Source organism: Electrophorus electricus, chromosome 19 (genome assembly GCF_013358815.1).
Source record: "Electrophorus electricus isolate fEleEle1 chromosome 19, fEleEle1.pri, whole genome shotgun sequence".
Taxonomy (NCBI): Eukaryota; Metazoa; Chordata; class Actinopteri; order Gymnotiformes; family Gymnotidae; genus Electrophorus; species Electrophorus electricus.
In genome coordinates this window covers 11,703,365-11,754,555 of record NC_049553.1, presented here as the reverse complement: position 1 = coordinate 11,754,555, position 51,191 = coordinate 11,703,365, and the positions used below count along the sequence as shown (strand labels likewise).

The 51,191-nt window shown below is 38.4% G+C and overlaps 2 protein-coding genes and 1 long non-coding RNA gene across 8 annotated transcripts in view; all 3 read right to left on the bottom strand.

Moving 5' to 3' along the window:
- LOC113567607 overlaps nt 1–4,192 on the bottom strand; it is a 7,769-nt gene extending 3,577 nt beyond the window's left edge. For both annotated transcript variants that reach the window (XR_004775269.1, XM_035519837.1), the window contains exons 1-4: nt 3,771–4,192; nt 1,683–1,752; nt 1,198–1,240; nt 628–970 (exon numbers count right to left, since the gene is read on the bottom strand). Coding sequence is in view for 1 of the 2 variants with exons in the window: in XM_035519837.1 (XP_035375730.1) it covers nt 628–970; nt 1,198–1,240; nt 1,683–1,752; nt 3,771–4,055 (741 nt within the window). In the remaining variant the exon portion in view is untranslated. The remainder of the gene's footprint in view (nt 1–627; nt 971–1,197; nt 1,241–1,682; nt 1,753–3,770) is intronic.
- Nucleotides 4,193–11,763: 7,571 nt separating this feature from the next.
- On the bottom strand, nt 11,764–15,035 carry LOC113567609. Of its 3 annotated transcripts, none has more exons than XR_003409475.2 (3): nt 14,930–15,035; nt 13,738–13,806; nt 11,764–12,741 (listed from the first exon to the last, which is right to left on the bottom strand). It is a non-coding gene; the product is annotated as an uncharacterized LOC113567609 (long non-coding RNA). The 3 variants fall into 3 exon arrangements; XR_003409477.2 differs by lacking the exon at nt 14,930–15,035 and adding an exon at nt 14,518–14,603; XR_003409476.2 differs by lacking the exon at nt 14,930–15,035 and adding an exon at nt 14,130–14,139.
- Nucleotides 15,036–31,113: 16,078 nt separating this feature from the next.
- On the bottom strand, nt 31,114–48,534 carry LOC113567610 (Fc receptor-like protein 3). Of its 3 annotated transcripts, none has more exons than XM_035536672.1 (12): nt 48,437–48,524; nt 44,996–45,058; nt 42,994–43,029; nt 42,249–42,524; nt 40,347–40,646; nt 39,916–40,209; nt 39,496–39,774; nt 34,541–34,813; nt 34,164–34,445; nt 33,595–33,873; nt 33,110–33,232; nt 31,114–31,903 (listed from the first exon to the last, which is right to left on the bottom strand). In XM_035536672.1, the coding sequence occupies exons 2-12, from the start codon at nt 45,021–45,023 to the stop codon at nt 31,845–31,847; spliced, it is 2,229 nt and encodes a 742-aa protein (XP_035392565.1). In that variant the 5' UTR covers nt 45,024–45,058; nt 48,437–48,524; the 3' UTR covers nt 31,114–31,844. The 3 variants fall into 3 exon arrangements, with proteins under 3 accessions (XP_035392565.1, XP_035392567.1, XP_035392566.1); XM_035536674.1 differs by having other exon boundaries at nt 39,496–39,735; XM_035536673.1 differs by lacking the exon at nt 44,996–45,058 and having other exon boundaries at nt 48,437–48,534.
- Nucleotides 48,535–51,191: the final 2,657 nt, after the last annotated feature.

Genomic DNA, 51,191 nt, shown 5'->3' with positions numbered 1-51,191 from the left:
CATGCCTATTGCCTACTGTACAAGCCTGTGGGGACAGTGCTATGATCTGGGTTGGTCAGGTCTAGGTTCAGCAATGTTATGTGCCAAAAGAATGAGGTCAGCTGACTACCTGAATATACTGAACAAGCAGGTTATTCCATCAATGGAGTTTTTCTTCCCTGATGGCACGGGCATATTCCGAGATGACAAGGCCAGGATTCATCGGGCTCTAATTGTGAAAAAGTGGTTCAGGGAGCATGAGACATCATTTTCACACATGGATTGGCCACCACAGAGTCCAGACATGAACCCCATTGAGAATCTTTGGGATGTGCTGGAGAAGACTTTGCGCAGTGGTTCAAATCTCCTATCATCAATACAAGATCTTGGGGGAAAAATGAATGCAGCTCTGTTGTGTTGTGACATTGCAGAAGCTTGTGGAAATGATGCCACAGCGACTGTGTGTCGTAATCAAAGCTAAAGGTGGTCCAATGAAATATTAGTGTGAGACCTTTTTTTTTGGCCAGACAGTGTATAAACAATACAGTGTGCCCTCTTGTAGCCATAAATTGTAAGTTCACTGTATTTATCAAATGTACTTAATTGACCAGTCAACTGCTGTAGTGACGATGAAGAAAAAATACACACCTCCTCGCTATTGTCATCCTCTGGCTCCAGTGTGTGTTCTACCTCTGGGTGTGAGGTTGCATCCTCGACCTCCTGTGAATGGTGAAAAGTCTCCCCACATTCCTTGTCTTCTTTACAGAGGTTCTCCCTACACTTGTCGTCTTCAGGTAGGGTCTCCACAGGCTGTTCAGTCCGGTTGGGGTGGCTCCTCCACACTCTATGGTGACCGCAGCTCTGACAGTCCTGGGTGACTGAAAACAGCCTCTCATGGCCTTCAACTGTGAAGCAGCACTCAACAAGACACACAGAGCAACACTTGAAGAGCTCCAGCAAACACTGAACGCTCACCAACACCTCACTGCTCCTGAAACAAAGGGAGGGAAAGTATGTATAACTACACAGGTAATACTTGTGAATAAGCAGGATAAAAGCTAAAAACTGTTCAGTTTGATTCCATGACCACACAATGACATTTGCTTGACCAAAAGAGATACTCAGTTCTACTGCCAGTCTACATAACTGTATTTTCTGTGAACACTAATGAACATAGCAGTATGACTAATGTTTTATGTCCACCAATTCATGACTTACTTCAGAATGCTGTGTCCTTGAGATGTCTGGGTGATGTTGACAGCTGTGAAGGAGAATGTAATTTCAGTCCAACCACATAATTGAACTTAATTATTGCAGGTAAAGAAATTCAGTTTCACTCTAGTTTTATCTGAGCACAACTTAATTAGTAAATCATTACTTCTGAGTACCATGCATGGCATGGTTTAATATTTTGTTTGTTTCTCTTGCGCTCACACACGACTGTTCAGGACTGTTTGGAAATAGGGCCTAAGGGCCTGGATGGATATGGTGTCTTAGCACTGAAAACACCAAACCCTATACTGCACTACTGCCCAGACCTGGGGAACCATTGGTGTAAAAGCAGCTAATATGAACTGGGGCTTGTGATCTGAAAGCAGACAGATTACCAAATGACCCAAAGACAGAAATTCAGTCATCAAAACAACTATCCATGTTCCATGTCCATGTTCCAGGTTAAGAAGGTTATTCTGTTGTTTTCCCACCTTGCTGATTTGGTCCTTTGTCCGTTTGAGAGCAGACAGTGAGTGGAGTGTCATCTTTTTCACACTTCTCCTTTAAATTAAAAATTACGTTAAATATTGCAAGAAACAAACAGACCACATACAGCTTCGTTTTGACTACATCAGATAATCAATTAACAATTAACTAAGTTCCCCAAGACTTAGACTGCTTAAATAAATGCAAACAATGCTCTGCATTTTGGAGGTTTCTTTAACTTTTCACTGGTCACTAAGGATGGACTAAAATGAACTTCAACCACTTGTTTTCAACCTCTTGTTGAGGCTCACCAGACTAATTTACAAAGTTTCACAATTTGACCTCTCAAGATATAAACTGGGATAATCCCCTTAACTGAAATGTAATTCGCTGTATCCAGAGCACTATTACACTGAATGAATAAACTGCCACCAAGCAACAGATGCAAGCAACATTTGCAGATGTAATACACTTTGGAGCATTTCAATTTGCAATCAGTACTTGATTATATATAGTGTACAGTATGTTTCATTTAAAAAAAGAAAACATTTAAAAGCTATTATTGTTATTGGGAACTGAGTAATACTTAACAAACCAGTCCAGAAGTAACATTGTCATGTTGCTTATAATGCTAGTAGTCACATCATGTCACTTAACATTATTTGAGCAGTCAAAAACTGAGCCTAAAAAAGCAAATGGAAAGTATGTCTAAGTATGCAAGCTTAAAACATCTACACAGTATTCAGGTCTGGAAATCGTATCTGGCCTTGAAAGTCATAGTAATGCTATACAGGGAAATTCTAACTGCTGAACCCCAGAAAGCACATCCTCACTGGACCCTTTATTAGAGCCCCTTACCTTTATTTACAGTTACTGAACACATTATTTGGTGTGCCTGTGTTATAAATGCATTTTATGGGTGTAGTTATATGCAGCATCAGCTCTGTGGTGATGCATGACTGCTTAACTGCTCTCTACTCTGTTCCTCACTGATCAGTTTGTGAGCACATCAGGACCACTGATGGTCTTCTTTGGATGGTGGGACCATTCTCAACAGAGTAATGACACTGACATGGTTAGGGTGTTGTGCTGGTATGAGTGCATCACACATTTTCAGTGGTGCTGCTGCAAACTGTGTCTGAATACATACACTTGCCAGACACTTCATTAGAAAGATCTAGTTTTATCTACACTTACAGGTGACTTTATTACAGGGGTGTCAAAGTCCAGTACTGGAGGGCCAGAGTCTGGCAACGTTTGGTAATTTCTCTGCACAGACATACCTACTAAACCTTGCAATTGATTGATACGTTGAATCATTTGTGTTTAAGCAAAATTATTATGATCTGGTCAATTACCAGATCGCAATTGACTCTGTCCCTCTGAGACCAGGGTTTGACATCACAGTGCTACATTAACCAATATGCTACATTAATTAATATTACATAATTAACTAATATTATATAATGTAATATTAGTTAAAGTTGCACCGTGTTTTCAAATCCTGACTGAGTGAGCCAGTTTCCAGTGTGGTTTGTTAACTGATGGACTCTGGTCCTCCATGAACAGACCCTTACTTTATTAGGTACAACTGTACTATAAATGCATTTTATAGTCCTGCACTTGCAAGCACAGTCTGCCAAGCACACTTTAACTAGTGCATCACTGGTCAGTTTCTGACCACAGGACCCCCTGATAACCACCCATATAACAGTATGAACACTGATACAGTAGCAGCGCAGGTGTGGGTATTAAGCTGGTGCAAGCATCTGAGGCACAGTCATGTTTCTGGGGCATTTACATGCCAGTCGTCCTGATAGCTTTAGAGATGTCCACCGTCCCAAAATATCCAGCCCTACAGTGGTTCTATGATCAGAAACTGCCAAATGAACTACAAACTTCAACTGTATAGCTATCTACAAGACGTAAGTTTGTTTGTTTTTTTTTAACTAAAGTGCTTTGTTTGAACATAGCCTCCCGCCCCTTTCTATCTACCTAGAATAGCTATAAAACCTACCTCGAATGGCAGGGTGCTTTGTTTGAACATAGCCTCCCGCCCCTTTCTATCTACCTAGAATAGCTATAAAACCTACCTCGAATGGCAGGGATAACATTTCCACCCGTATTGCTGTCCATGGGAAGACAGAGGGAACAGCGCCGTCTTTCAAACATCTGCCTTTGTAGTCAGCCACTACAAAATGATCACTGCACACCATCAGTCGTTCTTGTCTAATAACTTTAACATCTGTGTCGGACAAGAAGGTGGGATGTCGGATGGACTGCAGCCATGACCGGCACAAAGCGCCATTGCTCAGAGGAAAAGAATGAAAACGTGTAGACGTGTTCGTGTTACTGCAGCCCGGTACAATGCACCTCATTTTCGGAAGTTCACCAAATGTAGATCAACTTTATTTTATTTTTTGATCTTGCATATATAGGTTTCAGGAAATTAGCCAGCCATTTAGATTTTAGAGATAGACCGTCTGCAGCTTCTCCTTCTGTAGCAGTAGCTATTACTAAGTGGCTAACCCGGATGCGAATTTTAACCCGGATTGGGTAAATCAACTGCGTGACGTCTTACGTCTTTACCTTGACGACCGATGTGTGACGTCTTCTGCGTAGGAACGTCGAAGCGGGTCTGTCTCCTGTTACTGATGAACGTGAACGCAGACGCTTACAGATGTTTAGGAGGGGACCGCCCCCAAGTGTAAAGGTGTTTGGTTTGGATTATATAGTATTCCAATGTTCTAATATTTTTAATTAATTTTTTTTTAATTTATTTACCTTTTCTATTGAACTGGCTGTCTTTTAGATTTTTCTTTTTTTTAAATTTTATTTATAAAGCACCTTAAGTTGATTTGTGTATCATGTGACATTATGAACATCAGCAGTCATTATTATATAATCTTTATATTATTAGACAGAAGGTACTTCATAGTCAAAGACTGTGGTAAAAGCAAACAGTTGTCATATAATTATATTTTCTTGAGCTTTAAGGATCAGAATTAACAGCAATGGCCTAAAAAATCATGTTAATTTTATTGCGCTATGAATTTGTGTAGCTGTTGATAAATATTTAACTCTGTCCTGCCCTAGATGGTGCAGATGAAGTTGAGTTTCTGAGTATCTGGCAGGCTAACCCACTGCTTACTTCCAGACTGCACTGCTCCTGATCTTTCTCCATTGCTGCAGTCTTCCACTCTTGTCCTGTTCTCATGGGCCCAGTTCTGGTACCAGATACACTCTCCAATCACCCAGTACCAGAAGCCCAGGGTGCGGGTGTGACACAGACCCATCCCAGACATTTTTAGTGACTGTCTCCACCCACTCCTGAGTTTCATTAGTGAGAACAGACACCAGGTCCTTATAATTCTCTCTACAGTATCTCAGGGCTTCCCACCACGTCATCTCCTGATCAACCAGAATCAGTGGGATCTCTACAGCAGGAAGAGAACAAGGATTTGATCAGTATATCAAACAACTTGAGCCTTTCAAAAAAAAAAAGTAGTTAATCTTTGCAGGGTGTACTTTTTGTTTGAATGTGTGTGAAAATTGGATAAGTTATTTATGGAAAAAGGTTCGTGGTCAGATATAATTGTATTACTTGTTAGCTCGATCAGCTTCAGCACTCCACTGTAAAACTACAGAAGATCTTGATCGAAACCAAACTAAACCAAATCAAAACCTAAATTATGCCCAAACCTACGCTGGCTGATCAACTTCCTTTTAAGATTTTTCACCAAAATATTACTTAAAACTGAATACAATGTACTTATAAAAGATGTAAAGTGTTTCATTATCTTGGTTTACTCACTTTTATAGCAGACAAACGGACATGTATAGTTGCAGCCTGCATCATTCCATTTGTCTGAATAATTATTGTATAATTGCACACAGTTGTCACTCCCAATGTTGTTTGGCTCCCCAGGGCCCCAGTCATTGTATGTGTAGTTACTCTCATCTGACCAGACCCAGACCTGTAGGGACACATTAATACCTGATCAGTACATGTTTATAAGCACTGCACTCTCAGTACTCATTAAATACAGTAAATACAATCGTCCTGCAGTCACATGGGCATTGAATGATGTATCTGGTTTAGTTTAGGTTTGAAGGCTACTGAAATAACTTGTAGTTTACATATATGTATTGGTGTTATCATGTAATGCAAAAATAATCTTTCAAAATTAGAACTAAAAATTAAGCCGGGCCGTTTTAGAATGATCAGGATGAGCACATACAGTAGTTTAACTGTGTATATATATATATATATATATATATATATATATATATATATTAATCTATTAAGAATCATTAAGTGAATAAACAGAAATGTTAGCAGTGATGCATCTGTTGTGGCTTATTTCTAATTTAATTACTGTAATTAATGCATTAATTAGAATAAACGATGGGATTATCAGCTTTAAAAGTTTAAACAATTAAAGAGAAAAATTCAAAAGAGCATTGATCTGGTATAGTTATTAGAATACACTCCTTCTTCTAACTGTGCAAAATTGCTTACAATGCTGTTTTGGTTGAAATTGTAAATAGCACTCAATTAGAGTGACAAATGCATACAGGTCAAGGTCAAATTTGCATTACACTGATATAGTTATAATACTTCTAAATATTCAAAATTGCTTACATTGTTCTGTTGAAGTGGCAGTGTGGTCAGTAAAACAGTGCTGTGTAAAACACAACATACATTTTACGCACTAACATGCCAGTATAATGCAGGTGAAATAGAATCAGTTCACCCGGAACTTTCTTTTCATGTATGAAAGTACGTATCACACAACACTGATGAAGCATGTTTCCCAGTATCCCACAACATTGCTGTGGAAAGGATGCATGGGAATGACACAAAATTCTGACCGAAGCATTCCCAAGAATGTACGGGGATTGTGTGTGAACAAGGCTTCAGGCATCGTACTGTTGACAAAAAAAGCTGTGCTGTGGATAGTTGTCTGATGAAACTAAGCTTGCCTTGGTGTCTTTTTTAAGGGAACCATTATCATGCCACACTAATAAACATTTATGTCAGACTTTACTTTTTCAGGAATCTAATTCAGACCTGCTTCTTAAGAAATTGTTTGTTTCTTTAGAGTTCTGTAGTGTCTTTCTTGTTACTGATGATTTGTGGTGTCTGTCCTACAGTTTTAGCACTAAAATTTGATGGCCGAAACTAATTCAGGGGCAGCTTTTATTTTCTTTTAAATACATCTAATTTAATATATTTCATAAATATATTTAATTTAATTTAACAAGTGTATGTCATGTGTTTGTTTGACAAAGTGCTACACCAGAGGTTACAGCCCCTATCCTAACCTGTTAGATGCACTGATCCTTCAAAAACCTGTCATGGATTTTAAAAACATTCTGCTTTTAGGCAATGCAATATATCACTTTTTAAATTTTGATAATTGTTCAACTGTACACTTAAAGATAACGTTAATTAAATCTAAATATTTATCAGCTCAGTTTTATATCTTTTTTAAGGGGCTTTTCTTACCTCTTTCTGACTGTGAAGATGCTCTGTGGTCTGTCTCCAGCGTTTTTTTGTCTTTGCTCTGTGGATTTGCTGCATGTTGCTTAATTTAGTCTGACTGATTTTCATAAAGTGCCAGAGAACAAAATGCAAATAAATGCAGATTAGCATCAGTCAGACTGTAAAGGTTAGACAGGATGCAGGGACGAGGCACATTAAACAAAAACATATGTTTTAATGTATATTTAACATTCACGACAGACACACAAACACGCTACTTTGGTCAAACACCGAAAACTTCAACAATACGACACGAGACTTATATACACGCATGACAATTACACACAACAAGGATCAGGGGAACGACATGAGACGGCGTGGCAATACAGACACACACACACACATTTGAGAGGGAGGGGCCGTACCGTGACCGAGACCCCCTCAAGGGCGCGACTCCTGGCACGCCAGCCTATCGGCGAGGTTGGAGGACCGGACAACCCGCTATGGGCCAGCGCGAGCAGTGCAGTGGGGGGAAGGACAGGGACCAAGACGATGACAGACACAGGGACGCACACGCTAACGGGCACGGGCACAGACGAAGGAGAACAAAGTGACCAGTACATTTAGTGTAATAGGGACAGGCACGGTGACGGGGACAGGCACATGAACAACACCACACACATTAAATAGTCCGGGGAAGGGAGAAGGTGCCCCAATCATCGGCTGGTTTGGAGGCTGTCCAGCCTGGGGGAGACTGCCCTTCGGTGGCTTGGGTAGCAGCGACGTCGGGAAGTGCACCAGCCATGTTGCTCGATTCCAGTGCAGCCAGTGGTGTCGCTACCTTTTTTCCTCCACGAGGCTTAGGTGTAGGCGCATGCACTTTGGGACTTCTCGCCTTAGGGAGAGGAGTGTCCTCCTCTGACGACGATGCCGCTTCTCTGCCAGTCACCTGGGGCAGCTTGCTTGCCCCAGGGTGGCGTGCCCTGGGCGGAGCCTTAGGTGGAGCCTTGGGTGCTGGGGGCTCGTGTTTCTCAGAGCCTTTAATGTCGCTCTGTGAGGAAGGATCCCTACAAGGGACCTCCTCCACCTCCATCGAAGAGTCAGCCTCACGATCTGACCCGATTTCTGACTGCAGACCAACGTCACAGTACTTCCCTCTCTCTCCATACTCGGTGCAGCCCTCTGTATAGTCCATGCAGGGGTTGTAGGACCCAGCGGAGTCCATCTCCAATTGCTGGTTAACATAGTCCAGCTGGTCTACGTAGGACTCAGCCAAGTCCGACCCCGGACCATATACCAGGTCCCCCCAAAATCATCCAGCGGGTTCCTCCCTCGTCGAGGATCCCTGGAGCAAGGTCAGGATGAGCGACGGCCTCTCTGCGGGATAGTTGAAGTCCATGGAGTCTGACTCCGAGGACTGGAAATCATTATACCAGTCCTGTGCCTCCGCACCTGGCCCACGCTCACCTCTTGTGGGCGTCAAGAGGTGCCCAAGGACACGGGGGTCTTCCCTGTGCGGGCTGTAGGATGGCGTCTACCTCCCTTCTTTCCCTTCCGTTTTACTCTCCCAGGCATTCTTGATCCATTAACCACAACCATTATAAAAAAAAGATTTGTTTACTATAGATTGCTTCAAGTGAACTCTGTTTATCTGAAATATCTGTGACAAAGTAACAATGAAAAAATGTAATTATCCACATCCAAACTATACACACAAACACATATCTGGTAATCATACAATTAATACACATAAAATCTGATTACACAAGCACAAATCCTCTCCAATTCATCTTTATTAATGAATAATGATGAAGACCAGTCACAGCTGCACCCAGGAGGTGTTGTTTTCTACATTGCCCTTTCATTGTTAGACTACTTGTTTATTGTTATCATTGTTAGACCACTCCTTGTTTATTTTCATTTTCATCTTTTTGTCTCTCTCCTTGGATTTGTTCATTTTCTCTAATTGCCTCTCAGTGTAACAGACCTTTGTCTGTGTTTTGGATTATTTTTGCTTCTTACCCCCTTTGATTTGTTCACTGTCTCATTAGAGGTTACGTTTATGTAGGTACCAAGCCAATCCATCAGGTGGAAGCATCATCAGCAACGCAAAGCACAAACTTGCGTAAACAGTAGAAATAGGGTGTCTTAAGTACATGGAATTAAGGTGTTTTAAAATGCCTTTTTGATCAACAGAACTTCGCTCTCTCACTGGTTTTTCCATCAACAAGGTTAGACGGGCTCCATCATCTCTTTCTCGGGTTCTTTCTTCACTTTGCACCAGAGGATAGTTAATAGCAAACAGCTGAAAATCGTATTTCTTAATTTAATTAGTCCAAATAACAGTGGAATCTAAACTAACGTCTTAATTACTTCCAAGCAAGCTTCCAAAGGCGGTCAGGTGGCCTGAAACAAAGGTGATCAGTTCCCTCTCATTAAACTGAGGACGAAACTCATTCCTGGATTTAACGCCAGAAGGACAATTCCCAGTTGTTTGTGATTTAGAGTAGTGTGTTAATAAATGTACTGTTTATTCTAACCAAGTTGGCAGTCTTTATCATTTAGATTGTTGTTGTTGCCAATATCACTTATGTATTGTATAGGATTAGGAGGCCCTTACATTTAGTTTGTGTGTTTATACCAAAGTACATGTGACTGTTACTGTTATGAACTGTTATCTGACAGTTGTACATGCATACCAAAGAATGCAGTAAAATGAGAAGAAATATATTGTCCCGAACTTTACGAAACAATGAGGATACAGTAAAACTGCTTCCTCTTCAAGTAGTCTAAAAAAGAAACAAGCCAATATTCATCAAGCAGTATTTACCACTCACCTAGTACCAGGAGCCCAGGGTACAGGTATGATGCATACCCATCCACACATTAGGATTGGAGACATTTGTAGTGACTGTCTCCACCTACTCCTGAGTTTCATTAGTTGCACATATTCTGATCTCTGGTCAGCAGTATCTCAGAGCTTCTCTCCATGTCATCTCCCATTCAGTCAGACTCAGCTGAATCTCTTGAACAGGTAGACAACAAATATTCATGCATATATTTTTTAATAAAGAATATATACATCATTGTTCTCTGGATGGTGTACTTTTGGTCAGCATGGTTTTCTCTGTTTCTCAATTTTGCCATAATGCACAGCTTTGTTCTACTTACACTGAAGAACTGAACCAGTGTAACTCCATATTCAAACTGCATGTTCTGCTGTGTGACACCAATGCACTATAAACATTCATAAAAATGGCACAGTAAATCTACACTCTGTGAAGGCTGAGGAATGTACAGCTGGTCATTTAAATCCTACACATCCCACCTCTTAATACTGGTCAGTGCAAACCCAGTGCTTGTTTCAGCTCGTGTACATATGAGTTACCACTGAGCAGCAATAAAAGCATGATAATTTGTAGGTAATGTTGAGTAAATCCTTTAATCTGACCTTCAAATAAAATCATGGAATTTAAAAGAGAAATGTTTTCATTCTAGTTGTATGTGAAGAGTACCACAAGATCAGTGAAGACAACTGCTGACTTGTCTTGATGTTATGATCACATAAGAAAGCAATGCATATATAATACATATGCTGCCCCATACACTTTATGTTTAAGACTCAGGTAAACAAGACTTATAAGATCAGTGTTGACTTTGAAGCTTTGAATGTTTAACTTGAAAAAAGCAATGGACGAGTATAAATCCAGACTCTGTCTTTGGACATCCTCTAACTAATGTACTTCTCACTGATTACTGGTAGTGAAATTGCTGGTAGTCTCTGTCTCTCTCCTAAAGTCTCTATATGCTGCATAATTATAGATGAACTAAATTTACACTAGTACAACTTCCTTTGCTTTGCGCTTTTTCATATTTACACATTTAAATGATGTTCTGCTGAGCAAATGCAAATTAAGAGTTGCAGTGAACATCAGCTTGGTATAAACGTGGACTGTCTATAGAAAGATTGTGGTCCTACAGTAGCAAATGTTTAACTTGAATCGCACGGATATAAAATGCAATTTACATATTGGCATACGGATACCAAATATGTGCATTAGACAAATGTAGTGGAAAACACCAGAGAGAACACAGCATGAATTAACTGATGTCTGTCTATATCAGCAACAACCAGAGTGTAATATAAGTAAGGGATAAATTAGGCAGTGTGTAGTAACTGATGTTGATAGTCATGTCTAAACAAAGATTGTGTACCATTAGTCATTCTGATTAGACATTCTGTAGGGCTGTAGTCATCTTGGTACTCTGGGAGAAGACATTGTGGGTCCTGACAGCAGCTGCCAGACATGATTCTGAGAACAACATGGTGAAGTGAGACAGTGCAGTATGTGAATGTATTAAACAAAAACCTCACAAACCCATGATGCACTGGGGCAAATGGGGAAGGTGCTTTGGTACAACAACGGCAAACTAAAGACCGACCAACCCAGCTCTGCCCTCTCTAATCTCAGGCTACTGGCCAACAAGGAAGTCATGAACCTGCCATGTGAAATAAAAAACAACAACAAAAACAAAATCAACAACAACAACAAAAACAATGGTTGGCCTTTGCCCCCACCCCCCCATGTTTTATTTACTTTAATTTCTTTCTTCATAAGAATGAACAAATGTCAAGGATAGATATGTATCCAAAATGACAAAAAACACACCTTACTGAATGACAAAAACAACTAAACCTCCAGCAAGAAAAATAACATAGCAAAATAACATAACACCTGCCTCCTCTTCCTGCCTCTGCAATATAAAAGCGAAAAGGTTACTGTGGCAACATGGGTGTGGCCAAGCATTACTGCAGGGCATAGACAGTGAACCAGTGGGTGATTACATTTGGCCACACCTTTTATACAGACTTTTCTCTCAGTAAGTGCCTGGATCTAGAGAGATAGAGACTTCACACAGAGTCTTACCACTGAAAATATTTATGTTGCTGAAAGAGAAAAGAAGGCAAGCAAAACTGAAACTGTTTGTTTTTGTTTTTGATATTAAATAATCAAAAGGATTATTGATTATTGTGTCATACCCCTGTCTCCCTGCCACAGTGAACTACTTGGACTTTTGTGGGTTTCCAGTAAAAGAATCAATTCACAAATACAACTCTTATAGTCATTTAAGTCATAAAGATGCAGACTCTTCTAAAGCAGATACAACAACACAAGTTCCACAGAAGACCCAGACTAAAGATCAGTATTTGTTCTGGATGGAAAATGACTAATGCCAGATGGGAAAGAGATAGCAGTGAAGAGTTTAGGAGCCCCATTCTCCAGGACCATGTAGTCTCTCCATCCAACAGTCTGTATCTATTCAGCAACCTCATCCTCCATCCACCTATAGGACACTGCACTGAGGAGGGGAGACCACAGAAACAACACAACCATTATAGATGAATTAGACTTCATCCGCCAACCTAAAAGAGACTTTGCTGTCTGCCCAGTGATTTATTTCATTGAGATGACTCTGGGTTGTAAATCCAACTCATCGGTTCTCTGGGTTGTAAACCTGACTCAGCTGTTCTCCAGCCAGGTTTTTCCTCTGCTCAGGGTGGACCACGTGTCTCGCTGAAAATGAAGACAGGCAGAGTTAGACATAGTTACACTTATCGATAACCAGTGTAACTCCTTATTGTAATGTTTGAAGAACAGAGATGGAATTGAGTGCAGGAATACTGAAAAACAGGCAGGGTAAAAGGTCTAATGGAAACCCGATAAGCAAACAAATCCAAAAAAGTTGCAGGCAAAAAAAGTAATAAAAAAAAACATGAGCATAGGATCAAGAGTCCTAGGCATGTATATACATGAAGACACAGCAGGTTAACAAGCCACAGCTGCCATCAATATTCAGGAGACTGGGAATGAACAGGGGTTTTCTGGGTAGCACAGTCCTTGTCAGATGGTGTCACTGCGACAGGTGTGACACTTATAATTCCAGTGTGCTAAAATCATGCCAAGTGTTCATTAATTTTTTGAATGTCTAGCTCTCTAGATAAACTTGGCTGCAAAGAGTAAGTGGTGACATTTGAGTGACGAAGGTTTGAGTGGCGAGGTTTAGTGCTCCATAAAATAAGCGTGATGTTAATGTGATCAGTTACAACATAGTCAGTTGTTAACCTGTCAAAGTGTCATGCTGTAATTATCATCATAAATCCAGTTATACCAATTCAAATGTAGCTATAGCTAACATTGTATGTAAGCACTCTAAGTTAATAATGTTGGAATAATAAAAGACTTGGAGCTAATGTAGGACTTTATGTTATGTGCACATGCCAAATGCATCTATGAAGCAGGATATCCAAAACCGGTGCATTGTTACTGAACATAAAACCTATAGGTTTGAATACACATAATCAAACTGTAGAATTTAAATAAGTTGTTTATTTTTAGGTAAATAATTGCAGAATTGTAAAAACAATTCTGGCTCACGGTTGGGCTGATTTACAACAGTCCACTCAGACCTGCCTCTTCTCAATACAGACCTGCCATTTCTCAATACAAAAAATACCAAAAATGCCAACCACTCCTGAGTATAATTAGTGAGAAGAGACACCAGATCCACACCATTTTCTCTACAGTATCTCAGGGCTTCCCACCACATCGTCTCCTGTTTAACCAGATTCAGTGGGATCTCTACAGCAGGGAGAGAACAAAGATTTAATCAGTCTCACATTATACAATTCAGTACATTTAGTGCTCTTTGTGTTAAAAATATACATTCCGTTGTGATTTGAAAAGTGTACTTTTTGCATTAATCGTTAGCTACGTTAGTATCAGAAGCACACGATGGAAACCAAAGCAAATCAAATCAAACCCTTAATCATGCCCAATTCTACGCAGGCTGATCAAATGCATTTTGTCAAATTGTGTAAATTTGATTTCTTTGCAAACTATTTTTTCAAATGTGAATATATTTTTCTTATAACAGATGTAAGCATTTTGCCACGTCTAGAGACCGGAGCGTTCCTCGTTTCCCAGGCAACCTAGCTACTTCCGGGTTTTCGTCCGTCTCTATGGTTCCCTGTCTCCTCCCCTTAGTCTCCAGCTGTTCCGAGTTTGTCCCTAATTGCAGTCTTATTTAAACCGCGTTCCTACGTCCCTTGTTTGTCGGTCATTGTTTTGCTGAAAGGTGTTTCTGGTTAGAGCTAGCTCTATGGATTTTGGTTATTTCTCGTTTGTTTCTCATTGTGTTTTTGGTAGGATGCCTCTTGTCGTAGTTCATCGCTCTTATGTGTTTAGTTAGATCGCGTTTGTCCTCGCTCATATGTGTTTGGTTTGATAAAGTTAGTCTCCGATATTCGCTTACACACGTTTAGTATTTCCCCGTTTGATCTTGCATCTCACCTGTTCTTTCTCCCCGCGCTCCCTGTTCCGTTACCCTCGCTGTCTGTTTGCTTTAGTCTACGATTATTTTGTCTAATAATCTTAGTCTCGCCCTAACTCAGTTAGCCTGTTATCGTTCTCTTAGCCTGTTCCTCTTATGTTTGCTTGTTTATCATTGGGTCTGGTCGGTATTGTTAGTCTATGTCTGCTAAACACATTACGTGATTCCATCCCATCCGTCCCTTGTATTATGCCTTCCCTGCTTAGTTCCGTTTCGTTTAAACGCGCCGGCACTTCGCAAGTGTGTTTCCACACCACCTCTCCCGCGTTACACATTTCATCATCTTGGATTACTTAGATTTATAGCAGATAAATGGACTTGGAAGTGTCGTATCCGTTGATGCAGGAAAGAAGAGACAGGAAACTGCGTTACCTTGTGGCCTTTTATTAATGCAGAGCTCTGGAGATGTCACTTCACAACGCAGTGCGAGTGAGATCTAAAGCATAGCTTTGCGACAGACAGACTTATAGTTTTCTCGCCTTGCGCAACTTCTGCTTCTGTACTTTTCCATCTCAGCCTCTGTCTAACTGTCGCGTACACATGTCTTCTTACACAATCACACATATGCACGTCTAGGGCATTTCCTGTTATGTCTGGACATACAGTAATTTTATTAATTCAAGCATTAGTCCTATTCCATTCTGTGCGTTATTCTATTAGTGTAAGCTTAGCATTCATTTAGTTTATGCAACCCCACAGAAGGAAGCAGCCTGCATCATTCCATTTGTATGAATATAAATTCTATAAGTGCCCAGTTGTCACTCAACTGTTACACACTTTAGCTAAGAGCTCTGTGCTGTCCATGTATTTATGTTAGGACAGATGTTGCATTTCTTGTGACTTGAGCTTAGGGAACGGGATTGGTTTTTGTTTATTTCTTGTCTGTGGCTGATCACCCCCTGCTGACTGTCCTTCATTTCTGCAGTGTATGTGGTAAATACTGAGCACTCAGTAGAGACCTAATTTGGTCCCTTTTTTTTTGTTTACATTTACAGCATTTAGCAGATGCTGTTATACAGAGCAATTTAAGAAAGTACTTTGTCATTTACTCATAGAGTATGTCCTAGCCAGTACAGTAGGTTTCAGTGCAATATCCCAATGATCTAGACTACTGTAGACATACAGGGATCACTGCTGATGCCTAGAAGTACAAAATACATAAGGTCTATCTTAAAGAATGTCATAAACAATAAGCACGAGTTTTAGACATCAGTGTAATAAACAGTACCCTACAATAAGTACTAATTTAGTACTAATTTAGCAGCGGAGTAACGTGAAGTTAAGAAGATTGAAGACTAGTTGTGCTGCTGCATTCTGGACAAGTTGTAGAGGTTTGATGGCTCTTAGAGGAAGACCAGCAAGCTGCAGTAGTCTAGCTTTGAGATCACAAGAGACTGCACAAGCACCTGAGTAGCTTCCTGTGAGAGAAAGGGCTGAATCCTTTATATGTTACAAAGGAGAAATCTGTAAGACCAGGTTAAATTTGAAACATGAGTTAAGAACGACAACTGGGTGTCCAAAGTTCTGCCCAGGCTACGGGTAACTACAGATGGTGATACCTGGGAATTCTCATAGGAAACAGGTCATGGTAAGGGTTGGAAATACCTGGGATGTACAGAAGCTCGGTTTTACTGGGGTTGAGCTTCAAGTGGTGGGCTGTCATCCATGACGCAATGTCAGTGAAGCATGCAGAGATACATCTGAAGAACTGCGTGTTGATCTTCAATTTGTGATTTTTGTATACACATAGTTGTTTATAGCATTTGTGTTGTCAATCAACCTGTCCATCTACACATTTGCCCCATGTTTTCATAACCCTCACTCCCTTGAATTACATTAAAAAAAATTAGACTTTGGTTTAACCCATTAAGAACCGCTTGGGTCCTCTTGGTAGTTCTGAGCTTCTGTCCAGTTCATTTTTACTTTCACCACATAAAAACTGGTGAGTCACATGGCTAGAGACCACGGTCCTGTTAGAGTAAAAACCTCCCATGAGCAGGACATCATAGTCATGAAACATCAGAGAGCTTTGCAGATGAAACTCACAATGACAAGAGAAAAGCAGGATGAAGTGCAGTGCTGAACATATGACTGTGGAGCACAAGGTGTAGAGGAGTCAGTAAACAACTGTAATCCACAGTCTTTGGTTTTTTTGGCACTTTGCGAAATGACAAATCCTTCTCATCATCATCTCAGTTCAATGATGTCAAAGGAAAGGTCACTTACAGTAACAATCGGCATTTAAAATCATATCAGGAATTTCAGAATATTACAGAGACCTCCAGCAGGAAGTGTTTTAATGCACTTAAAGTTGTACTGTTTGTAAACAATTAATTAAAAATAGAACAGAATCATTTTGGAAAAGTATACAAACCAAAACTGCATTACAAATTCCTGTTTGTGGTTTTAAATGTTAAACAATTGTACCATATTTTGTAAGATGATTTATATTTTCATTTATTATTATTTATTTATTATAATAAAATTTATTTCTAGTCTGACGTTTAAGCTCCTATGTTATTAAAAGCACATAATTTGTGATTTCTGAAAAACTATCCAGTTCACTAGTCTGAAATATTATTGTGTCAATAAAATATCCTGAAATGCAATCTTCATCCTTTTCGGAACATCCAGCATGTCAACTGTTGAGCCTCATTATTTGGTGTATGAGTGCCACTTAGTGGTTGTAAGTCACTACACTGCTTCTACTGAATTATAGGAAACCACAGTATCTTGTCATCCTCAGTGTCTACAGCACTGTATTGTTTATGGTTTTTCCTATATCATCCTATTAAAATTATATGATCATTTTCAGTAGCTTACATAGTTGTATCTATCTGAAAGATGAAAGTTCAGGGATTTTCCTAATGCCAACAGGAAGTTACTTCACCAGAAATACTGTAGACATCCCGTCTTCTAACTTGTCTTCTAAATGTGGATTTCAGAAACATTTTAATCCTAGAATTCTGCTTTTTCATTTTAAATGATTGTAGTGGCTTTTCAACAGCACAGCGGCAGTGAAGAGTTTCTAGAACACTAAAGGATTGAGGTGGGAGTATGTTGTTACTTTTCTCAAATTCAAACAGTCCATATTCAGTGTATAGAGGAAACAGATCTGATGTCAGTATTGTTCCTTTAGCCAACTTTTAGTATATTCAAGAACAGCTACTACTTTTTTTTCCTTTTTAGTTTGTTAATAACAGGCATCTTTTTAAATAAATAAATCAGAACCTATATGAGCTCAGTATTACATCTGTGAAATTTTTGTAAGGTTTCTCTTATCTCTTATTGATTGTGAAGTTGCCCAGTGCAGTTTCAGTTTCACCTATTCTACTTTGTTTTATTGAATTTTGATGCTAATTTGCATGAAGTTCTAGACAACATCATACAAATGAACACACATATGTAGACTTACTAGAGATGCAGCCATTATACAAATGCACATTATTTACTAAAGAATTTGGTTAAAGCCTACACAGTTTTTTTGAAATATATGTGATAAATTAAACTTTGTGATTAAATATTTTCAGCAAACGTACCCTGAAATAAGAGCATCTTTTATAAAACATAATTTCTCTATTGATTTACTACTTAAGATAAGAATCAAAACTATCAAATTTATATATCACACCTGTGACTACTTTATGACTCATGATTATGACCTCATATCTTGCCCTTTGTGTATCTCAGTAAAGTCACTGTTTTTTACTGTTTTTTTTACAATTTAGGAATCATGTGACAAAATGTTTTAGGCCTATGGACATGCGTAATATTGCATGAAACATATTGTCCAAATACTTTTGTCACACCACGCCCTGAAAATAAAAATAAATAAACAACTTTTTTTTCTATTTATTTTTTCACATTATAATCCTCCACATTAAAGTAAAAAGAAAATAAAAGGTTCTGTGGTCAGGAGGATATTGATCAGGGACATGAAACTGACACTGACCTGACAAAAGCAGGATGAACAGTGAAGAAACCAAGACTGTGGAGTTAAAAGCATAGAGGATTTAGAAATTAAACATGCACTCATTAACAAGACACAATGTATATCTTCATTAAGAGAACATAATATGGTGCTATTTAAAGCTAAGATAATCACTTTGCCTGAAAATATGTACCACTTTAAACCTCATAATCACCACTTCTTCTGTTTGTCTTGATCTCGTTCCTGTAGTCCTTTGTTTAGTTTAATTAAAGATAATCTAAACTAATATCAGATTTGGTTTTAAAAATGCTCAGTACATATTTATTCAATTGTGTCTACAACCATGTTTTTCACTGGAGTAAATGAAGGTTTTCTAAAGTATTTTAAAAAATGGAGTGGGCCAAGTTACTGTACTAAAAGTAATCTAGTAATTAATAATACAGATGGCATACATTTAACATCAGCTACGAAAACAAAAAAAGTCAAACAATAAATAAAGTCAACTATAATGTGTACATATGTGTGGGTGTATTCATGCAGGATGAATAAATAAAATGACTTAACAGTGTAGATCTAGAATGATGTCTGCTATATATATGTATATGTTTTAAAAAGCCTTTTCTTACCTATAACCGATTGTGCAGCTGCTGTGTCATTCTGTGCTTGGATCTGCTGTGTTTAGTCTTTGCTCTCTGTTCTCACAGATGATCTAAACTAACCTCCCTACTGCTGTATCTTTGTATTCATCTTTGTATTTTTGATGCTTATACACATACATTTCCAAAAATACAAATTAAGATACATTTTAATTTGCAAAATACAAATTAACATTCCAGGTGACCAAATGCTGAAGGCTATTGCCAGAGCAGTGATGAAGGCCCACCCGCAGCCGGGCTGGAGAACATTACATAGACCACATTGAGACTATTGCAGAGGCCATCCTGAAACCATTACAGAGACCACCCTGAGACCACACACTGTGCAGGAGAGGATAGAAGAGGTCAGTGAAAGGAAGCAAGCAAAATATGCAGACCTAGTGGATCTGTGTCACTGGAAGAGGTGGAGAAGGTGCTCTGTGTGTGTGTGTGTGTGTGTGTGTGTGTCTGTGTGTGTCCCCACCCATAGAGATTGGCTGATGTGGATTTGTAGCTTAGCCCTTGTTTAAGACCTACAGTGTCTGTGTAAGGCTTACAGTCTCTGTATAAGATCTACAGTCTCTGTGTAAGGGTTACAGTCTGTATAAGGTCTACGGTCTATGTGTAAGGCCTACAGTCTCCTGTACATCATAGATGCAAAAAAAGAGGAAGGCCAACACAGACACAGTAGATAAGTCCTCTAGATGGTTGTGGAAGGAGTGATCCATGGACGCAGACGCAGTAGATAAGACCTCTAGATGGTTGTGGAAGGAGTGATCCATGGACACAGACGCAGCAGATAAGACCTCTAGATGGTTTTGGAAGGAGTGGTCTGTGGACGCATGCTATTGGGACACAAGCTGGGAACTGATCACTCCCAGCTGGGTTACCTGGGAGACAGTGCATGATGATTAAAAGACCTGAAACACACAGTGACCCCAGCTAACATCACTTATGTGCCCAAATGCTTCACTAGATGCAGGTCTTAGTTTAATACAATGATTGAGTAGAGGAAAAACAATATACTATGCAGTTCAATGACCTCCTAAACAGGACTGATGAAAACACTGGCATTGACTACAGAAGTATAAGCTATGTAGTGCCAAAGGTAACCACTAGGTGGAGTCCATACACAGTTAGGCTGCACAGTTGATGTTCAGTGGGTTCAGTGCAACAGTATCCGTATTTAAGCATATCAGAATAAATACATGCACAACACCACGTGGTTTTAGTAGTGAATTTTACTTTATAACACAAAAGGGACCCAGTCATTGTAATCGGTTCCACAGAATCACGCTTGAGTCTTCTCATCATGTCCAGCAAATAATCACACTTTATGGAGGGTAATGAAGGGTGCTTAGATGTTACTGTTTCACTTAAACTAGTCTTATAGACATAGACTATACATAATTCTAACTCCATCATGATAAGGTCATATGTTCCCATGAGCAAAAACCAATAGGAATTTGTTGTAGTGCAGCTCATAGGAACACTGACATTACATAAGCCCAAAACATAAAATCACAACATGAGGATATATAAAACACATACAAATTAAACACACAAAATACATAATACAAAATTCACAAGTTCAAAAGTGCTCCATGTCCAGAGTCTCAATAAGTTTAAAAAGATAATAAAATAAGCGGTGTGATAATACTTAGTGTCTGCATGTCACATCTGAGATTGTATCTCTCAGGAATACCTGTGTATCAGGCTTTATGGAAGCCATATATTTGTGTCTCACTGTGGATAATAAAATCTAAGAAAGCACTACATTTCATGAAGCTGTTCACAAAAATGTATATTATAAACCTACTTGTATCACAAACCAGAGCTGCTTATTCCAACAAGTAGATGTGAGACAGATACTTCTCCCAGTACAGTGTGAGAGCTCCACTAGTCTGTGAGTACTTTGGCTCTGCTGACTGTGTTTTCAAATCATTTCAGAGTCCAAGTATTAGGTAAATAACATAGGAAAATATCACACACTATTTACAGTGATCTTGGCCACACTGTAGTTTCCCCTCCTGGCTCTGCAATAATAATCATAAGCTCCTACATCAGAAACTGTCACACATATTGTGACTGTGTGTTCTACCCTGGTCCACTTTTTTTGAGTAACCTTTAAAGTTGGTTTGGGCTTTTCTGTTGATATAAAATGTTGAATGCATCAGATTCTCCCACTACACCAGTAGAATATTTTTCACCTTATGATATGATTTATGACTAATGGAGGACTTTGGTTCAGTATAGAAAGGCTTGTTAATATCTTTTGTGTTGTAAGCCGTCTCTTTTGTGAAGCATTGTCTGCTTGTTGCATATGTTCTTGTATAGTTTATTGACCTTGTTGCTGTCTGTCTCTGTTTACCCTGCTGATTTTTGGTCTGTGCGACTCTGTTGTGTATTGCCTGGTTTCCTGCCGCCTGCCCCTGTACAACCATGCTCTGCCTGACTACACTTGCTTATTTGTATGTTTATTAAACGTTCACCCGCATATGCTTCCTCTATCTGTCCTCACAACAACATTGTTTGGACATTTCAAGTCGCTATTTGTAGACCACAGTTCTGATTTTAACACGGGTGTTCTTCTAGACTGGTGTAAGTCCATCTGCAGTTGGGTATTAGACTTTGACACACAGGTCTCAGAGGGTGAGCTCTCACCGTTACTTTGTCCGTTTACTTACTTTCGAGTACGCTCAGGTTGATTAGTACTGGAGAAAAAAAGACTCTCCAACTTTTACTAGCCTCTTACTCCCTCTTTGCCACCAACATAACATGTTCATTACTCAGTATAAACATCTCTGATCAACCATTCACTATGTTTCAGGCAGTCAGTGAAATAATCTTAAATGATGTTCATTATAAGTGCATATATTCTATGAAGTTTCAATATTAAATCAGTTATAGTAATAAAGTCAAAGGTTATTCAAAATACGTTTGGAATAAAGCTTTTAAAAATGCAAAGACATTCATGACTATACTGAGTTTCCGATTTTAGAAAACAGTTAAAATGCTAAACCTATGCTCACTGAAAATACTCTCATTTTCGTAACAAATAAGAGACATTGAGTTCAGAATGTCACTTCTAGAATCCTTACATGTACCAGGACAAGAGATCACATATTCATCATACAAATAATTTAGTAAACTTGTTTAAAATGTGTCAATATTGTATTATTATTATTAATGTGCGATTTTAATAACTGATCTCCTATTGAATCTTAATCATCTATATATTTGTAAGGAGCTGTTCCCTGTTCCTGTCTGCTCTCTTTGTGTATCTGTGCAACGGTGAGCAGTAAAGACGCGGATGCATGTGCATAGAAGAGAGAGATTTATTAGGGGCAAATCCAGAGTCATAGTCATTAGGGTATCCAGAGTCAATTTACGAACATGGAGAGTACAAGAATACATGATAAGAGCAAGGGCTGGGATACACGAACAGCAATTAATCACAAACAGGGGCTAGAATTAAACACACTGAGGCTTGAACAAACTCGACTTACATAAATGGATTACATACAGACTTAGATAAACAATTAACCTACTTACAATGAACAGCCAAGACAGAGGGAGCAAGACAGGGTTTAAATACATGACCTAAACCAGACACAGGGGCAAATCATGAACAGTGAAAATCAAAAAAAGGACTAGGAATGAGGAACAGGTGAAAGTAATGACGGGAGGGGAAAACCAGACGCGGCGCGGAGAAAACGAAACTAAGGAAAGGAATCACAACAAGGCAGTAAAGAAAAACAGACACGACAGGGAAACCATGGAAACATGGATGCCAGGAGGGTGGCCAATCATGACAACCTGTCTCTGAATCTACAACTTTAGTTTCAGGTGTTAGTTTACCTTGACTAGAAGTTTGGCATCTGAAACTAGGAGACAAAGGAGGAAAGCTGAGGTGGTGGTCTGCTGAGCTGTGAACTCTGGTGAGGCAGGTGTAGCCCAGCACACCTGAAAAGGTGCAAAATGACCTAGATATGCAGCATCCCTGAATGCCTTATTCCCAAAATCACTACCACAACAGATAAACCCTGATGTCCCTAGAAGAAGCCTTGCTAACTTGGCTGGTAATTCAACCTGAAAGATCTGCCAGCTGTAAGAAAATAGCACACAAGGTGCATCACTGTGGTAAGCTGGCCACTGAGTTAGAGCTGCCAGGCCCTGACCAACACTGGCTCCACCCTCTCCACTGTTCATGCATGCTTGTAGCCAGGCACCAACAGAAGTGTCTGAGGGATGGACTGCAGTCTAGTCAACACTGATCTCAGCTCTCTCACTGGGGCAACCATGTCCATGCAAGAGAAGTTTCTGAATGTCAAAACTGCAGGCTATCTCTACATGCATGATTTCTGAGTGACTCCGATCTGGGACCTGTATATTATGTGATGGGGTGAGAGTTCATTCTACCTGTATATTATGGGTTGAGAGCTCGTTCTAAATGTATATTATGGGATGAGAGTTCATTTACCTATATATTATTGGGTAAAAGTTCATGCTAACTGTGCTCAGTGAAGGAACATCTTAGAGAAGTGGTGAGAGAGCTTCTCTGACAGATCTCCGAGGGGCTGTAGGAAACAGATCAGCTGGACAAGCTACTGCTCCTGGCAGATAGTTTGGCTTCACAACCCTCAGGTAAGGACCAGCATGTTGGTAAACTGACACTGACCAGTATCTTGGTGACAATCTGGACTACCAAAACTATTGCAGGGTTCTATCCTTTTATTCCATTATGTTTAACTTTGATTGTTCAGAGAAATACTTTGATTGTTCAGAGAAATTTCTCTGAAATACAATTGCACAACTGCAGAAATACAATTTCACAACTGGAGAAATACAAGTGTATAACTGGAGGATTTTTAGGTGTCTGTTGAAGGCATCATTATGGCTGTAAGAACTGCTTCTGTGTCCTACACATCTGTAGAAATTTTCATGCTGCCACTCACTACAAAAATGGAGCTATTATATGCCCTGTCTCATCTTCACCAGTTTTACTAAGTCTCTAAAGTTTGCACTGAGTTACTGAGCTGTATCCGATTAACCGATTATGCCAGTTAGTATCTTGACCTCTTACTGGTTGATTACAATTTGTATCCTTTCCCATTCTATACTGCCAATTTGACTCTGTTTTGGATTGCTTGATGTAAGCTGGTACATTAGTAAAGCTTCATTGTGCTAATGCATTTGTCTAATTCTTCAGTATGAATTATAAAAATAATTATGTGAACAAAATGAGCCTAATTTTTGAAAGAGGACTGCACAAAGTTAGACATGATACATACATACATACACACACACACACACACATACACACACACACACACACACACACACACACATATATATATATATATATATATATATATATATATATATATATATATATTAGGGGTGGAACTTGATAAAAAAATTTAATTAGAATTTTTGTAATTAATTAATCGAAATTAATCACATTTTAATCACAACAATTCTTGTTGCTAACAGAGGTCCAGTGATCCCCAGTCAGAGGCACATTTGTGGCGCTCTTCACAATAACCTGTTTTACTTCCCTTTCCTCATCATACAGCTGCTGGATCTTTTTCGACATTGTCTTTCTGGACGGCAGTTCGTAACTTGCATCAGCTGACGCAATTTGCAGCGTCTCCTGTAACCCTTTATCTTCGACCACAGAGAGCGGTCTACAGTCCACAGCAATCCATCTCGCCAGTGAATTGGTCAATTTGTCTGACGTGGACTTTGACATTTTGTTTTTGAATGTGAACCCCGACATGTGGTCGAGTGTTGGCTGGCGACACTGTTTGCTCGTACTAGGAATACTATCACATTTAGCAGCTAAGTTAACATTACTGACCTGCGCGCTGGCCTCAACATGTTTTTCGTTGAGGTGGTAACGAAGGGTGGAAGTGGTCCTGTGATAAGCAAACTCCTTCCTGCACAAAGTGCAAATAACAACATTTTTGTTTGTATTTCCATCTGGAAGTTTCTTGTACTTAAATTTCCCATCCACCAGCGTAGCCTCTTCCGTCATCTCCATCATGCTCATCACATTGTGCGTCAATATAATCTGTATGCCTGGAACTCGTGCACTGGTGCAAAAGTGTGATTAAAACGCGTTAATTTTTTTATTTCGTTATTTTCCCTGTAATTAATTAATCGAAATTAACGCGTTAAAGTTCCACCCCTAATATATATATATATATATATATATATATATGTATATATATATATATATATATATATATATATATATATATATATATATATATATAATGAGAGAGAGAATCATAATATAATGCTAAATACTATCACATTAAACAATATTCTAAGAACCAGCTTTAGTTTTATAAATTCCTAACACAATCTCCATGTAAAGCATCTAAATATCTGCTGCACATGATTACTAGGTTAAATCCTAAATTTGTCCATTTTAAAAGGTAAACCTGACATACCAGGCTGATTTAGCTATAAAGAAGTTGATAAAGTTGGTTATGCATATTTTCATAATTTACACTGTGCTATACATTAGGTCATTTTGATCCCAAATTACTTATTTGGAGTCAGATACATGTTTAACTTTCGTCTGCATGCGTGCGTTTCTGGTGTTGGCTGCAAGTGGGGTTGTGGTAAGTAAAAACAGAATCGTGTACATGTGATAGTGAAATATGATGCTGCATTAGCTACATGGTTATCTACAGTCATTGAAAAGTCCATTCTTTGCCTATTTGCTCATGTACGTGGGTTGAGGTAGTGCTGCACAAATACAGGAGATGCCACAGAAGCTACACATGGTGTGAATGTGCATGTGTAGCTGTTTTAGTTTTGACTTCAGTGGGAAACTGAATGAAAGAGCAGAACTGCTCCTCCCCTTTCTCAAATTTGCAGGCACACAACATACTGAGAGCCTGTTGCAGCTCAGTGGAAATGGAGCAGAAGACATAAAACTCAGACAAAGCTAAAAAGAGAGAAATGAAACAAAGTAGCAACAAAAGATAAACGAGAAACAGAAAATAAAGAAGTCAGAAGGTGAAGAGGCAGTGAAACATCTATTCACAGTCTAATTAGTGGTCATCAGTGGTTACTGGAATGGGACTCACACATCATTACCAGTGTTACACGATGCTGAAAATAACATGCAGGTGATACCAACTAAGTGAAAGCAATGGTTCAGTTTTCTATTGGCAAACTATTTTGATTTTCTAAATGAAGATTTGCTTTAGGTTGCCCTTTGTCTGCCTGTCTTCTCCACTGTCTGCATCTTTCCTCTCCACTATCCAGTCTATTGGTCTTTCCCTTGTACTCATTTCAGTGAACATATATCTCTGGGTCTTAATACATAATGACTAGTTAGGAGTTTAGTGAAAGTTGAAAGGCTACAAAAAAAGCCTTATATGTGAGTCAGCATACACATCAGCATGAGCAATACAGCCAAACTTACACTAGATAAATGGTGTTCGTTGTGAGCAATCATATGCAATACAAACAATACATGATGAACAAATAATTAATTAACATTACCTTCTTCACCTTCAGCAGAGTGTTAAAAAAATCCATCTTGTATGCTATTACATCTGTTTGTTCTGTTGCCGGAATAATGGTTTCTACCCATAGACAGTCGATGCTTCCACAGTTCAAACAAGCAATTAAAACACTTGATTTAAGCAAATGACATTAAACGTCTCACAAACTAATTAAATAGTCAATTAAAAAATATTCCCCAAACAATTTAAATAAATAACAGCCACATCAATATACCCATTGAATAAGGGCTGTAACAGTTTGCATTCCTATGTTTGGACTATATAACTCAGCTGTACATTCTAATGGTCTTACAGTGGCAGAGTCTCTAGAAAATGTCTCCACATACTCATTCAGTTCAGAAGCAGTACTGAGATTCTCTTGCCTGGTTCAGACTGGAGAAGACAATTTAAAGGAGTCAGCAAGCAACACCAGATTTTCCTTTAAAAAAAAAGAAGACATAGAAAACAATACTCTCACATTTTTCCAAAGCATCTTACAATTATGACAGGGTTAAGGGCCTTGTTCAGGGATCTAACAGTAAGGATTGAACTGGAAACCTTTTGAATACAAGCCAAGGACCTTAACAGGTGAGCTACCACTGCAGTTATACTTCAAGAATGTGGTACCATATTCTAAAAATGCTTACATCACTTTCTTATATAGTTCCAAGCAGTTGCTAGAGAAGCTAAATGATAATCTTAGGAGGGGAAAGTGAAGGTTAAACATAACAAGTCAGTTTTGAAAGGAAAATATTTTGATGGAAGGAGAACTGATACCTTCTATACTAGAGAAAACATTTAAGACTTTAATTAGAAACTGTTTCTAGCAAGTCAATTGAAATTGTTGTGCCTCCAGTTTGACTTACTGGCTCATACTAGATAGCCAGTGATGGTTTATGAGATTGTGAACGCCAAAATAGAGAGGCTGGAGAAGATTATGAACAAGGCTATAAGGAAGTGCTATGCTGGTTAAGTAGTGTGGAAAGGTATGGGAGAGAGGTGCTGGAGCAACCACTGGCAAGTGTAGTTGGGGAATTTAAATGTACTAAGGTAAATCATGAGATTATTTTGTCAGGGTCTAAGGGCACAGTGATAAAAGTGGTTGTGCCAGTCACAAAAGCAGGAAAAGTGGAATCTGTGAGTGGAGATAGACAAGAGCGCATTACAGCATAGGGATGTAGTCAGAAAAGTGCAAAGTGGAAGAGCAGGGTTTGGATCAGCTGATTCGTCAAAACATTTAATAAGGCCACATCCCCAGAGAGTAGGCGAATGATTACTAGTTTTATTCATAAACAGGACAAGCAAGTACAGTGCACATCAGCAGCATTGCAAGGCCAGTATCTTTGCCGGGAAAATTGAGATAAGTGTAGCATCATCTGGCGAGAGCTGGGGGCAATGGATATGAGTCACATTAAATTTTTGCTTGGAGAAACTTACTGCCCTTCCAACCCCACAAAAACTTGGACAGTGGGTAGGTTAAGTTCCTAGTTATACAACAGAGCGAACAGTGTATTTCTTTAACTATGTGAAAGCAGTAAACCTATAGTTTATTTTATAGAGTTTACAATTCTGATTGAGGATGTAGTTGATCAAGGTGGCTGAGGTGAGAGAATGTGGGTGGCAGGCAAATATAAGGCCTGTAGAGATAGGCAATATGGGATTTGTAGCCAAGTCTGCCACATCTGGAATTTGGGTTTAGATGCTGGAAGCCAAGTGTAGATGTGATGGCATTATCGGAAGTAGCTGAAAGGTCTAGTCAGAGCACAGGCTAGTTGGGGAACTGGTAGCATTAAGTAAACATTAATCATGCCAGTGGCGCTGTGTATGAACTCAGGCATTGGGGAAGCCAATATGGATTTTATGGGTTAGGAAGTGATTGGCTATACAGGGGCAGCTCAGTTAATAAATATAATGAGATTAATGCTGTGCTTGCCATTGATGTGACAAAGCCCATATGAACTGAGGTATCAGTTGGGCTGGGTATAGCCCATGTCCAAATATAGTGGTGAGGAGTGTTACGACCCTGTCTAGGCTGTGAGGCCATAACATGGGGTTTTGAGTAGTACAACAGTAGAAAGGAGTAATGGGATGAATAACCAGACAAAGTTGACAGCAAATATCTAGTGTTTGGTGTTTAAAGTCAATAAACTAGTGCAATCACGTCGGGAGTGATCAAGGCCAACACAACAAACAAAACCATGCTGGAAACAAAATGAGGACTGACTAAGCTAACAAAAAGAAACTTACAATGACTACACTGATTACACTGTTAGAACAAAGATAAACCTACACCGAAACAAAATGGCAGCCACTCCCTACCCCCAGTATGAAACAATATACAGGACAATATACATACAAGATACAAGAAACACATATTATCCAGCAATCAGCCAAAGGGGCAAAACAAACCATAAATCAAGGGGCAAATCCAAAGTCATACACAAAGTCTAGCAAACACTAACAACAAAATGTAGCAACAAGTTAAAAATCAACACCACCAAACTCTTCTCCAATGAGCTCTCAAGCCAAATCCTTTGTCTCTTCCTCTTCCTTTTGTTTTGTTCCTATGCTCACTGGAAAACCTGGTGTGGATCAGCATGGGGACACCAGAGAGGAAGAGAAAAAACCTGCAACACAGAATGCAGATATACAGGCAGACATAACAAGAAAGTTTGAAAGAGGAAGTACAGAGTGAACTGTTGGCTGGTTCTGGATGTGAGGCAAGAAATGTCTTACTGACACCCCCAGTGTCATGTCAGAGTGTGACCTGTCTAAATATACAAGTGCTATGCTTAACATGTTCATATTAGACATGATCATTGCATGTTGTGTTCATGGGGTTAAACCCATACATTTGGTAACAGGAGGTATGAAATAAACTTGATCTATTCAGCCTCCTCTGTCCTTCTGTGTCACCATGGAGAGGCATGTTGGGATTGAGTGCTGTTGTCTGTACTCTCTGTCCTTTACATGGAGCACGGTGCTGAGGACTGACTGCGGTGTTAGTAAACTGAAAATGGCCAGTTGTCTACATGACACTCTGGACTGGCAAAACTATTTGAGGATTGTATCCTTTACATTAAACTTTATATACAGCTATATACAACTTAAAGAAGTCTTCTTTGATGTGCTTCAATTCCATCACTATGTTATGCCCCTGGCTGATAATGATGCTGTGCTCCTTTATTGATGACTCTAGTTCTGATGCACTCCAGTTTATTTGGTACTTGGATACAACTGCTATCTCGTTACTGGCTCCCCCCTACCAATCAAGATGGTCTATATCTGGACCAAACTGGAATAAGCAAATCTGAAAAGGAAACTAGGCAGTGGAGAGGGGGTTTGAATTGAAAAAGTGGTGGACTAAGAGCCAGTGAGGGGTGCTTAAGAATAAAACTTAAGAAGAATGTGTGGGGAGGAGACATAAGGGTGACCACCTGCCACTTTTAACTAAAAAGAGAAATGGAGCAAAGTTCCACCAGACTTACCAGGAACTGAACCAGGGTCCACCCAAGTCAGGGACCCAGAAATGTGTAATCACCACTCTATATATAACACAGGACAAATAACAGAGACAAAGGCAAACAATAAGAGAGAAGCTTCCCCAGAAGAAACAACTTGAGACAAATGCAAAGAAAGAACAGGTGAGATGAGCAGAGAATATCATACTTGTGTACCTTAGACTTGCTAGTAATTGGTATCATCACACACACCAAGCCTTCACACTGAGTGGCCTTTGGGAAACTGTTATAGAGGGTGGGGCCACCTGAGGCAGATCAGGCTAATGCGCAGAGATTAGCTACCAGATATTGGCCTCCCCATGGTCTCTGGTACCAGCCTTCTTATGTAGCGAGCCACCCATTACATGAAATTAGCCCTAATCCTGCTTTTATACCCCTGATATCTACAATTACTGATATCTACAATTACAATCACACTTCAGAGTGTTTGATTTATCAGTGAATACAGAACTCAATTTTGTTTCTTCTGCCAATTTAACTGTAACGGTTGTGGCCTGAGTGCTGAAGGGTGAGTGGCAGGACGCACAGGCTCCAGCGAAGTGGACGAACATTTATTTTTACATGAAGACAGTGGCACTCACATATAACACAAGAAATGAACATGACCACGAAACCGTTAACATGGAACAAAAACAATAAACACGAATACATGTAACAACGATGAGTGGAACAAGCATACAATGACAACGCTAACATTTAACATCAACACGCTACATCACTAATGACCAATGACACTGAACAAACTGACGTGGGTTTAAATACACATAGACAAACTGAGGTGCAGGTGTGTGCAGGTGTGGCCACAAACGAAGATCTTCTCACTGCACATAGCGGGCCAAACCACGTGACTGGCGAGAGGCGAGCATTCTGTGACATTAACTGAGAGTCAGTGCATTTAAGTTAACTGAGTCAATTTGAAAGAATTGAATATAGAGGAAAGTACAAATGTATTGTTTTTATTAAAATGTTCTTTCTTTGAATAGAAGCCAAGACAATTACATTTCAGATATTTTTCTACTAAATAAAATCAGTTTAATTTATATAGCACTTCTCTTACAGATATGCATTGTTCTTCTTAAACTGACTGACATAAAAGCAGAGAAATAAATTATAATACACTCAAACTGAGTGTAAAGGGTAAAAATGAGACCAGGGAGATCATAGATATTAATTCACAAATAAAATAAAACAAATTTTAAAAACCAAGCTTTAAAGTAAAATATTAAGTACACCATTAAGCAAGGAATATCGATAACATAATCTAACTGATAAGATAAATGTAGAAAAAAAGCCAATGCATCTTTTCTGTTGATTTCATATTATAGTGTTTAGCACTGAAGTAAAGAACAATAATCAAGCTTGAACAGTAGCAAATATGGAAAAGGAAACAACCATGTAAAGTTCAAATACAAAATATAGACACATATGCTATACCTAAGCTAAATAGAGGAAGAATTGAGCAAGAATATTATTCAAAACTAAAAAGGCTTATTAAAGCTTTTAAAGCCCATTAAACTCTTCTTCCTGAGAGAACGCAAACATTTAACAAAGGAAGGTTTTTATGAGTGCAATTCTAATGTGGGGCTTTAAAACACATTGGAGTATAATATAATGGGAAAAAAAACAACAAAACTTGACATTAAACACTGAACTAGAACAAAAATAATCTTCTCAAGCCAAAGTTTCAGCTTCTCTCAGTGTATAGCTTCTGGTATGCACATCAGGTTTGGCTGTAAAAGAGAAAATAATGACTATTTCCAATGCATGTCTTCTCCTAACAAAGTCAATGCCACACCCTTCTCTGCATGGTTACTCTGTGTAATTACCATATTTTTGCAATGTGATCCTATAGTACAACTATAAGCACAGTGAATGCCATGAGAAACCACCATATTTTGCTTTATAAAATGCATGCATTTTTATTTAAAATATTAATTTTGTAAATTTACATTCTATAACATATTATATGCTACGTTTTTGTACAACACTTAGCATTTTCAAAAAGGGTAATGGTTCCTTCTCTAAACTTAAAGGAAAACTGTAAAATGGGGAAAGAATTGTGTGGTTCCTACAATGCCCCATGCCTGAAAGGGCTAAGACTGCAATATAAGCCATTTTGAGTCAAGTTACTAAACATTTCCTTTTATTTACTTGTTTACTTTGTCCACTGCTTTTGTGTTTTGACCCATTTTTGTACTCCTTGGATTTATTTTTGAACACTGCCCTGTTTTCTGTATTTCTATTACTCTCTGGTGTATGTTTGATTTGTCTTTGTATCTCTGCTTTGTCCTAATCAGGAAGCACTGCCTTGCTACATGTATCCTGTTTTTCAGTGTGGTCCATTACAATAATGCATCTTTTTTCCTGTTATTGTTTCTGTACTTTGCATTTGGCAATATTACTGTGCTGCGTGAGACAGGCACTTTATTAGAAACACTGCCAGTCATTAGTGTAAGCCAGGAGTGTCAAACTCAGGCCCAGAATAGCAGGACCACAAGCATTTCAGAATTCACTGATCATTTAGCATACAGAGTCACCCATTACAGCCCTTCAGGAGATTGGTATTAACTGATATATAATCATGACAAATGCCAAACCACTGTGCAGTGCTCTATTAGGGCTGATGATTGAAATTTCTGCTCTAAATAAACCTAATTTCATTTGAATAAAACCAGTTTCCATTAGGTTCAAGTGTTGTAAAAAAGGTGTGTTTCATTGTGGGTGTGCACAGGAACAGCATTTTTGATATGTTTAAGCATTGGCTGGAAAAACAAATAGTGACAGATGGAGCTTGGGCTACTGTAGGCCTCCAACAGCAATTAGATGATGTATATGATTGGAAAAGTAACAATATTTCTTGTTTTTTTAATGGTTGTTTGCATTCGGTGAACTGCATGCATTTGGTGAACTGCATGCAACTAAATGAGGGTTCTTACTTCGAGCACTGTAGCATCTGACACCTAGAACAATTAACACAATCAGGAACAGAGATGCTGGCAGTAGAATACTGAGCAGTCTGAGCATGGACGGTGGAGCTTGTGAATCAGATTCTCCAGACACTAATGGAAGGGAGAGAGAGAGACTGATTTAGCATTATCAAACAATGATTTGCCTATGGAGGGAGGAAATATTAAAACATATTAGATATTAAAAACATTAAAAAGAGAGTGTCTCAGTTGGATTCAGAGTCTTACTGTGTTTCTGTTTAGATGAGAATATTTTCATGTGAACAGTGTACTTTAAAAATTTTTTTTTTTTTTAGCAAATTCAGAATATCAAAATATATTTTACCAAAGGGTCTCTTTATGATACAATATTAGACTTCGCTGCTTATTATTGCAAGTGCACAAAATTGAGATTTTAACAATTATATCTTTGGTTTACCATTTTGGATTCAGTAAAAATATTTAAAGAGCCTCACCCTGCACTGTGATGTTGACAGGATTACTGCTCCCTCCAGATTCAGACTGACACCAGTACACTCCAGTGTGAGCTGTGAAGAGAGAACTGATGGTGCATGTAGATCCTGTAACTGATCCCCAGCCTGATGAACAATCTGACACCCTCCCAATGTCTGTGTAACGTCTCACTCTCCATCCAGTAGATCCACTGTGGTCCTCACACCTCAGTAAGAGAGAGTCACCACTGAAGTGCTGAGTTATGCTAGGACTGATGATCAGAGAGACTCGGGGAGATATACCTGAAAAAGTAGAGAGAACACCTGTTTATATTATAAATTACATTATTTTTAGTTTATTTGTACAGTGAATGAAGGAGCTTTATCTGAAATGTCCTGTTTATCTGGAAATCTTGCATACTACAGTAAACTCTTGTTACTCCCTGGTAATATATAGACACATGTAAAAGATGTAGAGGTAATAAAATGGTAATGAAATAGACAAAGTTTCCAGATAAATAGAATGGTTCAAACAGAGGTCCTTCATCAGCTTGGTCCTTCTAAACAGAATATGTATTTCTGTACTTCCTCACCAGTGATCCATAGTGGCTGTTGGTTGCTGTACTGTGTCTGATAAGCTGGTTCTCCTCTCTCTGCTCTACACATATAAACTCCAGTGTGATTAATAGCAGCAGAACTGACAGTGTAGGAGCCTCCAGCTCCTCTGCTGCTGTTTGAGAGGAGCTTTTGATTATCACTGTACCAGCTGAATGTCCAGCCTGTAGAGGAGCCTCTAACCTCACAGGTGAGAGTCACTGTGTCTCCTTCAGTCAGCCAGCTCTGTGGAAACACGCTCAGTACCGCCTGGGCAGCACCTAGCTCATATAGAGTTCATACAGAGTTTCAAACTTGTTGCATGATATTAATGGGGAGTTGCCATGACAACACAGGAACAAATACCCAGACTCACTTGACAAAATAAGTGTAAGAGCATCACTGGTCTCTGTGCTCTGAGAGTCACTTCTTTGTCCTATGCAGGTGTATTTGCCACTGTTAGCCTCTGTAATGGACCTGATTTTGCACTGCTGTGATCTGCTGCATAAGTTGAATTTATAACCATCCTTATACCAGCTGTAGGTCCAGCTGGTGTCTCCTCCTCCCTGTATGTTGCATATGAGAGTGACAGTCTCTCTTTCGAATATAAGTTTATCAGGCTTTATGTTCACCACAGGTTTTGGTCGCTCTGAAAATGTTACGAAAACAAAAAAACAAAACAAAACAAAAAAACCCACACATTATGTTTGTATACATTTTGGTCTACCCGTAGCAAAATGTAATAAACATTCAAGTGAATAACATTACATTGAAATGAAGTTCTATCTATATCAATGTCTTCACACTCTCTTCAATATTGTGTGTAATATTCAATAATAATAATAATAATAATAATAATTACAAATATTGGGCACAACTACAACATATGGAGGTAACTGCACTTTCATTATCTTAGTTGTGATTTACAGTTTAACCTGAGTTTAAATCTGTGTGTCACCTGACTTCCTAATACCACTGCTGCATCCTTGGAGGCTGCATTCTTGGAAACTGCACATTTTCAATTTAAGCTAATCACAAATGTTGTCACTTAAAAATCTCACATCTCCCACTAGATTTTCACTGTATATGTGTTTAACCAAGGTGTATCTTAAACCTGCAAAAATGTGATTTTACTGAGATTTAAGACAATTATTTTAACTGAAGCACATCTTCACCTCAAATATTTTTAATATTCCATAGGCTCTATATAGTTTGATACCTATCCACTTTAAAGGGATTCATGGCTTCTTTTAACTAAATGCAATATTGCTTAATAAAACACATGGTACTATAAACCTGAGGAAGCATTAATTGTTGCAGTGCTGATTAGGCTTGTTCAGAATTTTTAGCTCAACAGTTAAAGTACTTGGCTTATAATTGGAAGGTTGTTGGTTCAAGCCCCACTGCTGTCAGTGTTGGGCTCCTAAGCAAGCCCCTTAACCCTCATTTGCTCAAGTTGCACTCAATAAATTGTCATTCTAATATAAAGATGGCATTTGTTCAGGTTATACCTATTATTGACTCAAAAGGCAAACTGTAAGAGGCATGCAATTTATTTAATAGTGGCTTGGCAGTAAGCACGTTTGCCACTCAGCACTAGGGTCCCTATCTGGGTGGAGTTTCCATGTTCTCTGTGTGTCTGTCGGAGTTTTCTCCAGAGTCTCTGGTTTCCTCTGACAGTCCAAAATATACTTGGTGGTTAGGTAAAATTTGGCTACCATAACAATTGTCTTGGTTTGCACATATGCATGCCTGTGTGTGTGGGTCTGCCTGCATGCCTAGTGATGGATGTGTTTTGTGTGTTTTTAAACCCTGCAGTAACTGGTTTAACCTTCGTTAAACTGAGACTATCTGAGTCCACCCCCCGACCCCCTCTGTGGTACCTGCAGCACATAGCCTTTGTGTTCTTTGTTTATTGTTTTATTGTTGATTTTGTCTCCACTCAGTCTTGTGTTTTGTTTACTTTGCCGCTAACATTCTTTGTCTAGTCACTTGTTAGTCTGCATTTTTCCCCCTTGTGTTGCTGTTTGTCCCTCTTCCTATGTGTATCTTAGATACTGTTACAGCTCCAGAGGTCTCCAATGATGGATTTATGGATTTAACAGACTCGCAGCTGCTTTTGTGTCCTGTCTCACTGTCACTGCAGCACTGAACCCAGTTCTACACTGCACACAGTGCACAATCAGCACTGATTTTGTCATTTTCCCCCAGGGTTTAACTTACCTAAACTGAAAAGACCTGTGTCCGCTTTTAATATAGAAGCTGACGCTTTTTCCCAAAAATACTTAGAATTAAGATTGATTACAACTTGAGCTATTGAGGGTTAAGGGTCTTGCTCAGGGGCCCAACAGGGGCAAACTGGTGGTTGAGGGGCTTGAACTGGCACCCTTCTTATTACTAGTTGTGTACCCTAACCATTATTAATGCATAATCCATTGTATATAACAGCCAACAATGGCCAAGGAGAAGGTATTGTATACTTTTTGTAACAGTCCCCTACCCCCCTTCTCCTTCATGTTGTGAAGAATGCCACATTGCTTTGTGTTTTTGTTTCATTTCTCTGTTGACATGTCACCATGTGCATGTGTGTACCTTTCCCCCACATGTTGCCTCACCCTCTTGTTAGCCTGTTCCTTGCTTCACCTGTCCCTAGTTCTTTCCCCAATCAGTGTGTCTAACATCTTAAGTGTTGATTATTGTCTGCTGTGCTTCATGAGTGTTTGCATACCACTCATTGTTGTTTCATTCCTTGTTTTTTTCATTTTTTCATAATAAATTCTTGTTCACACTGGAGACTCACATCTGTATCCTACCTCTTTGTCACTCCTCACCTACATCAAAATCACATGTATAGGGAGAGTTGCTTTTACAAATTCTTTAGAGACTGTCATCTATTAGGTTATGATAGAAATTTTAAATGTTCATAAAAAGTTTGTCAGTATTTTTACTGATGAGTAAAAGGTCTTTGATACATTTATTTAGCAAGACAATAATGGATCTGTCTTCCCCTTTGTAGATCTTCCAAGCCAATGATTTTTGTTTAGTTCTTAAGAAAGTATTCTCTGTCTTTTTAGCAGCAAGTGTTGAAGGTGCTTGCATTCACCTTTTAAAACATCACATAAATGTAAAGGGCCCTGATGGAACAAGAACATTCGTTCTTTCCATGGTAGCAATGACTTCTAAAATAAACAGAATGGTTATCTAGAATTTTTATTTTCTAACTCATGGAAAAACAGAAATAAGAATGACTCTGGAAAGCCTGTAATATTTTGAATAGCAGGCTTAAGAGAGTCAAGATATCCACATAATATTTCTTATGTCTGGATAAACTATTTTAAAATCAAAAGTCTTACTGGTCTAACTGTTCACTTCTTACTCTTCACTGAGCATGTTTCCAAATATAAGGATGCTCTAAACACCACCTACTGTCTTTTCTATTCTGACCTTATAAATACTGGCTGTCATAGGCCTACAATTTTCTTGAATACCATAAATAAAACTTCTTCAACCTCCCTCACCACACAACTCTAACACTTCTGCCCATGTAAAATCTGTCTGGCTTACTTTCAGGATAAAACTGATAAGCTTTATATGTACTTCCCTTTGGTAACTCCCTCCTCTCTTTCACAAGCCCATGTCTCTGATATTTGATAACTGTCTCTCTGTACCTCTGTCAATCATTCCACTGTCTTTGAGATTATTTCTAAATCATTTTTGTGTCTTTCTTAACTTGATTCAGCTCTAACTGCTATTCTCAAATCTTCTGTCATTTCTGCTCCTATTGCACATCTGACTAACCTGTGTTTCTCATTAGGTACTGTCCCCTCTTAAAACAGCTGTGGTCAGTCCCATACTAAAGAAACCTGGGTTATATTTGTCCTCACTGGCCAATTACAAACCAAACTCCCAAACTACCATTCCTAGCTGAAGTAATAGAAAAAGTTTTATCTGCACAGCTACAAGCCCTTTCAATCTGTATTTTTCACCCTGCATAGCACTGAGCTTGCCCTTCTAAAAGTTGTCAGTGATTTGTTGCTGTCAACAGATGCTGGGTTTCTCAACATTCTGGTTCTCTTAGATCTAACAGCAGCTTTTGCTACTGTTAATCATGATCTACTCATTTCTAAACTGTCATCTGTTGGCATTACTGACCTAGCAATTAAAAAGGTTATGGTCATATCTTGCCAATAAACAACAATCCATCACACTAGGCTCTCAAAAATCATCTATGGCCTCTGTTGACAAGGACTACTCCAGGAATCTGCTCTTGGATCTCAACCTCTTCATCATATATATTTCTCCTCTTCATCATATACACTTCCTCACTTGGCCAGATTATTCATAATCATGCTTTTAAATTTCACTGTTCTGTTGATGATATTCCGATCTACATCAGCACTGCTTCTCCCACTGCTTCTGCCCAAGCTCTGAGTTCATGTATTGCAGAAGATTTAATTCTCTGGCTGCATAATAACTACCTAAAAGTCAATGCCGATAACACAGAAGTTTTTCTAGTTGAACCCAAATCACTACTTTCCCATGTCTCGAATTTCTCTGCTGATAATGAAGGTGTTGCTATCAAGCCAGCCCAAATTATTAAAAACCTCGGGTGTCTTTTTGATTCCTCACTCACCTTTGAATCACGTTGTTAAGCACTGAAACTGCATTTTACCATCTGTGTTATATTGCACGCTTGCACCCTATGCTCAGTGATAGTGACTCTAGAATGTTGAGTAATGCCTTCATTTTCTCCCATATTGATTATTCTAACTCTCTTTTCTATGTCCTTCCTCTCAAACTGATCAAGCATCTCTAGCGCATCCAGAACTCAGCAGCTAGAGTTCTTACATCTACCAAACACACTGCACATATTACACGTTCTCCAGTAATTGCACTGACTTCCCATCATTTCACATAAAAAGGACAAAATTATTCTTCTAACCTTTGAAGCTCTGCACGATCTGGTTCCAACCTATCCTTCCGAACTTATGCTCCCATATCGTCCCTCATGCACACTTAAATCTTCCAACTCTGGACCTCTTACTGTTCCCCAAGCTTGACACTCAACCATAGGTGGGAGATCTTTCAGTGCCAGCGCATCCAGACTTTGGATCTTTCTGCCTCAGTCTCTCTCTAACTGCTTGACACAATCTTGTTTCAAATCCTTGCTTATCTTTTCTTCTCTTTACCCATCTTAATCTCTCTTCCTATATCGCTATTTTAAAAAAATATTACGTATTGTTAAGGGTGCTTGGATTTGTGAAAGGTGCAATAAATATTGATCAATTAACAATTAACAGTTAATCAATTAACTTAAACAGTCATACTCACCCGTTACTTTGACCAAGAGCACATCACTGTAGTGTGTGTAGTAGACTGGATTTCCTCTGCCGGCTCTACATCTGTACTTAACTTCATCAGAGGGCGTCATTGAGCTGATGGTGTAGGAGCTTGTTGCAGTGCTGGTCTCATTCTCAGGGTTCTGTGTATGTTTGGACCAGTAAAACCTCCATCCAGCAGACTGCTTCAATTTACAGTACAGAGTCACTGGGTTTCCTGTGAGTGCAGCTCCTTGAAGGTTGGATGTGAGTTCAGGTTTAGTTTTCACTGCTGATGGAGTTGAAGCAAATGGTTCAGGCCATAAAGTCGCAGAATTACCTGGTTACCTAGTCACTAATGTTATAATATCACTAATGTTTTTTGTATTATCACTCATTTTACAGAGTATATATATGACACTTATATGCTCACCTTTTACAGTGAGGGTAACATTATTGTACTGTGATGCGCTTGGTCTGTCATGTCGCTTTCCTTGACACCTGTATTGTTCTCCATTAACCACAGCATCTCTGCTTATGGTGATAGTATCTCTGTTTACAGTGTAATGCACTGACTGAAGCAATACAATCCATTGATTCAGGTTATTTCGTTTATACCACTGATATGTCCAGCCATCATAGTCTTTAACCTCACATTTCAGAGTGACTGATTCTCCTGTGAACACAGGACTCTGTGGATCCACACTTATTGTAACTCTGGGTAAAGCTGTGGAATTACAAAGGAGACTACATTGACTTATACAGCTAGAATAATGTCTAACATTGTCAATAAAAAAATACATTATAACAAATATTAATTTATTGGAGTATTTAAGTGAATAAAGTTCATGACTTTGAGTTCACCCTTTGTAATGATGGTAGCAGAGGTGCTGTACTGTGTTGTGCTTGGTCTGTGATATCGCACTCCTCTACACCGGTACGCTTCCCTGTCTACTACAGCATCTTCCCTGATACTAAGACTGTATCCTTTCACAGTATAATTCTCAGATGGAGTCACTGAAGTCCATGAGGAAGTGATTGTTTTAAACTTGTACCACTCATATTTCCACCCATTATAACCTGCAACCTCACACTTCAGAGTTACTGACTCGCCAGTGAACACAGGACTTCCTGGCCACACAGTTACTGTAGCTTCAGGAGTAGCTGTGAGAACAAAGGGGAAAGAAGAGATTAACAGTCAGACATTAAGTATAACATCCTAGGAATCTTTGTATTTTCATCTAAACAAGCAATATAAAACAGCTTATTATACAAAACACCTCATTATACAAAATACTTTCCACTGCTGTAAAAAAAGCTCCTCTCTGTAACATAAGAAGGAGTGAGGCAAAGTGAAGTTGCTGAGGTGCATGACTTTTAACGAGAGATGACAGATACTCAAGAGTCTGAGATGTAAATGTGACAGCAACTCAAAAACAGATAAACAAGCTAAACTAAGAACAGGTTTTTACAAAACAAAATAGAACACAGGCAAAGTATAAACATATTAATCAGGGGAACTTGATAAGGAACTAACTAACAAAGGAAATAAACTATACACAAGAGAACATGCACGAGAACTATACACAAGAGAACATGTTCTTGCATGAGCAAGAACAAGACATACTGGAGGATAAAGGGAATGGCCAGGGGAGAGGAAACACAGGGATCTGATGAGAGAGAAACGAGGAAGAGGTGTACCTACTAAGGGGTGGAGACTAGAAACAAGGGAAGGCTAAACAGGAAGTAAAGCAAAACAAGCAGCATGGGAGTTTGCCAGTGCAGTATACATGTGTTTTATGGATCTGGAGAAATATAACATATCCCCAGACATGTTCCCTAGAGGTGTTCCAGGAGTATGGTGTAGGAGATCTGGTAATGAGGGCCATTCGTTGCTTGTATTCTCAGAGTGAATACAGTCTCTGCATTCTCGCCATTAGGTAAAGCTTTTTGTGCAGAGAGGTTGGGAATTATCCAAGGGTTCACCTTTTTTTCACTCCTGTTTGTGTTATTCATAGACAAGATAGTAAAGCATAGCCAAGGACAGGAGGGCTTCTGGCAGAGTAACCGGAGGTTGAACTTTATAGCTGAGCTATAAAGTGAAGCTCTCAATTTACTAGTGGATCTTTGTCTCCACCTTTACGTGTGGTCTTGAAATCTGGGTAATGACTAAAAGAACAAGATTGCACAGTGCTTTTAAAGAGCCACAAGCCCAGGCTGTAAGGCAAACCCCATTGATTTCTCGCAGTCATATAAAGAGCTCTCATGATCTTAATTCACTATATGTGATGGCATTATACATTAACTCGTTGATCCCAATTACTGATTACCACACACTTCATCAATACTAATACATTTTGGTTGTTCTCAGGGTAAAAGATAAACTAGTTCACATCTATTTTAATGCTCCTTGATGTTCTTTCAAGTCACTCTAACCTTTTGAGTTCTTCTCACTTATTTGGGAATTACATTTTTTTAATCAAGCATCAAATTAAACCCTTTGTTTTCCATCCTTGGGCAATGTTCATACGTCAAGCGACATCTTTAACTCAGGTGGTCTTTGATTATTTCAGGATCTCTGTGTTTATGTTCTTCCTGCCACTTCTCATTTTCAGTACACAAGGCTCTGCTTATCTCTGCGTGCTTATAGCATCCCATGGAACTCTGAACCAGTTTTTCACACCTTACCTCAACATTCGAAAAATTCGTCACAAGGCTTGGTCTCTAATTTGTAAAACTGAACACTGAAAAGATAATCATACTCACCAAATACAGTCAGTGACACTGCATTACTGGCCAGAGAATCGGTGGAGCCTTTTGAGTCTTTAACTTCACAGATGTAATTGCCAGCATGAAACTGTTCAACAGAACTGATGCTGTACTCCATTTCATTGCTGACAGGAGTGACTGAACCCTCTTTCTTCCAGTGATACTGCAAATTATAGACACCTTCTCCTTTTCCTATGCCACATGTAAGAGTAACATTCTCTCCCATAAACACCGGTTCATTAGGATTTATGGAGGCCACAACTTTTGGTATCTCTGTGGAAAGATGACACAATATCCTCCTAGCAAAAGACCATGGATGATATTTCTTAAACATAATGCACTTCCATACTCTACTCACACCAATAATTTGCATCATTAACAAGATCAGCATTAAGTTGTTTGGGTACTATAGTATCCAATTGAGACAAGCTTCAGATGTACACTATAGATTCTATTTTTATCAAAACGTTCAGTGTAACCTTAATGGAAAATGGATGGTCATGCCAAATGGAGATGTAACTGCACCACTTTCTATAGACAAGACTCACAGACTGGCATGACTGTTTAATTTTTATTAAGATGATAAGTCATACTCACTTTCCTCAAATCACTTATCTCTAAATGAAAAATTTTACATTCAACATGTGGTTTACACTGTTGTGCAAATGCAGTGGTCTCATATAAAACCTGAATATTTTTCTGATTATAAACCAATTCAGAAAATAAAATGTATATAAATTACCTTGAGTTTCTCCACAATGGATAAGTACAATCAGCACTAAAAGTAGAGAAACATGGGACATGATGCATTAATATGCAATATTGTTTGGAATTCCACGCAGAATGAACAGAAATGTCTGAAAGTGTAATGTAGTTGTAGTAGGAGAATTTAATTAAGTCAGTGTGTGTCTATTCTTACCACTATTTACAAACACTGACTAGATTTCCAGCAGTGGTCACCTGTGAGATGTTGGTGCTGTGAGAAATCTTCATTCAAAACAATTTGATTAGAATATATTTTTTTAGATTTAAAAAATATATTTTACTGTTGCTCATTGTATAATTACAAATTTCATTTGTTTGAAAACATGAAGTCCTTACAGGAATAACTGAGAAAACTGCTACTCAAGAAATACCCAAATCTAGATGTGGTAGTTATCCTCTATTAGCCTAATGCATACAGAGTTCTCTAAAAAACTTGGCTGATCTAGGCTCAGTCATTTGTTTGCATGCCCTGAATGTAACCATGACTCTCAGCATCTCTAAATGAGTCAGACATAATGAAGAGAAATGTATTCCTAAACAAATTATTATGACTTTAATCAGCATAGTGGTCTAGTTATGGTTACTCTCTTCTAGAATGACAAGATCATGGATGGATGTCTCATGGTCTCCCTGCTTGGTTGTTGTGTTTCTAATGCCATGTGGTTTTGTTTTCATTTGTGTTTCATTTTTGTCCCTGACTTGTCTGTTTTTCCTATTCCTCTGCCCTTTGTGCCCACCTGTGTCTCTAAGCATCATATGTATTTATACCCCATGTCTTTCTCCCTTATTTTGTCTGTTATTGTTTTGTTCCCTGTTCTGTGTTGTGGTTTATTCTGGTTATGGCCTTTATGTTATCCAGTTTTGCTTCTGTAATTTCTGATGCTTTTACTATGGACTGCTTCAATATTTGGATTACACTTAATAAACATTGCTTGGTTCACCACTCTGCCTATCCTCCCACACTGCAAAATCAACTAAACATTTTCCTTGTTTCCTCAATCCTACTTATTAATGGTGGTAATAATTTTCATATTGCACAGCAGTACAGCTCTACAAAACTAACATATCAAATTACTTAAAAAAGTCAAATTTTGAAAAGGCTGGCTGCTTGGAGACCAATTGGACCAGTAGTTTCAGGTTGGCATTACTGTGCTGTGTGAACAATGTAATTACTAAATTGATAGGAACCAAAAAAAGACAGGGAAAGAAAAGATGTCTTTGATGTTACTGAATTTGTCCCATTTAGCTCATGCTAATTGGCTAACATAGTTGCTTGTTCTCTATAATAATAATTAGTTATGTCCTCCAACCTATGACAGCCATTTCTAGTGTCTGAACAATGTGCATAAAATGATACCTTGAATTTAAGCACAGAAGATGTTCTGGTGGTCCAAAATATTTGAGAGTTTAGATATTTGAGGTTAGATAAATGTAGACAGTAGTATCTAGATGTTACACATCAAATTACATGACTGGTACCTATGTCTACACCTACAGAACCAAACTTTCTATATGTAACTTCTTAATTTTGGAAGGGTGTTCCAGTGAATGAAGCAATGCAGACTCTGTAGATCTATTTAAATCCAGATGAAAAACATTCTTGAAAATCAAATATATAAACATTAACAATCAATTCAGTTATTTGTCAACTTTTTGTATCTCAGCTTTTGATGCCATTTAATGGATGAGTGAAGATTGATCTGAAACTAAATTGTCAAACAGTTTTTCCAAAAAATAAAAAATAAAAAATGTTATGGCAGTTTTTTAAAATGGTGGATTTTGACAACTCTCACCTTATTTTTGGCATGTCTCAGGCCACAATTAGGATACAGAGACACACAAGTGCTGTTTTGAAAGGCAATAAAGTGCTTTACAAGTGTTTCTTTTAATTTTCAATAGTTTTTTTGTGCATCAGTCCCAAGTCTAATTATACAGGCAAACATAATTCTAATGAAAATGTAAAGAGAACATTTACTCACAGAGCTCAGAGAAAGGCCCAAGTTCCATACTGTCCCACTAATGATTCAGTGCTAAAGACTTTCCTATTTTCGTCCAGTCACATCACACATTTGAGAGACAGAAATTGGGAAGGGGAAAGGTTGGGGGTAAAGTTGTAATCCAAGTTTCAACAATTCTGAGATCAATCAAATTAGATGGATTCTGTTTAATCCACTGGAGAAGGATTAACATTGCAATATTGTGTAATTAATATATTTCAAATTAACAATACCTTTTTACTAACTCAGTTATAAGCTCATATTAAGACCAATAAAAATACTTTGAGACAATGCTGGCAATCACAGAACTGGCATTAATTATGCACTGAACTATAAAAGCAGCCAGTAGCCACTACATATATATTGCTATTGCTCTCTGACATACACCAAGGAATGAATTTAGCTGGAGAGTGGATCTGTAATTAAGGGGGTTCCCCCAATCACAAGTTTTTCAATCTATGCACAAAACAACAACAATAACAACAACAAAATGCAGAGATGCTAATTCACACAAACAGACAAAATAATTATTAACAAAATAAATTAACATATAGTTAGAGAATCACAAAATCATATAAAATTCAAATAAAATGTAATACAAAACACTAGTTACTATGTGTAATATATGACACGATTCAAATCCACTTGTGCCCACAAATAGTTGCAGTCTCACTCAATGTATATGCCCCAACAAACCAGAATTACACATTACATAGACAGGACCAGAGACCTCCACATCAGTGGAATGCTAGCAAACTACACTGTCTTGCCAAAAAAAAAAGGTCACCACCTGAATTTAACTAAGCAAATAGTTAAGAGCCTCCTATTGGATAATTACTGCATGGGAGATTATGTTTCAGATGGCAATAAGTTATTTACCCCTAACTGATGCAGTGAGTAGCTTCTCATTTGTTAAACAACCATGTTGAAAGACACATCCTGTGGTTGTGGGAAAGATGTTAATCTGTATCATAAGTGTCAAATTATTGACATGCATCAAGCAGAGAAAACATCTAAGGAGATTTCTGAAACTACTAAAATCAGGTTAAGAACTGTCCAACGCGTTATTAAAAAGTGGAAGGACAGTGGGGAAACATCATCTTCGAGGAAGGAATATGGTCGTAAAAAAATCTTGAATGGTCGTGATCGTTGGTCACTTAAATGTGTGGTGAGATCAAATCGTAGAAAAACAGTAGAACTCAGGGATATGTTTAATAGTGAAAATAAGAGCATTTCCACCCGCACAATGTGAAGGGAACTCAAGGGATTAGGACTAAACAGCTGTGTAGCCTTAAGAAAACCACTTGTCAGTGAGGCTAACCGGCAAAAATGGCTTCAATTTGCTAGGGAGCATAAAGATTGGACTCTTGAACAATGGAAGAAGGTCATGTGGTCTGATGAGTCCAGATTTATCCTGCTCCAGAGTAATGGGTGCATCAGGGTAAGAACAGAGGTGGCTGAAGTGATGCACCCAACATGCCTAGTGCCTACTGTACAAGCCTATGGGGGCAGTCCTATGATCTGGGGTTGCTGCAGTTGGTCAGGTCTAGGTTCAGCAACGTTATGTGCTCAAAGAATGAGGTCAGCTGACTACCTGAATATACTGAATGACCAGGTTATTCCATCAAAGGATTTTTTCTTCCCTGATGGCCCGGGCATATTCCAAGATGACAATGCCAGGATTCATTGGGCTCTAATTGTAAAAGAGTGGTTTAGGGAACACGAGACATCACTTTTACACATGGACTGGCCACCACAGAGTCCAGACCTGAACCCCATTGAGAATCTTTGTGCATTGGTCCAAATCTCTGATCATCAATACAAGATCTTGGGGGAAAATTAATGCAGCTCTGGACAGAAATGAATGTTGTGACACTGCAGAAGCTTGTGGAAATGATGCCACAGCAAATGCATGCCGTAATCAAAGCTAAAGGCGGGCTAGTGTGTGACCTTTTTTTTGGCCAAGCAGTGTATAATCACAGAAAAAGGAATTAACACAAAACAATAATATTGTTATCAAACAAATGAAAATAAAAAAGAAGTAAATAACTGTCAAAGTATTTAAAAATACAAACAAAAGTATTAACATAAAAGAAATTCAATCAATAAAAAGTGTTCAGACAAACAATAACGGAAGCCCATGTAGGTTAAAAAAGCAACTGTGTGTACACTACTTGGGGAATGTTTAGAACTTTGAATGTTCACATAATTAAAGGATTTCTTGCATTTAACTTTTGAACTGCTTGAAATGGGGTTAAAAATAATGAATGACCCCTCTTATCCATCTCCGTGAAGTTGAGACAAAAAATTATTGTTGGCACAAAATTTGAGATATTATAACATTTTTACGTCAGTGTTAGTCAGTGTCTAGGAGTTACATCATTGTAAGTGTAATGTGTAATATATATATTTAAAAAAATCATATAGGGAGGACTTTTGGTCCAGCTCAAATCAATGCAAACATAGCGCAAAAAAGACACTTATTTGGTTAGATTTCCAGTGTTTACTGTATTGTGATGCCTGTCCTACCAATAGATGTACTGAAATATAACAATGTAGTATCTCAAAAAAATGAACAATAAATAATACAGCCTAAACAATTGTTTTTTTTTATGGAACAAATTGGTACAAACACAGCACAAACAAATAACACAGAGGCCTGTGTTACAGAAGGCTCCCTCCCACATCCCCACCCACCCCCGAGCCATCGGCAAGAACATGCAAATATTTAGCCAGGCTCAAAGCAGCTTCTAGACTGTCCATGTTATTAACTTAATATACTGCCAGTACAATGTTATTATTATACTGCTTCTTTTGATGATGTAGCTGTCACATATTGTGTTGTGTTGCATATTATTATTTCTCATATAATTTGTACACTTAATTTATTTGGGGCTGCACATCTACATACTTCTGCACTGCTCACACACTATATATGGAAACTGTCTGTGTGATATTTTTCTGTCCAATGTGTTTGTTGTTTCCATTTACTGTACTGGGCTTTGAGTTCAGTTTCAGAAACAAAACACACATACGTGGGCTCAAGCAGGGCCATACAATTTAATATTGTCCCTGCATGACCCATAGACAAGTCTGAATAATCGAATCAAATAATGAAAAAAATTCCATGGCTGTGGTTTGCTTTATGCATAATTGATTTTGAAATAAAAAATATACTCTGTACTGTGAATATGCTCCACATGCTCATATTCTATTGAATAATGAAGGATTATCTTATTGTGATTATGGCATAGACATATTAGCAGTACATAAAGCGTTCAATATCTCCACCATTTATTTAAAAAATGTCTTTTGATGCTCCTCTAGCACCAGTCTCCCAAGCTGACATAAACATACAATATACAGTAAAAATTAAACAACAGTAACATAACATGAAAAGGGACTTTAATAAATTACACTCACCTTGGACTCCTTTATACGCCAGCATCAGACCTAAGAGACACAAAGCAAGTTGGGAAACATAGAAAAAGCCAAGACAATGGGTCTGACCCACATGCAGGAAGTGAACAGTAAGCAAGAGGAAAACAAACTCAGAGGTCCAGACTTAGCATTTCAGTTTAAAGGTACATGTACAGAGCATAGTATCAATTAACTTTTTTATCCAGCATATTTGAGACCATTAATACAAGTTGTACATTTGTCCAGATTAATAGCAATTACAGTGTTTGCATCGTGAGCACTGCTATTATCCCTCATACTACTTATTCTTATACATTTTTTTCCTTCACATAATTCTCCTAAAACCTTTCTATAATAAAGTCAGCTAAAACTGCTTAATGTACAGACTCCATTTAAACGTTTGCAGAAGCAGCTTACCTGGTAGGGCAGGTAGCGCAAAATGCACACATTCTGTCATATATAGGGTTAGGCTATAATTTACACCCACAAATACTTCTATACATCCAGATCCTAAACTACCTTTTTAAAATAACACAACCTGCTCACACTAAAGTTCGCTTTATAATAAAAAAGATAATAAAGACAATTTCTAATGAGTCACTGCACTACAGTCTAGCGCAACTCTAGGTTGACTTGAGTGGAGAGAGTTTTTAGTGGTTACAGGACTCGGTTTGGGTTCAGTTTTGTTGTGACCTGCTATAACTGTGTATATTGGAGCACAATCTTTTGGTGATAGAACTATCTACAGCATCGTGTAACTCTGTCTATTAGTTCAAACTGCCTTTGCCTGCCTTAAGTTGTGGCTAACCCGCCCTAGCTAGCCCAAAGGTAAACATCCTGTGTTAAAAAAAGGAAACAGTTCACACTGGTTGGCCTTCCTCCAACAACCTGTACAAAGATACAATAAGTCCTGAGTCCTTTGGCAAGCCTAGAAAGTCATAACTGCACCAGCTCGCACATACCTAACAGCATTAATCAAACTCCGCCTTAGAGCCTCTTGTACTGCTCAACAGGAACCATCATCCCTTGACACAGAGAAAAGATATGCACTGGCTGTCTTTGAGCGAAGACTGAAGACTCACCTCTTCATTGAATCACTCAGCACTTGTGTGTCTTTTCCATTCTAGCCAGGGCTTGCAGTATTCTAAGCACTGACCTATTGTCACCAGTGTTATTATAGTTTTAAAATTTTCATTATTTTAAGTTTTATTTAGTATTTTATTGTTTGTTTACTTCTGTTTAGTTATTGTTCATTTTAAGAGTGCATATTTTTATCTTTGTTTTTGTTTTCTGTAGAATAATTTTAGTTTTGAACAGTTTTGAGTGTACTTAGTTTTAGTTTTTAATATTTATTATGCAAGCTGTGATAACAAGAGCACAGAAGGCCTGAAGGGTAATGCAACGTTGTGCTTATACAAGATTTTTTTTAAGATAAAATCAATTGTATTGGTCATCCTCTACCCTGCTCATTAACAATCATCTTAAGGCCCCAGTACCGTAGGTCTTATACTGATTTCTTATTACTCCGTTTCCTATGATGCACAGTGAATAATGGAATGACATTTGAATGTACTGACTGTTACTATGCCACAGTGTGTGTATGCAGTAACCAAGTGTGTAGTCAAACACATCGAACAAAGACAATCAGCTTATATCCATGTTTACACAGGTAGTCAACTCTTTCATTGTATTCATAAACAACCTGGTATGGCTGTGTGATAATTGCATTTGCAACATGGGTAGGAGCATCACATCCACCCCATTGTCCTGCAAAAAGGTTTTTCCTTAATGACAACACAATGGTATTCAGATACACTGGCAGAATAATTTGAAAATGAAACACTATAATGTATATATATTTTGTTTGTTTTGTTTTGATAATGGACACTTACATTTACACTCTGGCCTTCTCCATTGCCCATTTATACACTTTGCTGACGCAGTTCCCACAAACCTATAACCTTTGTTACATGCATAGACAACCCTGCTGTTGTTAGGATACCATACTTTTAACTGGTGCAATGGTTTAGCATGTGGAACTTCTGGTGCAACACAGTCAATTGCATCTAGGACAGAAAACAGAAAGGCATTGATGCATTTCAGGTGCTACATTTCTAATTTACAAAAACATTCAATCCGTTCAACTTCAAAAATGATGGTGTGTCACTTCCAGGTTATATTTTCATGTTTTCAAATGACCATGGTATACCTATAAATTGGATAACATGAATTTTACAATTCCATAAACTTGAGTTCATTATAAGCAATGTCTGTGTCAGGGTGATGATATTAGCATGTAAACAGCAAGAACAAATTAATAATTATATATTTATTATACTGAGGCCCTCATCTGCTGGGAAAAAGTCCTTACCGATACACTGAGGGGTCTGTGACCATTTGCCATTATCACATCGGATCATCCCCCACCAGGACTTAGCTGTAGGTTTTAGGCTGATGTTACAGCCATAGTAAACACTAGAATCGTGTTCGTAGATTTCCTGCTGAGGGACTAGAAAACCATTTCTGAGTGTAGGACTCTTACAATGTTTTGAACCTGTCAAAGACAATATAAAGATTTCAACTGATTTAAGCAATACTGTCTCCAATCTGCTGTTGTGTTATGTATAGGGTTAACATCCAAGACAGAATAGTAAAATCTGAAGCATGAATTCATAAAATGACATTCAATGATTAATTAAGCTTTTTTCATACAAGAGGATCAAATTATTAATTATTTCTACAAATGTAAACAATAATT

Excerpts from the sequence above, each read along its gene's own strand:
- LOC113567610 (XM_035536672.1), bottom strand. The coding sequence starts at position 45,023 with ATGGAACTTGGGCCTTTCTCTGAGCTCT. Across the intron at positions 43,030-44,995 it reads TGGGCCTTTCTCTGAGCTCT|TGCTGATTGTACTTATCCAT; the intron begins GTGAGTAAATGT and ends CTCTACTTTTAG. Across the intron at positions 39,775-39,915 it reads TGTTACCCTCACTGTAAAAG|CAGTGAAAACTAAACCTGAA; the intron begins GTGAGCATATAA and ends CAACTCCATCAG.